Genomic DNA, 72089 nt, shown 5'->3' with positions numbered 1-72089 from the left:
TCGAGGGAAGCCAAAGGTCAGAACACGGGTTGAGCAGGACGGTACCAAATCAGAAAGCCAAGAGACAAAACCAGAAACCAGATCAGATTATACACACCATAGACACGGGAACAGGCGAGAGGCACTTAGCAAAGACAGGGTCGGACACACTCAAGTATGAAGTATAAACGACAGGGAAGGTTGCTCGCCTGTGCCCATAAATACCCTCCCTGAGGTCAAAGAGAGGCTCTAACCATTAACCCTTCACTTGTCAGACCAAAATTCCAGATACCATGACAGCAATAGCCTACTTTTATGCCTATGAGGCTGTTTAGATTGGAGAAGGAGCCCCACGGCTTCTCCAAACATCATTTCAGGCCCTAATTCCTCATTTGAAGGGTATTTTTACTTGTTTATATCAAGAGGGTCCCTTTAAGTGATTCGATAGACCCTCCTTTCATCCTCCCACCGAAATCACCAAGAAGACTACTTCCAGCCACAAAACATCTCTGCAGTTTGCCCCCTTGCTAGATATTAGCAATAAGTTGTGTGATGGGGTATTTGTGGGTGAGACTTGTTTTTCCAGCACAACCCAGAGATGATTTAACAGATTAAGATCTTTGAAATTTTGAGGCCACCTTAAATGCTTTGGCTCTGATTCATTGAAGGAACTTCACCAGAATTCTGAAATAAATTGCTTTGAAACATCCCCAAAGCTTTCCACAATATTTTGTAACTTGTGGCATTTTCATAACCATTTCTCCTTTTCACAACAATTTCTCCAGCAAAAATGAGGTGAGCTGGGATTGGACGGGGTGTGTTGGTGGCATAGTGTCACAGCTTGTCTAATTCATTGTAAAGGCCACCGGTGCCTGCGCAGTTTGCTTTGCCCAACTATGGGCGAAGGATATAATCGCTACTGCGCATGCGCCGGTATTTTCCAGCGCGGTCTATGTCCCGGAAGTCTTCACATGCATGTGAAGACTTCCGGGCCATAGACTGCCGGAGGCTTTACAATGCGCAAGTGCGGAAACCAACGTTATCTGTGCTATTCACAGATGAAGATTACGTGCAGCAAGCCGAGGAGGGTGGGGGAAAGAAGGCGACTAAGCCATGCCTATCGGACCGGACCACGGCGATTTGCATACATCCCCAACAAGATCAAAAAGGTATTTATGCCTCAAAGGTGCGGGGTCGGGGGGTCAAAAGCCCTAATAGAATCCTTATTGGACGCGCAATTGGGTGATATCACGAAATATGGGTGACAGATTCCCTTTAAGAATGGAATGTTTTGCAGCTTCCTAATATATCACATCATTCCACAAGGGCCAAGCAATGTTCTTCACATCACTGGTCAATGGGTTTTAGGTTATGGCTAATTGCTGTACGTTAGGAAGATGTGGGGTCAGATGGCTGCACTAACAGACTTTCCACTTATAGTGACTAAAGGCCACATTTTGCTAAAGAAACTCATTTTCTGTGGAGAATTGCAAAAAAAACCCCAGTGTGCAACAAATTTACAGTACTTATACAAATGCATTTCAGCCCATAGGTTCAGGTATGTTAAGAAACAACAAATTAAGCTTTACTTACCATTCCTGGTTTCAGCACTGTTTCTGCTGCTGCCCTGATCTCTGTTGATTTGCTGCAGCCAATCACTGTGTTCAGCACCAAGATAGATGGCACGAATCACTGATCGCAGTCATTGGCTTCAGCGCTGTCCGCATGACATCAACACTGTAGCCAATCAAGAGAGATGGAGCAGTAGAGGAGAGGCAGCGCTGTAGCCGAAGAGGCTAAGTAAAGTTCAATCGCCTTTACAAACCTGCACCATAAAGGATTTCCATGTTCATTGTTCCTATGGGGTTTCCTTTTGTCTATGTTTGGTACTGTCAGTTTTCAAGCCAAATCCTTCCCATTACATCAAACATGCTTAGAGTAGTGTCAGAGCCTTTGCGTGCATAATTTTTGCCACGGACTTGAAGATGGATCCTGAGAAGTTGACTTCCATCCTTAGCTGGCTACGGCCTATTGGTGTTAAGGCAATCCAGCGGTTCTTGGGATTTGCCAACTATTACTGCCAGTTTATTCCTCATTTCTCGTCCCAGACTGTTTCCATCACTATGATCTGCAAGAGTGCCAATTTGAAGGCTTGGCCTCCGGAGGCTGAGGAGGTGTTTATCTCCCTGCAACAGGCCTTCTCTAATGCTCCTGTGCTTCAGACCCAAAGCCAGCAAACAAATCTTCCTGGAGGTAGGTGTATGTTTCTTCCGCTGGAGCGGGGGGGGGTTCTTATACAAAAATCTTTGGTTGTATTGCAACCTGTGGTTTCTTCTCCAAGATCTTCTCCTCCTCTGAAAGAACTACTTGATTGGAGACCGACAGTAGCTGGTGATCAAAATGGCTGTGGAGTAATGGCGTTATTTACTTGAGCAGTTATTTAAGCAGCAGATCATCCTGTCGTCATTTATGCAGACCATAGGATCCTGGCCTACCTACAGTCTGCTCAAAGGCTGAATCCACACCAAGATAGGTGATCGCTGTTCTTTGCCCTTTTTGACTTTGTCTTACATCTTCTCTCGGCTGATAAGAACATTAAGGTAGACACATTCTCTAGGTTCTTTCTACCCCCTGATCAAAAGGATGAGCCCAGCATATTATTGAGCCCTCTAGAATGGTGACTGTGGCTCCTGTGGACTTGTCTCTGATTTCTCCTGGAAAGACTTTAGTGACAGAATTGGATAGAAAGCGAGTTCTGCAGTCGGGGCACTCCTCTAAGTGGCTAGCCATGCTGCACAGTAGAAGACTATACAACACAACTTTTCAAATAAAAAAAAAAAAAACACAACGACAATAGACGGTTGGATCCACCAACCTTTCAGCCAGGAGATAAGGTATGGCTCTCTTGTAGATACATCCGCCTGAAGGTACCATTCTATATGTTTGGTCTCCACTTCATCAGTCCGTTAAAGTTCCTTAAACAGATCAACATGGTATCCTACAAGTTGAAGCTCCGAGCTTCATTACGCGTGCCTAAAACCTTCCATGTATCTCTCCTCAAACCAGCTGTCATAAGTCCTTTCTTCGAGAATCTTGGTACTGTTCCTGCACACGTCAGCTATGAGGATGTCTTTGCGGTAGAGAGCATCTTAGCCACTAACCTTTTTTTCCAGTAGATTGGAAGGATTCAGTCCCAAGGGGACATCGTGTTAACCCAAGAAGAATATTAATGTCCACTTGTGCTGGAGAAATTCTTTGCTAGCTTGAAAAAGAGAAGTAAAGGGGATTGTACTGTAGCTCCGGCGTACCGCCGTTCCCTTCTCCCGGCAAGATGCAGACTTACTGCTCCAGTCCCCTAGCCGCGCCTCCTCTCTCCACTCCCCAGGGTCTGTGCACATCTGGCAAATCTCCTGGCAGTGCACTTAGGGCGTGCGCACGTTCGCTCTCTGTCTCTTAAAAAGACTGCGTAGACACTCCTAAAGTGTCCTCAGCCAATAGCTGGGAGACACTAATTAAGGCAACTTCACCTGTTGGGAGATGTCTGAGCAACATTTGTGCAAAGTTAGTTAATACTTGCCTTTCTGCTACTAGTTCTTCTTGTCTGCTTTATCTGATCCTGACCCTGCTTTGTTTAACCTGTATCCCACTTGCCTTCCTGACCCTTTCTGCTAACCAGAAGCCGAATAGTCTGTACCAGTAGCAGTGATCACACTGACTTCTATCCTGAAGCTGCACAGTCTGAATCCATGCTAGTGACCGTCCTGTCCTGCCTGGGACACACAATCCCAACCAGCGTCTCTGACCTTTTAGAGTCAGCTGCTACTGTTCCAGACACTGGCCTGGAGTGGTACCTGGCAGCTACCTGTCACTCAAGCCTGACCTCACCATCATAGACTCCAGTGAATACCAGTTAGCTGCTTAATTACGCCCCTCCAGTGTAAACCCGGCTATAGAGGAGTGAGTCCACGATCCACAGGCGTTACACTTGGTAGTTCTAGCAAAGGGGTTGTTCAGGATTAGAAAACTATGGCTGCCTTCTTCCAAATACAGCTCCACCCCTGGCTAGAGGTTGTCTGTAAAGATGAGCAAACCATTCACGGTTCAACTGGCTGAATGTTTAAACGTTTGCCAAACGTAGCCGGACCCCATTATATTCAATGGGAGGCCAAACCAAATGTACACAAAATCTTAAGGGGTGGCAAAAAGCTTCCCAAACAGCTAAAATTAGGGGCAGACACCATCAAAAGTGGAATCAATTGACCCACAGTAGAAATTTTCAAATGGCACAGCAATAGTCAGCCATAGGTCATACATTAGGTACCAGGGTCTGGCCCAGCATTTACAGCTTGGAATTGAAGTTTCAATGAGGACCTGGTGGTTAAGGGAGTGGTGTAAGTCTTCTTAGCTGGGACACTTGATGCTTCATGCAACACTTCCAATTTTTTTAAATTTCAGCTACACTCAGATGGCGCAAACAGTTTCATACAGTGCTATTGGTAGAAAAATGTAAGAACAGTAACACATGTTGTTGACTGATCAATTGACCCACAGTAGAACCTTTTGTAATGGCACAGAAGCAGTCAGCCATGGCCCATGCATGAGGTATCGGGGTCTGGCCCAGCATTTACAGCTTGGAACTGAAGTTTCAATGAGGACCTGGTGGTCAAGTGAGCGGTGTAAGCTTTCTTAGCTGAGAGACCTGATACCACATGCAACATCTCCAATTTTTTTTTTAATTAATGCCACACTTATGAGCCCTGGTGCAGTATGTCATTTAGCATAGCCTGGGCCAACGAAGTACGTCCGCGGTGTGAATCACTCTTGCACCTCTTCACAGTTTTGAAATGGCTTCTAAGATGGCTAACATTGACAATGCCATCATCAGCATCCCTATTTTGGTCATCTACATGCTGGATCACATTTTGAATAGTCTGCGTGAGGAGGTGGTGGTCTCAGAGGAAGAGGTGAAAGCAGAGAAGGATGCGGAAGGGATAACAATATCTCAAATTTCCAGACTGTCGTCGCAGTGGTGGCTGCCATGGGAGGGTGGCTTAAAGTGATCGAGGGGGGCCTCATGGTACCAGACAAACTGTTAGTGAAGGTGCAAGAGCCGAGGAACAAATGGAGGAAGACAAGGTGATGGACATGCAACAGTCAGGAGATGAAGATGATAATAAACCCGACTGTTGCACATCCATCACCTTGTCCTCCTCCATTTTTTTCCTCGGCTCTTGCACCTTCATTAACAGTTTGTCTGGTACCATGAGCCCCCCTCAATCGCTTTAAGCCACCCTCCCATGGCAGCCGCCTGTGCGACGACAGTCTGGAAATTTGAGATATTGTTATCCCTTCCGCATCCTTCTCTGATTTCACCTCTTCCTCTGAGACCACCACCTCCTCACGCAGACTATTTAAAATGTGATCCAGCATGTAGATGACCAGAATAGGGATGCTAATGATGGCATTGTCAACGTTAACCATCTTAGAAGCCATTTCAAAACTGTGCAGAGATGCAAGAGTGATTTGCACCGTGGCTGTACGTTGGCCCAGGCTATGCAAAATGACATACTACACCAAGGCTTATTGCTGCTGCCACGGTCACTGAGACATGTGCGGAGTGGAATTCTACAGAGTCAGAACATTGCACATCAAACTGTTAATCAATAGGCCGAAAGATCTCTTTAGCAATGCAAGTCGATGACCTGCGGGGAGCAATGAGCAGAAGTGAGCACAGAGCAACAGTGCTTTCTGCAGTAGCATATCCAGGCTGGGATAAAGGTAGAGAAATTGCTGTGCAATGCACGTGTGAGAGGTTGCCCCGGCATAGGGGCACCACCAGGTTTGCACCATTATCGCACACGGCCTTCCCTGGCTCCATGTTCAGTGGAGACAGCCATTGCTCTAACTTGGCCTGGATAGTTGTCCACAACTCTTGAGCTGTATGATTGCCATCTCCAAGGCATATTAATTTGAACACTGCCTGATTGTGATAAGCCATGGCTGTGCAGTACGGCAGGGGTGATTCTATCTGCACTCTTTGAACACATGTTGTATTATGGGAGAGGTTGAGGGCACAGATCGAGGCCCTAGAGGAGGTGGAGGAGTCAGAAGCAGTGGAGGAAGTGTTAGAGGTTTGTCCCGCAAGCATTGGGGATTCAAAGACTTGTGGAGTAGCCCATTGACCGCCTGCCCCCCACAGCCACCAGTGACACCCATTGCTTAGTCAGTGAGATGTAATGCCCCTGCCCATGTTTGCTCGTCCAGATGTCAGTAGTGAAATACACCCTGGCAAGCATAGATTTTTTCAGGGAACAGGTGATGTTGTCGGCGACATGCTGATGTAGAGCAAACATTAAGTAATGGAAACTGGGCAACTGGTACTGGGGGACTGCAACAGCCATTAACTTTCTGAAACAGTCTGTATCCAACAGGCGCAAAGACAGCATTTCTGTGGCCAACAGATTGGAGATGATGGAGTTCAAGCTCTTCGCTTTGGTATATGAAGGAGGAAACATTCTTTTAAGTGACCACAACTGCATGACTGAGGGCTGGCTGCTGTGCTGAGAGAGGGTGAAGTTCTGAGGTCCAGACTAGGCAACCCTTGCCGCCCCTGCGAACTGCACACTTGCGACTGGTGCTGGCCACAGCCAGAGTTGGGGCTGAGGATGCAGTGCTTGTTATGGTTGCATAACTTGGAGTCTGTGAAAAAAGTCACAACGTAACCTCGTCTTCCTCTCCTCCATGACCTCTGCTGAGCTTCTCAGCTGCGTAGCTCTGGTTTCACACCAAATGGGATCTACAACCTCATCATCATCCTTTTTGTTCTCATACTCCTCACCCTGAGAGTCACCCTCCTCCTCTTCCTGCCCTGACACCACAATACAGTCCGCGTGCGCCTCTGGAATCTGAGTCTCATCAGGATCACCTCCACCATTGATGGTTAACATGTGGTGAGGAGGTTCTGGATTCTGCTCTGACCCTATGTTAGGGCTGACGGAATGCACCAAATAATAAAAGATGGTAATGAGGTGCGTTTGCAGCCCAGGGTCCACCGTGCAGAGATGGTAGACTGCTGCTCGGTAATGGCGGAGGGAAACTGGCGGTATAGCAAACACACACGGGTTAACTTCACCCGGTGAATAGGAGGCGGACCCTGTTGCTTCACAGGGCCGCGATACCGCAGAGTGAACGCTAGTGTTTTGGTCACAGGACCCTGCTCCAAGGACACAGGGTTAGAGTCCCTCTAGACCCACTTGGGTTCGGCACTGCGACGTCAAGGAGAGACCTTTACTGAATGCTGTGCCCTGTTAACAGTCACAGGGTGCAGCTGATAGATGAATACTGCACGAAGTACATACAGCGCAGCTCTGGTGGCGTCACTAACCAGCCTAAGCTTTGGTCTGGAATGTGCATTAATGGCGCACGGTACCGCTCTGACTGTAGTTGCTGAACGTGCAGTACCGTAGTGCCTAATGTAGCGTGGCGCACACTATGCTAACATGTGATAGGAACTGAGACCACTGCGGCGCTAGGCAGTGCCCCTACTCTGCGCTGACTTGAAACTCTAAACCCTACTAACGTGCGTATCAGAGGGAAGGGGTTTCATGATGAGTTAGTCAGCGTTTCACAAGCATCCATCATTACACGTACCACTACAAATTTCAGACTATACTAGCGCACGGATGTGCGGCTGTGCGATCCTTTTATAGGCGCAGCCTTCCGTGACATTCTTGATGGCCCAACCAGAGCTGCTTGAGGACCTGAGCATGTGACCACCGACCTCCAATGAGAGGCCATCCCATGGGCATGCTCAGAAGGCTGCAAAAAGGAGTTAGCCTCTGGAGCTGCTCGCTGCTGGCTAGTGTGAATTGCCAAAGCTGACCCAGAGGTGGCAGCAGCAACCAACCAACCTGACAGCACTAGCCTGAGCAGGACGCTGGGAATGATGTCTTTGCTGAGCAGGCTCCTCTGTAGCTGGGACTGAATGGGAGACCGCAGAAGGCAAGGCTCGAGATTCATCCTGTGCAGAGGCAGGAATCGACACCTAACACCCTACTTCGTCTGGCCCTGTATCCAACATTAAACCATTTTGGGCATCGGTGCAGATGCTTTCCTCCTCTGGATTCTGTGATGCTTTGGAATAGACCTCTGATGCCCATGGAATACAATGTGTGAACAGCTCTTCAGAATGGCCCATCTGTGGTTCCCAACAGTCAGTTGGGCGTTTGGAAATTTTTGATTTGGAGGATTACAAGGGTGATTGGGGTGGCACCTCTGAGGATTGTACTGTGTGTGATCTTAAGGTGGAGGAATAGGAGGAGAGGCCACTTTATGTAGCGCTTGCCATGCACTGGAGCACATGCTCTTTCTGAGCCTCATCAACAAGGTGTACCGCTGTGTGGCTGCCAAAGAAAGGGAGTTGAGTAGCCCGTCCAGTTACAGATGTTGTCAGTGGTCTTTGGATAGGACTAGACAATGTTTTGTCAGTTGAGCTTTCATTATCATTAACACCTTACCTATGTACACAGTGAACTCCGGCGGTCTGCAGCAAAATGGTGCAAGTAGCTTCCCATGCTCTGATCAACCTCTGTTGGTCTGCAGCAAAATGGTGCAGCTGGCTGCGCAAGCACAAACTGGGAGCGTCATTGGAGCACGTTAGATTGCCACAAGAAGCAAAAGCGCTGTGGGAGGACAGGAGCAACACCTGGTGCTGGAGCCGGGACAGGTTTCACGACTTCCTGTCTATACTGGAGGGTTTTCACAGTTTATGTGGAACATATCTGTCCCTTTTATTCCTGGTATGTGTGCCATTTAGTAAATAGCAAGCGCTCATAACATACTGGGTCAGGAGCGCAACAAATGCACCATGTCAGGATTGTGCACCGTCTCTTCAACGAGACATTACCTAGTGCGTGTACAACTACCGACACATGTGGAGCACCCCAAGGGCAGGTGTGGGGATTAATCGGTACCGGGCCGGTGTCTTAAAGAGATCTGTCACAGTGGCAGTGACCCGGTCCGTGGCCCTGGGTGTCCATGTAAAATAGGTGGAATGAAGCTGAATAAAGTTTATAGGTAGATAATTCGTGACACCACCTGTGGTACTCAGAAATGAAGGTGTTAAGCCGGCGCTGCGGTGCAGATCATCTGGGACAGATGGTATAAGGCAGCAAAGATAGAATAGCTCCCCACAGGAAGAGCTGTAGTCCCAGGGCAGTAGTAATTGGTGTTGAGGTAGATGATGTAGTGTTAGGCACAGAGATGTAGCAGTGCTGAGTAGGTTGGCGCAGGAAGGAAGGCAATGACACAAGTGAGTGCAGTTCCAATTCTTTTACTCACGTTTCTGGCACAGACAGGCGCCCGCTTCAGTGCCGCGGTCTCCAGGTCAGGGGCTCAGCCAACTCCCAGGCAGATGGAATTAACCCTTCCAGCACTCCCCCTCGTGTGCCTGTTCTGAATGTCTCTTTTCTAGCGCTAATCTGAAGTACTTGTAGTTCTGAATTACACTCAATTTCCTCCTTCTTGATGTTACTTATAACTCCACTCGTATGACAGGCAGCTGTAGCCTGCTTCGGGGACTCCATACAATCATGTCCCGGCTCACACTCGTTGCTGCTGTGTCTTCGAGTCTTAGGTGGGAATAAAGTGGTCACAACTTCTATTCCTCCGGTTTCTGCTGTAGGATCATTAGTATCACACACAGCCTCGGATACCGGCGCCCGGCCTTGGCGCATTGAACTTAGGAAAGGGCTCTGCTCTAGCCCGAGTCCCCAGTCTCTCTCCTCCTCACGTTCCGTTCTTATCTATCGTCCTTCTGAACAACTGATCCTTCTTTCTTCCTCTTTCCTTGCCAGCAGTTCCAGCTCACAGGAGACTGCTACAACACATCCTTTCCCTCCTTTCCCAGAAGGGAACTGTCTTTCCCCCCTTCTAGGGGCAGTCTTACTGCAGAGAGGTCTTCTCCATGCTTCCCCCAGCGGGGAACTGACCTAACTTCCTGTCAGCTTTCCCCGCTAGTGTTTCTAAGCTCCACCCACCACCCAGCACCCTTCATGAACCAAAGCAGCTGCCATAAAGGGTGCTCTGCTGTTCTAAGGTGTCTGTGCTGGATGTAGGTGCTGGAGTCTGGTCAGGTGTTACCATCTTACCTGGGGACTGGGATACTACACCTCAGGAGGAGATGCAGTACTTCTGTGGCAACTGAACCCTTAGGGGCGCCACACATGACCTTCCTTAAAAAAGAAAAAAAAGGTTTAATGAAATAATTCAATTAAGAAGCAAAAACATGGAGACAAAAAATAAAAAAAATGTAACGTTTGATTTTAATAAAACCAACTTTTCATTAAACAAATGTCTGAAAGCATAAGAAATAAATCCATGTATTCTTTAGAACCTGGGAAATAAATTGAAACTAGAATTTAAAATTTATAGTAAAATACATAAAACAACGATCAAGGAATTTTTTGTACGTTCTAGGTAAAAATTTTATAAAATCCTATAGAAAAAAATGTTATATAAATGTTATACAGAAATTGCAAAAAACTCCAAAACCTAATGCAGCAATGTGAGCAATGAAATAAACAGTTATGGCTCCTGAAAAGCAGCAGAATTCAGCTTCCAGCACTTACTGGGATCCAACATATATGTCAGCAGTGATGCGCTGCTGACGACACCTGACGGCAACCAGTCACAGGTCCCGATGGTTCTGCTGCCGCTTGCCTTCTGCTGAGAACACAGACCACGGAGCGATATCAGTGGGTGAATATAGCCTTGTTTATTATTTTTTTTTAAAAATATATCAAGTAACTAGTAAAAATTAAAATTTTGCCCAAATAACCCCTTTAAGGCCCAAAATAGTTGCATCTACAATGGGTTAATACAGCTTTGTCATGTGCATGAGGTCTATGCTGTGCACCAGAGCACAGAACGGGTCATTTAGGAAATTGGAATACATAATAAATGGAGTTAGGGGTCTACGAAGTCAGCTCTTATCAATCGCAAGAAACCTTTTAGCACTGTGGACTATAATGGTGCTGAACAAATAAGTCAAATACACCTTAGTACCTCCAGTAAGAGGGAATAAGAAAATGCTGCCCTCTAGTGTGCCCATGTACTACTGCAGGGGAAAAACTGATTCAGTACAATGGCTGTAATGTAAGCTAATGGGGAAATGCTGCCCTCTAGAGACACTAGGCAGCAATGTCAGTGATCAGAAGCATGCAAGACTGCTAAAAGTAATAATAAAAGAATTTGTAGTTTTTTTTTCTTTTGTTTTCTGTTGTAAACTGGAGTTTATCACTGTAAGAAAAAAGGGGAGGAGGACCTAGATCTAGATTGCACTTTGTCACTCAGGATATCTAGATTTATGAACAAATTGTTCATTTTTGGCACTTTATATACATGTTTTATTTAATTATTTTTCATTTTTCATTAAATATTGTATACATACAATGCATATATATATATATATATACTGCTCAAAAAAATAAAGGGAACACTTAAACACATAAACGCCGTTGTCTAGTAATACGATAGTTCCTGGCTGTGTTATATTCAGCGATGCAGTCTACTCTGACTCTCTTGCTGTCTATTAGATGTCTCTTCTGGCGGTGCGGTCCATTGTGACATGCACGCCATCACCGATATTACCAGCATGGATGGCCCAGCTCTAATCCCTTCCTCCTTTGGGCACATGTCCTATTACTTCTGCTCCTCAAGGTATTTACAGTTAGGTCCATATATATTTGGACAGACAACATTTTTCTAATTTTGGTTCTAGACATTACCACAATGAATTTTAAACAATCGGACCAAAACTGGACCCAGAACGTCCCTGGGTGGCAGAGCATCAAAAAGGAGGAAACACAGCGTCTGGTGATGTCCATGAGTTCAAGACTTAAGGCAGTCATTGCCAACAAAGGGTTTTCAACCAAGTACTAGAAATGAACATTTTATTTACAATTATTTAATCTGTCCAATTACTTTTGGTCCCTTTAAAAACAGGGACCAACATGTTAAGGAGCTGAAACTCCTAAACCCTTCATCCAATTTGAATGTGGATACCCTCAAATGAAAGCTGAAAGTCTGAACTTCAACTGCATCTGAATTGTTTTGTTTAAAATTCATTGTGGTAATGTCTAGAACCAAAATTAGACAAATGTTGTCTCTGTCAAAATATATGTGGACCTAACTGGATATGCATATTCAAGCCTGCATACTTATTAATTTACTGCATCTACAGTGGGGAAAAAAAGTATTTGATACCCTGCTGAGTTTGCAAGTTTTCCCACCTACAAAGAATGGAGAGGTCTGTTATTTTTATTGTAGACTTCAACTGTGTTCTTAGACAGCTCTTTGGTCTTGGCCATGGTGGAGAGGTTGGAGTGTGATAGAGTGTATGGAGAGGTGTCTTTTATACAGGTAACGAGTCCAAACAAATGCAATTAATACAGGTAATGAGTGCAGAGTTGGAAGGCTTCTTAGGCCGGGGTCACACTAGAGAGGAATACGGACGAGTGAGAGGCGTTAAAAACACGCATTACACACGGACCAATGATCCTCTATGGGCTTGCTCCCAACAGCCGTACATTTCATGGCTGCATTCTACGGTCCGTGCCAATCGCAGCATGCTGCGATTGTCAGCGTCCTATGCCAATGCAAGTCTATGGGTGCGCAAAAAATACGGATTACACATGTGACTTGCGAGAAATACGCACCCGGTGTCTTTTAGCAAAGCCGGAAATTCAGTGCGCTATACAGTAAACTCACACTGACAGGTTTAATAAAGAAAGAAAGAATAGATATATACACATAGAATACATATATATATATATATATATAGATACATGTATATAATATGCATTCTATGTGTCTATATCTATTCTTTGGTTTCTGTTAGAGACCCTGTCATAGGGCTCCATTATATGTCCATTTTGCAAGCCTGCAAGAAAATCTCGCCATACGGATTACACACGGATGCTGACATGCGCAAAATACGCGACCACACCTTGATTATGGATGACATACGGAGCATTATTTAGGGGCCATTCATCCATATTACGCCTGTAAACTACGGACCGTATTTTGTGTCGGTTAGTGTGACCCCGGCCTTAAAGAAAAACTAACAGGTCTGTGAGAGCCATGGGTTAAAGGGTGAAGGCCAGGGCTACCCCTGGGATTTGGTAGGCGGAGTGGCTAGCACTAAGCCTGTCCGTGATAGCCATTTTAGAGCTGCCGGTCGACCACTGACTGGGTCATGCTTGGTGCAGCTATGATTAAAAACGGTTTCTCCGCTTCAGATCTACAAGTTTTCTTAAGCTTAAGGGCTCATACTCACATGCGAGAAACTCGGACGAGTCTCGCACGTCAATACCCGGCACTGCCACCGGCACTCGGATCGGAGCGTTCAGCTCCATAGAAATACGTGACACTGAACGCTCCGCTCCCGAGTGCCGGTGGCAGTGCCGGGTATTGACGTGTGAGACTTGTCCGAGTTTCTCGCACGTGAGTCTGAGCCCGAAGGTCCCAGGAGTGTAAATTCTCTCATCCGAGAATTGGGTTGATTATACAAATCACACTGATCAAGTTCTGATCAGAGTGTGATCATAGTGTGCTCAGATTCTCTCCAATGAGAAGATGGAGAAAGAAATGTCTCCACCGTCTCCATTGTGCAGTCCATGGAAATGTGATGGCACTCGCAGGACATGTTTTCTATGCGCTGATTAACTTGTACGGCTCAGCGCAATCCTAATATCGGATCAAACTTGTGCATTCCTCACTTTTTTTTTCCTTGGTCTGAAAAAAAAAAATCTTACATGTGCACAACCCCATAAGCATAGTCGGGGAGGGGCAATCCGATGTTTCTTCGGATCATACTTGGACCGATGATGCGGTCATGTGCGTGAGTCCTAATGCCGAGCTCTTTAAACACCCGCCCACACCACTGATTGGCAGCTTTCTGTGTACACTGTGCATAGGCAGAAAGTTGACAATCAGTCGTGGGGACAAATGCAGTTTTTTCCCCCTGTAGTGATTTGGCTAGGAAAACAATAGCGGGTCTGCCGGTGTCTGTGTGCACATACCCTCAGGGTGAATGTTTAAAAATCTGTTGTGGATTTGTGACAATTGCTGACTGCAGGATTACATCTTTTTCTACGTAATCAGGTTTAAGTTCAGAGTGAATCCGTACACCATTTTTCTTCTAGCTTATTATCAGTTTCTTTAACAGATGGACAGTAGGTGAAAAGTGTCTGAAATGAAGGCAGAGGATTGGCTGCAGCGGCTGAACTTTGGCTCCTTCACGGTAAATGATGTTATAAATGATACGTGCACACAGCTGAGCTGTGTCTGTGCCATAAACTTTACATTTGTACACATCAGTCTGCATTAGGTAAAGTGGCTTAAAGAGAATCTGTCATCCCATTTTTCGCCTATGAGCTGCCGGCACCGCCATCAGGGGCTTATCTACAGCATTCTATAATGCTGCAGATAAGCCCCCGATGTAACCTAAAAGAGAAGAAAAATGAGTTATATTATATTCACCCAGGGACGTTCTGGGTCCGGTTTTGGTCCGATGGGTGTTGCGTTCTGGTCCGGTGCCTCCCATCTTCTAACGGTGCCGTCCTCTTCTTCCCTTCCTGTTGTGGCTCCTGCACAGGCGCACTGCTCTGCCCTGTTGAGGGCAGAGCACAATACTGCAGTGCGCAGGCGCCGGACCTCTCTCGGCGTCTGCGCACTACAGGACTCTGCTCTGCCCTCAACAGGGCAGAGCAGTGCGCCTGTGCAGGAGCCACAACAGGAAGGGAAGAAGAGGACGGCACCGTTAGAAGATGGGAGGCACCGGACCAGAACGCAACACCCATCGGACCAAAACCGGACCCAGAACGTCCCTGGGTGAATATAATATAACTCATTTTTCTTCTCTTTTAGGTTACATCGGGGGCTTATCTGCAGCATTATAGAATGCTGTAGATAAGCCCCTGATGGCGGTGCCGGCAGCTCATAGGTGGAAAATGGGATGACAGATTCTCTTTAATACCTTTCTGATACATACAGAATTCTAATCACTGGCATGAATTTGTCATCCACCTGCCGTCCGTTTTTGTAATCCATTGAATTCAATGGAGCTAGTCATACTTCCATTTTTTAAGTGATTTTTGCCTCTTTTCTGCTAAATGGATCCAGTTTTGCTGATCAGAATCATTTAGTGTATGAAGCTTCGTCTAAAATCAGATGGTTTAATTTTTTATTGAAGGATCTGTTCTTGGTGTTCTGAAAAATGAACACGGCCTTCTGAATGTGCCCTAAAAGAGTTGTGGGATTTCTCTGTAGCCATTTGCATACCCCCCAGCCTTAACAAATCTAATAATGAAGAAGAATTTTCAAATTCCTTGACAGATACAATCAATTTAAGAACTGGTATTATTCCCAGCTATTAACAACGTGTCCACTAGGTGAGGCCATAATACTTCACTTTTCAGATTTGAATGCTCTATTAAAACTGATCAGACCCTGGAATCATCACAGATTATTTTACTATTTCCTACGCTTTTGTCTTCACAAGTAGGAAACCTGTGAAGAATATATTGCAAAAGTGAACAGGTGCATATCGCAAAATTAGAATATCATCAAAAAGTTCATTTATTTCCATTCTTCAATACAAAAAGAGAATCTCATATATTATATAGAATCATTACAGAGTGATCTATTTCACGTGTTCATTTCTGTTAATGTTGATGAGTCTTAATGCACCTGTACCTCCCAACTGTTCCCTATCCAACGGGACGATTCTGGAATTGAGGAGCCTTCCAACTGAAGACAGCGATGGAGCAGGAAGCCGTCAGATCTCTGCTTCACCATTCTGCCTGGGTAGAGACTGAAGGACCTGCCCATGACCTTCTCAGGTCGCAGAGATGGGCTCAGCAAGACACAAAGGCAAGTGGGATGGTTGTGTGTGGGGAAGAACACTGTGGGCATCAGACTGTGTGAAGTGCTGTGAGAGTGTCATAGTATACATCATGTGTGGAGGGACCGTATTGTGGGGGGCTGTGGGATGTCATACTGTTAGAGTTGTGGCATTATACTGTATGTGTGTGTGTGTGTGTGTATATATATATAGCGTGTGTGTTTATATATATATATATATATAAACCAATTTAGATTGTGAGCCCCATCGGGGACAGTGATGATAATGTGTGCAAACTGTAAAGCGCTACGGAATATGTTAGTGCTATATAAAAATAAAGATTATTATTGTTAAAAGACTGACCGTCACTTCCAAACAGAAGACAGGTGTGTGTAGGTGCGAACTAAGGGTGTGTGCACACGTTGCGGATTCTGCTGCGGAATTTTCCGCGCGGATTTATCTAAATCCACAGATCAAAAGACCTGCGGTTTATCTGCAGATTTTCTGCGGTTTAGCCAGCGGGTTTCCCCTGTGGTGTGACACCTGCCATGGAACAGCTGCCCAACCGCTGCGGAATCCGCACAAAGAATTGACATGCTGCGGATTTAAAACCGCAGCAAACCCGCCAGAAAATTCCGCACCGTGTGCACTGCGGATTTCATTTTCCATTGATTATAATGGTACTGTACATCGCAGCAGAATCCGCAGTGTGTGCACACACCCTAAGGCTGCTTTCACTTATCAGTTTTTTGCCATCAGTCACAATCCGTTGACTCAACGGATCGACTGATCCGTCACATCCGTTTTTTCATCCGCTTCTTCCTTTTTTAGACAGTTCCGTTTTTAAAAACGCCTACAGACAGTTCGATAGATAGAATACATAGATATATCCATAGATATATCCATAGATATATCTATCTTTTGATATATCTATGGATAGATATAGATAAATAATAGCAAGGCCGATGTTTATTAATGAACAATATTTTTTATTTAAAAAAAAAAACGGGAAAAGAATATGGTGTGGGCTCCTGTGAAATTTTCTGCACCAGAGGGGGAAAGCCGACGGCCGGGGGCCAATATTTGTTGCCTGTGAAGGGGGTAATACCCATGGCTCCTTCCCAGGCTATGAATATCTGCATAGCCTTTACTGGCTCTTAAAATAGGGGACCCCAAAAAAATGATGTTGGGTCCTCCTATGTTTTATAGCCAGAAAGGCTACGCAGACAGCTGCTGGCTAATATTCATAGCCTAGGAAGGGGCCATGGATATTGCCTCCTCCCCAGCTACATATACCAGCCCGCAGCCACCCCAGAAATGGCGCATCTCTAGGATGTGCCAATTCTGGCACTTTGCCCCTCTCTTCCCACTGCCGTGTAATGGTTGCATATGGGCTAATTAAGGGGTTAATGTCACCTTGCTATTGTAAGGTGACATTAAGCCTGGTTAATAATGTAGAGGCATAATAAGACGCCAATCCACTATTAATCTAAGTAATAAAGGGTTAAAAAAAAGCACACACATAAGAATAAAGTATTTTAATGAAATAAAACACAACACATTTTTTCATAATTTCTATTACACGCCTATCCATTTGAAGCCCTCGATCACCTGCAAAAAAATAAAAAAACAAGCCAACAATATACTCCCTGTCCGACGTAATCCCATTAATAACGATTGTCCCACGACGATCTCCCCTATAGAGCTGTCACATCAGCAGATGTGACCTCTCTATAGGCCTCCGATGACACACTGACCGGAGATAACCCTCCAGCAGTGTGTCATTGGAGATAAGCCTTTCGCTTTACGGCACTACAGCATGAGAAAATTCTCACGCTGTAGTGCTGCAAAGTGACAGGTGAACTCCGGTGACCTGTCGGCGGCAGAGTGATACTATGCGGAGGATTATCTCTGTCATTGTATCATCAGAGCCCCTGGAGAGCTGATGTGACAGCTCTCCATGGGAGATCGTCCTGGGACAATAGTATTAATTGGATTACGTCGGACAGGGAGTATATTGTTTGTTATTTTAATTTTTTTTCAGGTGATCGATGGCTTTGGGGATTAGCAGTATATGGTAAGTATGAACTATATGTGTGTTGTGTTTTTTTTTTTTTTTTTACATTCAACACATTAACCGGATGATGGGACTACTACAGTCCCATCATTGGCTAATGTGTCAATCACTGTCACTCTAGCAGGCATAGCCCGATGGGACTTGTAGCCTCATCGGACAATGCCTGCGCACACACAGTCCCCCACACAGACCGCCGCATACCCCCACACAGACCCCCGCACAGCCCTGCATACCCCCGCACAGATTTCTGCACAGACTTCCACACAGACCCCGCACAGACCCGCCACACATGCACACACACATAGCCCTCTCACACCATACAGGCACACATTGTTGGTGCATGCGCAGTTAAAAAAACGGAATCTGGCGACGGATTCTGTCATTTGTCGGACAGCGACAGATCCGGTGCCCATAGGCTTCCATTCTAGCAAATGATGGATGGCGCCGGATCCGTAGCTGTCTGACTTTTCGACGGAGACAAAAAATGTTTGCACCTACACACACCTGTCTTCTGTTTGGGAAAAAATGTTCCTGTGTCCATTGTCTCCGGCCGAGTGACAAAGATTTTCCGATGGATCCGGCGAACGACAGATGAAACATGCGGCCATCAGTCGGAATCCTTCGCTGATGGATTGCGACTGGTGGCAAAAAACTGATATGTGAAAGGGGCCTAAGGAGAAGCTGCCGGGGACCTGTTCATAGGACTAGTGCACAGCGCCGCTCGCTCCCCAGCAGCTATTAGTATGTTTTTCTCTCAAACCCTGCAGCTTTAGGCTAGTTTCACACTAGCGTTTATGAGCGCAGCGACGGCCTGCGCACGGCCGCCGCTAAGCCCCGCCCCCTGCTGCGCCTCCGCCGGTAGCTCCGCCTACCGGCGCATGACGCTGCATGCACCCTGCATCCCCTATCTTTATCACTGGGGGCGCAGGTCGTGCGCAGTATGCGTTTGGCGGCGCATGCGCCTTTTTGACGGTGCGCCGGCGCAACCAAACTGCAGAAGGTTGCGTTTGGCGCAGGTCGGCGCCGCGCTCATAAACGCTAGTGTGAAACTAGCCTTACAGTGACATTCATACCTGGTGAGAAATTACAGCCGGGGCTGATACACGCTGCACATAGTTTGAGCAATCCCAGCAAAGAGCAAACAGATGAACGGCATACTAGGGCACACAAATCACCACATTACCAGACGGAGCTATTTATCTGAAGTATTGCGGTATATATTTCAGTCAAAAAACGGAGGTGCTTGAATGAAAAAACATGAATATTTCAATGTGAAGCGAAAAAAGGAGAAATATGCAGCACTCACCAATATAGCTGAAAAACAGGGTTGACCTGGACCCGCAGAAGTGAGTAATCGCGAAACGGCCGTTGTCCGGCACCTCCCTCCCCTAGCATTCCTCTAACGTCCTGCATGTCCACACATCTATTGATGGAATTCATGTGAAATAAAGACGCACAGTTTTTCAGCTATATTGGTGAGTGCTGCGTATTTCTCCTTTTTTCGCTTCACATAGTTTGAGCAGCCTGTATCACCTGTCAGGAGACCTTTAAAGGGGTAGTCCAAGCTTGGGAGAAAAGTCTGCAGTCAATCTATGTGATTGCAGACTGCAATATCATGACAAGGTGCAGTGCGCCTGCTGCCATGACTCCCATCAGGTGCGATCAGGCGATCATGCAAACTCATGAATGCTATATGCACGTGCCACATAGATACGTTTGGCGTCTTTCAATAAAAAAGAATTTAAAGAAGCCGAAAGAGTGTAGTTGACACATGACTGCAAGTTGTATACCTGCTGTCACATGACCACCTGATCACATTACCGACACTGGGGTTGTACATGTGGGGACTCATGGACCATTATTAAATGTTAATATAGGTAGAACTCCGCACTCAAGAGAGAAATGCAACAAGAATTACACTTTATTCACAATCCAATTAGTCCAATGTGAATAAAATTTCAGGGGCCCTCATAGTGTGGGAGCCAATATAAAGTGTGGGGACTGCTGTGCGGCCATTATACAATGTGAGAGCTAAGATGGGTGCCATTCTACAGTTTAGGGGCCATCATATAGTGTGGAGACTACTGTAGAGGCTAATATAAAAAGTGTGAGGGCCAATATATAGTATTGGGGCTACTGTGGGAGCCATTAGACAGTGTGGAGGCCATTATATAGTGCGGTGTTACTGTGGGGGTCATTATATTGTGTTTGAGGGAGCAGTGGGACCATCATACTGTGTATAGGGCAGCTTTGGGCCCTTCATACTGTGCATAGAGGAGCTGTGGAACCATCATACTGTGAATAGGGCACATGTGGGCCCGTAATACTGTATATATGGAAGCTGTGGGCCACACATACTTTATTTAGGGGAGCTGTAGGGAAAATATACTGTGTATAGTTGAGCTGTGGGTCCCTCATACTGTGTATAGGGGAGTTGTACATTTTGGGGGACTCAGGACCATATTAAATGTTAAGCAGGCACTTAAGAATCATTATTATTATAGGGGCACTCAAAGTTTTATGACTGTCAAAGGTGGCAGTATCAGTAGGAAAGTTGTGCAGGCATGGAATAGAGGGGAACAGAGCTGGAAAAGTGGCAAATCATATGTGTCTTTGTTGTAATCTCTGCAGCCGAGTCCTGGCTGGAGAAGTTGTCGTGTCAGTCTGGGCCAGATGGAAAAGACAGGAAAAGTGAACGATTCCATCGGAAAGAACGTCAGCGGTAAGTCACTATTTATAACTGTACTGTAATCTCCTGTATGTTCTGCAGTAGTGGGATCTAGCACCATATGGCGGTAATAAGTGTTTTTTTATAGAGATTTATTTTCAGTAATACCATGGTCATCAGCAGTGGTTCCCCACGAGTAGGTGTGCGCCACTATAGTTGTAATCAGGGTTACCTGGTTAGGGGCCCACTCAGATGTTTTGCCCCCCCAGAGCTAACCCCATAGCTCCGCCTCTGTACAGACTGATAAGTTGAATCGTTTCATGCTTTTTGTTGTTAACATTGTTTTATCCACAGTTCTCTTTCCTGCAGTCTTAAGGGGGTTTTGACACATAGCGATATCGCTAGCAATATCGCTAAAACGGCACCGATTTTGTGACGTTATAGCAATATTACTAGCGATATCGCTGTGTGTGATACTTACCTCCGACCGGCTCCCCCGCTGTCCATCGCTGATCGCGCGAGAATGTCTGGCTCCATTTCTCGTCGTCTGCTTCCTACTGGGGCTTCCTGCTGTGTCGACGAGCGACGCTGGACGCGGGCAGGAGAACGTGTGTGAAAGGTGAGTATCGTGCGCTGTATCGCTGCTGCATCACTGTGAGATCTGCCTGGGTGACAGCTCACTAGCAATCATTTAGCGATGCACCAGCGATCCTGACCGGGTCAGATCGCTGGTCGGATCGCAGGTGCATCGCTAAATGTAAAAGGGCCTTTACTTTATCATTACTGCAAACTCCCTGCGTGGAGTATTGACTGTACACTACTTTGCATATAGTACCCATTAACTCTTGCTCTGCCTCCTCGTCACTGCATCCCGCGTTCCTGATAGCATCTAACGTTACCACATTTGGAGTACTCATTTGATGTACAGCTGATGGCAGTGAAGGGGTTAGCTCAGCACCTGTGTCTCACCAACTGTGGAGCACGTAATTGCGCTGTCTCATCTGCCTCCCAATTATTCCTGTGACCACCATTGTTAGCAACATGCCATTCACACAACAGACTAAGCTCCTGTCAAGGAAATTCCCTTCACATGATGCTGGCAAAAATCTAGCTCTGATGTGAATATGAGACAAATCTGGGCACATGACGGGGCCCACAGGGCGTGACGGGCATAATGGGAAAACATGATCTATTCTAGCCAAGTTAAGATGGGGGGGACCCCAGGGACTCCGCCACTTGTGTCAGTAGTGGTACGACAGGAATAGCTTCATTACTCAATCATGAAATAATGCTGATTTTACAGCGGTTTTCTAGTTCTAAGAAATGGTTCTAAATTTGCTTCTATGAAAAATGTAATTTACATAAAAAATAATTTCAGTTAATATTGGAAATATCATTCTTAGTAAAAATAAACATAACTATTGTAGTAAAAGGCGATACCGTCAAAGCGGGGGAACAACTGTCTCAGTTGTGGTTTCTCTTAAAGGGAATCAATCACAATATTTTAGCTTCCTCATCTGAGAGCATCATAATATAGGAAAAGAGACCCTGATTCCAGCGATGTTTCACTTAGATTGCTGGGTGCAGCAGTTGCAACAAAATTAGAGTTCTTAGATGTAGCATGAAGCAGAGCTGAGAAAGCTGTCCCCGCCCACACCAGGCTCTCTATGTGCATTGAATACCAACAACAAAGAACACGTGGTGTACTAAGTATATTAAAACTCAATAAAAACTGAAAAACTGAGAATGCTTAGAGCATAAATTGGTCAATTCGTGTGTACCTGGCAGCCACGTTAAGGCAATTCTCATTTGCCAGGACCTAATTCCAATCCTCTATTAAACAGTCTACCTTTTTCATATTTCTAGTGCAGTAATGCAATTCAATTTTCATATTTCATGTTTGCATGCTATAGCGCTGCAGAGTACTGCCTTTTATGTTTATTGTATATGAGTTGGCGACTCCTAGGTAGGCAGCTGCACCTGATTTATGTTTGGATGTGATGGTCAGTTTTTTTATATTTGTATTAGCCTTCTGACTGAGCACTCCGCCCTATAGCCTCAGGCGTTTTTAATTGCAACAGGATCATACCCCTCCATTGAGATTTAGACTTTAGTCTAGGAGAGGATTCACATTAGGTTCCCAGAATAAGTGTAGACTCTCTAAGAGAGGATTAGCATTAGGTCTTTGCAAACGAGAATCGCCTTATTGTGGCTGCCAGGTACACATGAATTGACCAGTTTAAGCGCTAAGCATTCTCAATTTTTCATATTTCTAGTGCAGTAATGCAATTCAATTTTCATATTTCATGTTGGTATGCTATAGCGCTACAGAGTGCTGCCTTTTAGATTTATTATAATAAATAACCAATAAACGGCTCAGTCATTTTGGTTTGAGCTACACGGTGACTTTGACACAAAGTGCGGCCAAAGAAGGCTATGTGTAGCACAATGCAAGTGAAAGGGGTCGCGTTATAACCGCTAAGAAAGTTGCAAAAATCCGACATAGTTGAATTTTTTTGTGATCTGCTGTTATCTTAGAAGTCACATGCGAAACCCCATTTACTCACATTGCTCTGCGATTGCGATGTAAAAACAGCACGGGCCAGCAATGGCAAAGACCGTATAGCCCTAGCCTTAATCTGGATGACTAAAAAGTAGGCGACCATTAAGAAAACATAAATTCTTGGGCGGCAAGGTGTACTCTTTCCAGTTGACATCTCTAATTAAGAAATCTTTTTCAGTGACAAGTGTGGCGCCCCCAGGAGTATGGTCGCCACAGTGGCATTGCCTTCCTCCTAGGGAATGTGATGTCATGCTTGGAAGCAATAAAGGATCTCTCTAGCAGTTAACCACAACACAGTTTCCTTTCCAGGTCAGCAGAGGGAGCTCTGAACCAAAACTGGGGGAGGAGCTACTCTCTGGGGGCCAGGAGGAAAAATTAGAGGAGTTGGTGTGAGGAGGGCAATGTGTGTGGACGTGGAGGAGTAGAGCTGGGAGATTGAGCAGAGAGTTCAGGCTCATTCCCAGCTATAGCGCATGATCTGGAGCCCGGTCTCCAAGGCTGTACGGACACTGATGGTCCTGCAACAGAAACCGGAGGAATAGGAAGCTGTAAATGCTCTATTCCCACATAAGACTCGGAGGCACAACAGTGACATGTGAGCCAGAAGAAGAAGGCTACAGCTGTTGTGAGTTCATTTTTCCCTTCACTATTGAGGTCTGATGAACTCCCTCCTCTGGTGAAGGAAGGTAGTGAGGCTGATTATCAGACACCTGGGCAGCTAGATAATGACTGGGTGGCTGGAATTGAGGACTGGATATAAGGCTGCCGACGCCCTTCTTCCTGGCTGGTGATTTTCCTGCTGGATTCTTGGAGACCAGTCTGATTCCTGCATCTCAAAGCGAAGTTTTTCTGCTCTGCTTTGTACTCTTCAGTTTTGTTTTTGTTTTTCCTTGTTTTTTGGGAGTTTTGCCATTCCCGGCCAGGGGTGAGCTGTATTCCATTTTTGTCTCTGATCTGTTGATCTTTTGCTCTGTCTTCAGAATATACCTGAGTGCTGATATAGTCTTTTGAAGCCTAGCGACTTCAGGGCCTGTTTTTCCTATCAGTTGGTTGGCTCATTTTGATAGGGTTTTTGCGGATGGCAGACAGCAGCTTTCCTATCCTGTCCTATGTAGTTAGCTTGGGCCCCATCATTTGCTCAACCTATCTTTCTATCTGTGTTAGTGTTTTCATCTTGCTTCACCGTCATTATATGTTGGGGGCTGCCTATTGCTTTGGGGTCTGCTCTGGGGTAGTTTAGTTTTTCCCCTTTCTGTCTTTAGGCTATATAGTTCTCCGGCTGTGATCGAGGGGTCTAGGGCACCGTAGGAACCCCCCACGGCTACTGCTAGTTGTTGTGGATAGGTTCAAGGGTCTGCAATCCGATAGCTGCCAACCTCTCTGGTTTTTCTGGACTGAGCTGGTATTTTGTTTTTTCCTCCTTCGGTGAGTCATCATAACATACAGCTGTCCGCCATACGAGGGAGTTCTAAAGAGAATAAGTAAGTGGAACTTCAGTGTAACACAGTGCTGCAAGTACCTAAAAATAAGCGCTAGGAAGGAGTCTACACAACCCATCTGCATAGAGAGATTCCTAAGTTGCTTCCAGGCTAGCCAGCTCCTGTGCCATCTGTAATCTGGACCCTGGACTGCATTTTCCAGGCAAAGTAACGGTAAAGAAACTGCACCCTGTTGTGTCCTTGGCTTCTTCCGCCAACACCCTCAGCACTGCTACATCTCTGTGCCTGACACTGCACCATCTACGTCTCTCCCCTATCTCTTCATCTACACTGCCCTGGGACTACAGCCCTACCTGTGGAGGGCCACAACATCAGTGCTGCACCACACCATCTGTCCCAGAGGATCTGTCTGCAGTGTCGGCTTAACATCTTCATTGCCGAACACCACAGGTGGCGTCACAAATAGTGTTGAGCGATACCATTCGATACCCAAAAATATTGTATCGGATGGTATCGCCCGATATGAAAAAAATATCAGGTATCGCCGATTCCGATACCGGTTACTATGCAGGAGGTACCTGTGCTAGAAACCACTACCAAGGACCAGCTGATGGTGCTGGACCTCGGATACCGAGATGGAGGCACCTAGGCCAAAGGCTCAGGCGAGAACCAGCTGACAGTGCTGGAACCCGGATGGGTAGCAGAAGGAACAAGAGCCAATGGCACTACCGAGGACCAACTGACAGTGCTGGACCACGGTTACTAAGCAGAAGGTACCTGTGCTAAAAAGCACTACCAAGGACCTGCTGACGGTGCTGGACTTCGGATACCGAGATGGAGGGACCTAGGCCAAAGGCTCTGGCGAGAACCAGCTGACAGTGCTGGCACCCGGATGGGTAGCAGAAGGAACAAGAGCCAATGGCACTACCGAGGACCAACTGATCGTGCTGGACCACGGTTACTAAGCAGAAGGTACCTGTGCTAAAAAGCACTACCAAGGACCAGCTGACGGTGCTGGACCTCGGATAACGAGATGGAGGCACCTAGGCCAAAGGCTCTGGCGAGAACCAGCTGACAGTGCTGGATCCCGGATGGGTAGCAGAAGGTACAAGAGCCAATGACACTACCGTGGACAAACTGACGGTGCTGGTCCACGGTTACTAAGCAGAAGGTACCTGTGCTAAAAAGCACTACCAAGGACCAGCTGACGGTGCTGGACCTCGGATACGGAGATGGAGGCACCTAGGCCAAAGGCTCTGGCGAGAACCTGCTGACAGTGGGTAGCAGAAGGTACCCATCCAAAGCAAAGTAGCCAGGCCGCAAGCCGGCCGCAGTTACCGAAACCCACAGTCCTACAGGGGGTCCATGTCTGATTGGCACTATGGATCCAGCCTTCAGTGCCAGTTCCCGCAGCCCACATAGGAGTCACCTAAACTGCAGGCACCGTAGAGTCGGCTAACCCGGCCGCAAGACGACAGAACAACGACTTGGTGGCATAGTGACCTTGACACTACCCGGAAACAGCAGGCGTGCTGAAAACAGGCTGGGCAACAGGGAGTACCCGTGCCAAAGACACTGCCGATAACCAGCTGACGGTGCTGGAACCCAGATGGGTAGCAAAAGCTACAAGAGCCAATGGCACTACCGAGGAACAGCTGACGGTGCTGGACCACGGTTACTAGGCAGGAGGTACCTGTGCAGGAAAGCACTACCAAGGACCAGCTGACGGTGCTGTACCTTCGGATACCGAGATGGAGGCACCTAGGCCAAAGGCTCTGGAGAGAACCAGCTGACAGTGCTGGAACCCGGGTGGGTAGCAGAAGGTACCCATCCAAAGCAAAGTAGCCAGGCCGCAAGCTGGCCGCAGTTACCGAAACCCACAGTCCTACAGGGGGTCCATGTCCGATTGGCACTACGGATCCAGCCTTAAGTGCCAGTTCCCACAGCCCACATAGGAGTCACCTAAACTGCAGGCACCGTAGAGTCGGCTAACCCGGCCGCAAGACGACAGGACAACGGATTGGTGGCATAGTGACCTTGACACTACCCGGAAACAGCTGGCGTGCTGGAACCAGGCTGGGCAACAGGGAGTACCCGTGCCAAAGACACTGCCGAGCACCAACTGGCGTTGTTGGAGCCCAGGGACAATCATGGTGTAGGCCGAGGCCTACTTGGTGGTAGTTTTAGATTGTTTGTAGGCTACAACAGACTGTCAAAGTGCTCCAATTAGGCATCTGTCCACACTCTGTTTCCAGGATTTCACGTGACCACCAACACCGCCAGTTTATGCGTACAGTAGCCGTCTGCCCAATCCACACGTGTTCCTGTGTTACTGGGGTTCTGTAATGTCAGCAGATCCCCTGATGTGTGTCTGCCAATGTCTCCTGCTCTGTCCACATTCCCACCACTTGCAGTGGGAAGGTGGACAACGCAGGAGACAGTGCCGGACACACATTGGGGGATCAGCTCACGTTACAGAACACCAGGAACACAGGAACAAGTGTGGAATGCGTGGACGGCAACTGTGAGCAGGAACTGGCGGTGTTGAAGGTCAGGGGAAATACTAGAGACAGAGTGGAGACAGAGGCCAAATCAGAGAATGTTTAAATCTGAAGTAGTTACAATTTGGAGGCAGCAGCAGTTTGCCCTCCACACAGCAGGGGATCAGCTGACGTTACCGAACCCCACTTTCACATGAACGAGTGTTTTTTTCTGTGTGGACAGCACTTCCGAGCACCAACTGGCGTTGTTGGAGCCCAGGGACAATCATGGTGCAGGCCGAGGCCTACTAGGAGCCAGGTGTAAATCGGAGGTATTTTGACTTTGGAGGGAGCAGGACACTTTGCCCTCCACACAGCAGGGGATCAGCTGACGTTACCGATCCCCACTTTCACATGAACGAGTGTTTTTTTTTCTGTGTGGACAGCACTTCCAAGCAACAACTGTTGTGAGTTCATTTTCTCCTTCGTCACTGAGGTCTGGTGAACTCCCTATTCTGGGAAAGGAAGGTAATGAGCCTGATTATCAGGCACCTGAGCCTATTGAGGATGACTGGCTGAGTGGAGTCACGGACTGGATATAAGGCTGCCGACGCGCTTCTGCCCTGCGGGTGATTTCTCTGTGGACTTCTAGGACACCAGTCTGATTCCTGCTCCTCTAAAGCTAAGTTTTCTGTTTTGCCTGTTAGCATTTTTGTTTTGTTTTTTGTTTTCCTTGCTTTTCTGTATTCTTCCATTCCCTGCTGGGGTGAGCTGAATCTCCTTTTGCCTGTAGCTCTGTCTTCAGAATATTCCTGAGTACTGACATAGCTTTTTTGAAGCCTAGCGTCTTCAGGGCCTTTTTCACTGTCAGTCTGTTGGCTCTTATTTTCATAGGGTTTTTCACGGATTGCAAACAGCAGCCTTCCTGTCCTTTTCTATCTAGTTAGCTTGGGCCCCGTCTTTGCTCAGTCTATCTTTCTGTCTGTGTTAGTATTTTCATCTTGCTTCACTGTCATTATATGTTGGGGGCTGCCTATTGCTTTGGGGTCTGCTCTGGGGCAGTTTAGATTTCCCCTTTCTTTCTTTAGGCCTATTTAATTCTCCGACTGTGATCGAGGGGACTAGGGCATCGTAGGAACCCCCCACGGCTACTGCTAGTTGTGTTGCTAGGTTCAGGGGTCTGCAATCCGATAGCTGCCAACTTCTTTGGTTTTCTGGACTTAGCTAGCATTTCTGTTTTTGCCTCCTACAGTGACTCAATCATAACAGAATCACCCGCCATACCGTAGATCTTAGGGTACTCAATAGCAGGAAAGAATTGTGTTTAAAAAAAAAAAAAAAAAAAGTGTGTGTATATTCTTTCCTCTATATCTCTGAGGCCGTAGGGGGAATTTTTTTTTCTCTCTCAATGGAGATAAAGCAATTGTCTGATCATGTGGAGCAGCTCGCTGCGGAAGTGCGGGGAATTTCCACCTACCTTGCTCGTTCGCATGCTGTTGAACCAAAGATCCCTACACCTGATGTATTTTTTGGGGATCGATCTAAATTTTTGAGTTTCAAAAATAATTGTAAATTATTTTTTGCCTTGAAGCCTAACTCGTCAGGGAGCTCCGCGCAGCAGGTTAAAATTGTCATCTCTTTGCTGCGTGGCGATCCCCAGGATTGGGCGTTTTCTTTGAAACCAGATGATCCTATTCTGACTAATGTGAACGCATTCTTTCAAGCTTTGGGGTTGTTGTATGACGAACCTAGTTCTATTGATCAGGCTGAAAAGACCCTGTAGGCATTGAACCAGGGTCGAAATTCTGCAGAGTTGTACTGTCAAAAGGTCCGAAAGTGGGCGGTCCTTACTACCTGGAATGATAATGCCTTGGCTGCTCTCTTTCGGAAGGGTTTGTCAGAAGCCGTAAAAGATACTATGGTGGGATTTCCTGTTCCCTCTGGTCTGGACGATTCTATGTCATTAGCCATTCAGGTTGATCGGCGTTTACGTGAACGCAGGATTGCACGAGAGGTGTTGCCACCGGGTGAACAGACGTCTGAACCTATGCAATGTGATAGAGTTTTGTCTAAGGCGCAACGTCAGAAGTTCAGAAGGCGTAATAAGCTGTGTTTTTTCTGTGGAGATGCCTCACATATTATTTCTGTTTGTCCTAAACGAGAGAAACGCTTTGCACACATGTTTTCTGTTGGTGGTGTTCAGCCTAAGTTTCTTCTGGCAATTACTCTGATCTGCTCCCTGTCCACATTTTCCGCCAAGGCTTTTGTGGATTCGGGAGCAGCGCTAAACCTAATGGACTTGGATTTTGCTAAATGTTGTGGATTTCCGATGACACCTCTGCAGATGCCTATCTCTTTGAGGGGGATTGATGCTACTCCTCTGGCTAAAAATAAACCTCAGTTTTGGACCCAGGTGGTCATGCGGGTCGCCCCAGACCATCAAGAAAATTGCAGATTTTTGGTATTGCATGGTCTGCATGATGCCGTTGTTCTGGGGTTTCCCTGGTTGCAAATTCATAATCCAGTTTTGGATTGGAAATCTGTGTCTGTGGTGAGTTGGGGTTGTCGGTGTGCCTTTAGTGAGGCTCCGGTTTTTTCCACCTCTCCTCAGTCGCATGATGTTCCTGACTATTTGGCGGACTTTGATGATGTATTTAGTGAGAATGAGTCTGCGTCCTTGCCTCCTCATAGGAGTTATGACTGTGCAATTGAACTAATCCCGGGGTGTAAATTTCCCAAGGGTCGGCTCTTCAATTTATCTGTACCCGAGCACGAGGCTATGCGGTCCTATATTAAGGAGGCATTGGAGAAGGGTCATATTAGACCATCCTCTTCACCCTTAGGTGCCGGGTTTTTTTTTGTGGCCAAAAAGGATGGTTCTTTAAGGCCTTGTATTGATTATCGTGCCCTCAATAAAATTACTATTAAATATCAGTATCCATTCCCCCTGATTTCGGATCTATTCTCTAGAGTTAGAGGTGCTTGCTGGTTTACCAAGCTTGACCTCAGGGGGGCGTATAATCTTATCCGCATTAAGCAGGGGGATGAATGGAAGACGGCGTTTAATACTCCGGAGGGACATTTTGAGTACCTGGTGATGCCTTTTGGGCTCACTAATGCCCCTTCTGTCTTCCAGTGCCATGAACGATATTTTCCGAGACTTTGTCGATAAATTTTTGATTATCTATCTGGATGATATTTTGATCTTCTCCAAGGATTGGGATTCTCATGTGGAACATATTCGGACTGTGTTCCGGATCTTGAGGGAGAATTCCCTGTATGTCAAAGGATCGAAATGCCTTTTTGGAGTACATAGGATTTCATTTTTGGGATTTATTTTGTCTCCGTCAACTATTGAAATGGACCCAGCCAAGGTACGGGCCATTTATGATTGGGTTCAGCCCACTTCTTTGAAGGCCCTCCAGAAGTTTTTGGGTTTTGCTAATTTTTATCGGAAATTTATAGCAAAATTTTCTAGTATTGCCAAGCCATTGACTGATCTGACTAAGAAGGGTGCTGATGTGTTGAATTGGTCTCCTGAGGCTGTTGCTTCCTTTCAGGAGCTGAAGCGAAGATTTATCTCCGCCCCGGTTTTGCGGCAACCTGATGTCTCACTCCCGTTCCAGGTAGAGGTGGATGCTTCTGAGATTGGTGCAGGAGCTGTTTTGTCCCAAAAGGATCCTGTAACATCTAAAATGAATCCCTGTGCTTTCTTTTCCCGAAAGTTCTCTCCATCTGAACGTAACTATGATGTGGGGAACGAGAACTGTTGGCCATGAAATGGGCATTTGAGGAGTGGAGACATTGGTTGGAGGGAGCTAAACATCAAGTTGTGGTCCTCACTGACCACAAGAATTTGATTTACCTAGAGTCGGCTAAACGCTTGAACCCTAGACAGGCTAGGTGGGCCTTGTTTTTTACACGTTTTGATTTTGTGGTCTCTTTTCTTCCTGGAACTAAGAATGTCAAGGCAGACGCCCTCTCTAGTAGTTTCTTTGCTGATTCTCCTGTGGTGACCAAGCCTGCTACCATCTTAGGCGAAGGGGTAGTTCTTTCTGCCATCTCGCCCGATTTGAGACTTGCTCTGCAAGAGTTCCAGGAGGACAAATCTGAGCGTTGTCCCAGTGGAAAGTTGTATGTTCCTGACCAGTGGAAGAAGAGAGTGATGTCTGAAGTTCATTGCTCTGCATTGGCTGGTCATCCAGGTATTTTTGGTACTAGAGATCTGGTGAGTTGCTCTTTTTGGTGGCCCACCTTGTCTCATGATGTCAGGAATTTTGTGCAGTCCTGTGGGACTTGCTCCCAGTCTAAATCTTGTTCTCGCTCTAGTGAGTTGTTGATGTCTTTGCCGGTCCCCAGGAGGCCATGGACCCATATTTCAATGGATTTCATCTCTGATATGCTGGTCTCTCAAAGAATGACTGTTATTTGGGTGATTTGTGATAGGTTCTCTAAGATGGTTCATCTTGTACCACTCCCTAAATTGCCATCTTCCTCTGAGTTGGTGCCCCTGTTTTTGCAACAGGTGGTTCGCTTGCACGGGATTCCTGAGAACATTGTATCTGACAGAGGAGTTCAGTTTGTGTCTAGATTTTGGAGGACTTTCTGTTCCAAGCTGGGAATTCAGTTGTCCTTCTCCTCTGCTTTTCACCCTCAGACCAATGGGCAGACAGAGAGAACAAACCAGACCTTGGAGTCGTATTTGAGATGTTTTATTTCCGCTGATCAGGATGATTGGGTTTCATTTTTGCCCTTGGCCGAATTTGCTTTAAATAATAGAGCTAGTTCTGCCACTTTGATGTCACCTTTTTTTTGTAACTTTGGGTTTCATCCTCGATTTTCTTCAGGGCAGGTGGAGCCTTCTGCCTGCCCAGGTGTTGACACTGTGGTGGAGAGAATGCACCAGATCTGGGAACAAGTGGTGGATAAGTTATCTCTCTCCCAGGAAATGGCCCAGCGGTTTTCCAATCGACATAGGACCATTGGTCCCCAGTTTAAGATTGGTGATATGGTGTGGTTATCATCAAAAAATATTGCTATGAAGGTGGCTTCTCCTAAGTCTAAGCCTAGATTTATTGGACCTTACAAGATTTTGGAGATTATTAATCCGGTCTCTTTTCGTTTGGCTCTTCCTGTCACATTTAAAATCCATAATGTGTTCCATAAGTCCTTGTTGAAGAGGTTTGTTGAACCAGTTGTTCCTGGGGTGGCACCTCCAGACCCTGTATTGGTTGAAGGTAACATGGAATATGAGGTAGAGAAAATACTGGATTCCCGTCTGGCTAGACGGAGACTCCAGTATTTGGTTAAGTGGAAGGGTTATGGTCAGGAGGATAATTCCTGGGTCTCTGCCTCTGATATTCATGCCAAAAGATTGGTGCGTGCATTTCATCGGGCTCACCCTGACTGCCCTGGTGGCGTGGTTGAGGGTTCGGTGACCCCTCCTCAAGGGGGAGGTACTGTTGTGAGTTCATTTTCCCCTTCGTCACTGAGGTCTGGTGAACTCCCTATTCTGGTAAAGGAAGGTAATGAGCCTGATTATCAGGCACCTGAGCCTATTGAGGATGACTGGCTGAGTGGAGTCACGGACTGGATATAAGGCTGCCGATGCCCTTCTGCCCTGCGGGTGATTTCTCTGTGGACTTCTAGGACACCAGTCTGATTCCTGCTCCTCTAAAGCTAAGTTTTCTGTTTTGCCTGTTAGCATTTTTGTTTTGTTTTTTGTTTTCCTTGCTTTTCTGTATTCTTCCATTCCCTGCTGGGGTGAGCTGAATCTCCTTTTGCCTGTAGCTCTGTCTTCAGAATATTCCTGAGTACTGACATAGCTTTTTTGAAGCCTAGCGTCTTCAGGGCCTTTTTCACTGTCAGTCTGTTGGCTCTTATTTTCATAGGGTTTTTCACGGATTGCAAACAGCAGCCTTCCTGTCCTTTTCTATCTAGTTAGCTTGGGCCCTGTCTTTGCTCAGTCTATCTTTCTGTCTGTGTTAGTATTTTCATCTTGCTTCACCGTCATTATATGTTGGGGGCTGCCTATTGCTTTGGGGTCTGCTCTGGGGCAGTTTAGATTTCCCCTTTCTTTCTTTAGGCCTATTTAATTCTCCGGCTGTGATCGAGGGGTATAGGGCATCGTAGGAACCCCCCACGGCTACTGCTAGTTGTGTTGATAGGTTCAGGGGTCTGCAATCCGATAGCTGCCAACTTCTCTGGTTTTCTGGACTTAGCTAACATTTCTGTTTTTGCCTTCTACGGTGACTCAATCATAACAAACAACTGACGATGTTGGAGCCCAGGGATAGTCATTTTGTAGGCTGAGGCCTACTTGGAGGCAGTTTAAGATAAGACGTTGTTTGAATTTGGAGGCAGCAGGACAGTTTGCCCTACACACAGCAGGGGATCAGCAGACGTTACCGAACCCCACTTTCACATGAACAAGTGTTTTTTTCTGTGTGGACAGCACTTCCGAGCACCAACTGGCGTTGTTGGAGCCCAGGGACAATCATGGTGTAGGTCGAGGCCTACTTGGTGGCAGTTTTAGCTTGTTTGTAGGCTACAACAGACTGTCAACGTGCTCCAATTAGGCATCTGTCTCCACTCTGTTTCCAGGATTTCACGTGACCACCAACACCGCCAGTTTATGCGTACAGTAGCCGTCTGCCCAATCCACACGTGTTCCTGTGTTACTGGGGTTCTGTAATGTCAGCAGATCCCCTGATGTGTGTCTGCCAATGTCTCCTGCTCTGTCCACATTCCCACCACTTGCAGTGGGAAGGTGGACAGCGCAGGAGACAGTGCCGGACACACATTGGGGGATCTGCTCACGTAACAGAACACCAGGAACACAGGAACAAGTGTGGAATGCGTGGATGGCAACTGTGAGCAGGAACTGGCGGTGTTGGAGGTCAGGGGAAATACTAGAGACAGAGTGGAGACAGAGGCCAAATCAGAGAATGTTTAAATCTGAAGTAGTTACAATTTGGAGGCAGCAGCAGTTTGCCCTCCACACAGCAGGGGATCAGCTGACGTTACTGACCCCCACTTTCACATGAACGAGTGTTTTTTTCTGTGTGGACAGCACTTCCGAGCAACAACTGATGATGTTGGAGCCCAGGGATAGTCATTTTGTAGGCTGAGGCCTACTTGGAGGCAGTTTAAGATAAGACGTTGTTTGAATTTGGAAGCAGCAGGACAGTTTGCCCTCCACACAGCAGGGGATCAGCAGACGTTACCGCCCCCCACTTTCACATGAACGAGTGTTTTTTTCTGTGCGGACAGCACTTCTGAGCACCAACTGGTGTTGTCAGAGCCCAGGGAAAACCAGGTAGTAGGCCGAGGCCTACTTGGAGCCAGGTGTAAATCAGAGGTACTTTGAGTTTGGAGGGAGCAGGACACTTTGCCATACACACAGCAGGGGATCAGCTGACGTTACCGAACCCCACTTACACATGAACAAGTGTTTTGTCTGTGCGTACAGCACTTCTGAGCACCAACTGGCGGTGTCAGAGCCCAGGGAAAATCAGGTAGTAGGCTGAGGCCTACTTGGTGGCAGTTTTCGATTGTTTCTACACTACTACTAACTGTCAACGTACTCCAATTAGGCCTCTGGCTTCACTCTGTTTCGAGTATTTCCTCTGGCTTCCAACCACGCCAGTTGCTGCTCTGAAATGCCGTCTGCACAACCAACACTTGTTCCTGTGTTACTGGGGTTCTGTAACAGCAGCTTCTCCCTAGAGGTGAGTCAGGCAATGTCTCCTGCTCTGTCCACTTTCCCACTACAAGTAGTGGGAATGTAGACAAAGCAGGAGACATTGCCGGACTCACCTCTGGAGATGAGCAGATGTTACAGGACCCAGGTAACACAGGAACAAGTGTTGATTGTGCAGACGGCACTTGAGAGCAGAAACAGGCGGTGTTGTAGGCCGGAGGAAATACTCAAAACAGAGTGGAGACAGAGGGCAAATCAGAGAACATATTAAATCAGAGGTAGTCAGAAGTTGTAGGCAGCAGGAGAGTTTGCCGTACACACAGCAGGGGATCAGCTGACGTTACCGAACCCCACTTACACATGAGCGAGTGTTTTGTCTGTGCGGACAGCACTTCCGAGCACCAACTGGCATTGTCGGAGCCCAGGGAAAATGAGGTAGTAGGCCGAGGCCTACTTGGAGCCAGGTGTAAATCTGAGGTTGTTTGACTGTGGAGGGAGCAGGACACTTTGCCATACACACAGCAGGGGATCAGCTGACGTTACCGAACCCCACTTACACATGAGCGAGTGTTTTGTCTGTGCGTACAGCACTTCTGAGCACCAACTGGCGGTGTCGGAGCACAGGGAAAATCAGATAGTAGGCCGAGGCCTACTTGGAGCCAGGTGTAAATCTGAGGTACTTTGAGTTTGGAGGGAGCAGGACACTTTGCCATACACACAGCAGGGGATCAGCAGACGTTACCAAACCCCACTTACACAATAGCGAGTGTTTTGTCTGTGTGGACAGCACTTCTGAGCAACAACGGGCGTTGCTGTAGCCCAGGAAATAAAGTTCAGGTCATAGAAACATTAACGCAACAGGAGTCCTGGATCCTGTTGCCAGCCAATTATTTATTCTGGAAGAGGACTGGCAAATTCAGGTGAGATCCAGGCCTTGTTCATTTTCACAAAAGTAAGCCGGTCAACATTATCGGCGGATAGTCGCGTGCGACGGTCTGTTACCACACCACCTGCAGCACTAAAGACACGTTCCGATAATACACTGGCAGCAGGGCAAGCCAGCACCTCCAATGCATACTGGCTAAGCTCTGGCCATGTATCCAGCTTAGAGACCCAATACTTGAACGGGGAAGAGCTGTCTGGGAGTACACTAACAGGACAAGACAAGTAGTCTGTCACCATCTGACGGAAACGTTGCCTCCTGCTGACTGGAGCCGTCTGTGATGGTGTAGCCGTTTGTGGCGGTCCCACAAAGCTTTTCCACATTTGGGCCATACTGGCCTTGCCTTGTCCTGTGGCATTGCCTCTGCTACCTCTTTGGGCAGAGCTTCCTCCACTGCCTCTACCCACATGGCTGCTTTGAAAAGCACTACCAGCAACACTTGCGGGGGGAATGGAGAACATGATGGCCTGCACAAGTGTTTCTTGGTACTCCCGCATTTTACGCTCCCGGTTCAACTGTGGTATGAGGCTTTGTAAGTTGTCCCGGTAGCGAGGATCTAAGAGGGTGTACACCCAATAATCAGCCGTGTGGAGAATGTTGGCGATGCGGCGGTCATTTAACAAGCACTGCAGCATGAAATCAACCATGTGCTGCAGACTGCCAACTGGACCGGAAACGCTGTCCCCAGCTTGAGGCAGCATCTCAGCCTGCTCAACATCACCCCACCCTCGCTGTACACACTGACTACTAGAGCCTTGTGTACCTCCCTCCTCTGGAGAGATGTGTTCCTCCTCCTCCATTGACTCCTCGTCATCCTCCTCACTAAGTGTCCCCTGCCTGGGCCTTTGTGTGGAAGCACGTTGCGCAGACTTGCCAGAAGCAGATGGCATTTCTGACTCCTAATCCTCGACCTCTTCAAAAACCTCCTCACTTAGTGCTTGTAAGGTTTTTTGAAGCAGACAGATAAGGGGGACTATCATGCTGACTAGTGCATCATCTGCACTGGCCATCCGCGTGGAGTCATAGAAGGCATGCAAAACTTGGCAGATGTCCCTCATAGTGGCCCACTCAGTGGTGGTGAAGTGTGTCCGGCGCACAGTGCGACTTGTTTGCGCCTGATGCAGCTGGTACTCCATTACTGCTGCCTGCTGCTCACACAACCGCTCCAACATATGTAACGTTGAATTCCACCTGGTGGGAGGTCACATATGATGCGATGTTCTGGCAGGCGGAATCGGCGTTGCAGAGATGCAATGCGCGATCTTGCCATGCTGGAACGCCACAAGTGAGCACTCTCTAGGCGAACCTTGTGCAGCAGTGCATCAAGATCCGGATAGTCCCTCAGAAAGCTCTGCACGACCAAATTGAGCACGTGTGCCAGACATGGTATGTGAGTGAGGTTGCCTAGGCCCAGAGCTGCCACTAGATTTCGGTCATTGTCACTCACTACCAAACCTGGCTGGAGATTCGCTGGCACAAACCACACATCGCTCTCCTGCTTGATGGCATTCCAGAGCTTCTGTGCTGTGTGGCTCCGATTTCCTAAAGAAATTAATTTAAGGACGGCCTGTTGATGTTTGGCCACACCTGTGCTCATATCTGGCCTAACAGGCTCATGCATTGCTGATTCCGAGGAACTAGAGTAGGAGGAGGACTCAATATGTACAGACTGCATTCCTGCAATCCTTGGAGTTGGCAGAATACGTACAGAGCCACTCTCCAGATCTGTACCCGGCTCCACAACATTGACCCAATGGGCAGTGAGGGAAAGGTATCGTCCCTGTCCATGGCTACTGGTCCACGCATCGGTGGTCAGGTGGACCTTGCTACTGACGGCGTTTAGTAGCGCATTTTTAATTTTTCCCTCCACATGCTTTTGCAGGGCAGGGACGGCTTGCCTGCTGAAATAAAAGCGGCTGGGCACATTGTATTGTGGAACTGCCAATGACATCAAGTTCCGAAAGGTGTCAGTCTCCACCAGCCTGAATGACAGCATCTTAAGGGCCAGTAGTTTGGCAATGCCGGCATTCAGAGCCAGTGCTCGGGGATGGTTTGCCGAGTATGGCCGCTTTTTCTCCCATGCCTGTGCTACCGATTGCTGGTGAGTGGCCTGGGAGTGTGCTGATGACTGAGAACGTGGTTCAGTGGGTGGAATTTCATTGGGTCTCTGGACAACAGTGGCAGAGGTTCTTCCATGGCGTTCCAGTGAGGAAGCCGAACCAGCTGTGTGTGAGCTGGAGGAAGAGGCCCCAACACGAGCTGAAGAGGTGGTAGGTGCACCTGAAGGTTGGCCTACATCTTCAGTGTGTCTGTGTAACTCCACCTCGTGCTTGGTACGCACATGTTTCCACATATTTGTGGTATTGAGGTTGCTCACATTTTTCCCTCGTTTAACTTTCTGATGACACAGCTTGCATTTGACAAAGCAAATGTCATCTGCAACTGTGTCAAGAAAAGACCACGCACTGCAAGTCCTTGGAGTGCCCGTTTTGTGTTTTGGAAGACGATTGCTCCTCACGGGTGCCAAAGTGGAGGCTACAGGCAACCAAGTCTGCCCCCGCCCTCTCCCTCCTCTTTTGGCCGTTCGGGGAATCTCTTCCTCAGAGCTGCTCCCACCACCTTCCTGTGGCTGACGCCATGATGGGTCAAGGACCTCATCATCTCCACTCCCCTCTTCAAGCAGCGGCTGGTCCTGGGTTGTCTCGCCAGCACCGTACGCACCAGAAATTGGTAACTGAGTCTCATCATCATCAGATGAGTACTGACGTGTGCTGACAATAGGCACTGGCCCACCCGCCTCTTCAGATTCAGAGGGACAAAGTAGTTGCGCATCACTGCATACTCCCTCTTCTTCACGCTCTAGAATGCTGCTTGGCTGGCCACCTCTTTCCAAGCCAACAGATTCTGAGAACAGAAGTAAAGATTGAGATGGCTCCTGTCCAGGGCTCTCAGACTGCCTGGGCAATTTGGCAGGTGGTGAAGAGACAGATGGTTGCTCTTCAGTGCTCTGGCCCTGGGAGGATGCGGAAGTCATTGAAGTGGATGCGTTAGCTGCCATCCATCCGACAACGGCTTCAATTTGTTCGTCACGCAGCAGTGGGGTACGGCGAGGTCCTACAAAGCTGTGCATGAAGGACTGTTGCCTGGTAAAAGTGGGGGATGCCGGGTCACTGGTGGCCGCAGCAGACACCGAATCCCCACGTCCTCTTCCTGCTGAATCCCCCCGTCCTCTCCCTGCTGAAACTCCACGGCCACGACCACGTGCCTTGCTCCCTGCCTTCTTCATCTTTGTAGACTGATAAAGATAGGCAGAAAAGTAAAAAAGGGGTGGCTTAGTGTTCTTATTCCTGAACACCTGCTAACCAGTATGAGAAACACTAATTTGGCTAAGAGTGTGTGTACTACACTTTAATATGATCTAATGTGGCCTACACAACTCTAAAGTGGAGTGTTTGATGAACTTTATTTCCTTTTTTTTTTGGGGGGGGGGGAAATAAAAGGATGTGACCAAAGTTTGAAAGCTATAGTATCACAAACTTTTTGGAGCGATTACAATGCAGGAAGCTAACCTACAATGCAATTGATGAGGCTCCAAAAAATAGGGTGATACTAGTCTGGCTGGCCCTGAAGGGCACAAGCCAGCAAAAAGGCTCCTCTATCTAATCCTATATAGTGTTTGCAACCAACCAATGACAATGGATGCAGATGGAAACACACTAATATAGGAGCAAAAATCTGGACAAATTAGCTGCAAAAAAAAGACTATGTATGAGGCAGTGACGCACGCTGAGCGGACTAGAACCAGCGGTGGCTGTAGAACACACTGCAACGTGAGCTGCACTCACACACAGAGAGACCTATCAGACAGCCAAAAACAGTGCAGAGAAATGGGCTATAGCACTGAAAGGCTGCTGAAAGGCTCCGCTGTCCACTCGTTTAGTGTTTGCAACCAACGTATATGGATACGTATGGAAGCACACTATACAGGAGAAAAAAAAAGCAGCAATAAAAGAAAAATGTGTATGAGGCAGAGACACACGCTGGGCTGCCTACAAGCAGATGTGCCTGCAGGACACACTACACAGCGTGGGTCTGCACTTACACAGCCCTTGCAGACAGCTATTAAAACAGCGCTGCTGGGCTAAAAAAATGCTACAGTGGTGGATTATGTAGCCTGGGTAGAGCAATAGATATGTTTGGTGGAATCGCTATTTCTAACTGTCCCTCACAGTCTTCAACAGCAGCCTGTCCCTAACTGAATTCACAGCAGAGTGAACCCAAAATGGCGGCTGCTGTGGTTTTTATAATGCATCATGACATCATTTCAGCAGCCAATCACAGCCATGCCAGTAGTTAACATGCCTACATGCCTAACAGGATGTGCCCACACTTCTGAGGATCCCCACTGGCTGAATCAAATCGAGCGGGCAACTAGCATTATGGGAACTTCCGATTCCGGTATTCGATATGAAAAAAGTATCGGAACTAAGTATCGGAATTCCGATACAGCGAATATCGGCTGATACCCGATACTTGCGGTATCGGAATGCTCAACACTAGTCACGAATCAGTCATTCATAAACTTTATTCCATCACTTAACCCCTTTTACATGGGCGCCCAGGGCCACGGACCGGGTCACCGCTGCTGTGACATTCCCCTTTGAGAGACCGGTACCGAGTACCCCACAGCCCTGGGAGGGCGACCCACAAGTCTCCCCAAGGGCCTTGAAATCTGCCTGATAAGATTGTGATACACTTTGTTTAAACCTTAATTTAACTCAGAGAAATATGTTTAATTAGAGACTAACAAAAACAAAATAAAAACACACAAAACCCCTTTTTTATTCTTAATATACACTTTAACCCCTGATATCATAATTCTGTATAGAATTTCTGAAAGGGTTTTCAAGGATTTTAATATTAATGACTTATCTTTGGGGGCTTTTATGAACAGAGTATTAATATTCATTTCCCCTTTCTATATGTCAAGGACAACATGATAACCATTGGTGGAAACATTGGGCCACACTCGACAGAACTTCTTTAACAACAATACTGGCCTTATCACCCATAGCAACCAATCACAGTGCAGCTTTCATTTCATCAAGGCAGTTTCAGAAATGTAAGCTGAACTCTGATTGGTTGCTATGAACAACAAGACATCCAGATTTCCAGCTTTGGTGAATGATGGCCCGTGTGTCACTACGCCAAATAACTCCATGTTTACATGTGATTTATGACTTGTGAATTTTGATTTCAATGCAACTTTCTTGAAAACCCCTTTACATGATGTATAAAAATTCTGTCAACAATAGACAAACATCGGCAGTCAATAAAGCCCACTGGGGCATTCTGGAAAAACTTGTTCGATCCTTGTCAAGCGGAGACGGTTTGCCCACACCAACTCTTTTCTCCAAATGCCCCTTATAAATCTGAAGGCCACCTTGCTACAAAAAGGACGATCTGTTGGGTATGACCTATGGCGGTGTTTCCGAAGCTCCAGTCCTCACGGCCACGAACACGCCATGCTTTCGGGATTTCCTTGGTATTGCACAGGTGATGGAATTATCAGTAAGGTATCAGAATCTGCCATCGGTTCTCCAACCTGTACAATACTAAGGAAATCCTGAAAACAAGACATGTTGGAGGCCGTGAGGACTGGAGTTTGGGAAACACAGTCCTACGAGGACACCATGGATTTTTACCATTACATTGAAATTGGTGAAATCTGCAGCAATGTCCACATATTAAAATAATTATTTCCTATACAGAATAATCTTTGATACTATCGTCTATTAATGTTTACATGTTCTTGTAAAATCCTCAGCTTTATAAAAATCTAAATTCGTTGAGTAATTCTGCATCACGGACTTAAAATATCCGGTGAAAACTGTGTGTTTATTTATTTTTCCATGGAAACTGAAACTCAATCGTCCCAGTAAAAACATTGTTAATCTGGTGTATAAAGAGATCTGTCCCAAACAAACACAGAAGGAAACTTTTTATATTTTCACTGCAGGAGATTTCTAAATTTCCATGAATACAAACATTGGAAGTGGAGGAGATGAGATTTACTAAAGCTGGCGCAGAAAGCGGTTGTCTATTGGTATAATTAATAGGTGGCCATTGCGAGGTTGTGTAAGGAGATGGACTCACTGTCCACGTTCTCCCTTGAAGATGAAGTGAAATGTTGTGTAATGTGAAGTGTGATATGCGGGAATGATGTTGATATAGTGTGTTGCCTGACTATAGGGAGCATTAGAGTTAAAGATTGGGACTAGCCCAGAGTGGGAGAGTCTAAGGTGAAGGGACAGAGACAGTTTCCTGTCAGAACGTCAGATAAACGTGTGCGTAGAAATCGGACCCAAGGTCTGAACAGTGAGCAGTGCCACATGACCTGGGTCCCTAACGTGAGAGGAGGCCATGACAGAAGATAGCGAGATCCTAGTGGCAGGAAAGAGAGAAGTGACCAAAAGACAGACTCATCGATCGGAGACGGATCACAGGAAAAGAAGTCTAGCAGTATGACCCAGAGTTTATAACTCAGAGTGGTAACGGGCCAAGATGGGACAGAATACGTAAGATGAGGAGAGTGCCCTAGGCGGGAGTTCCATAGCGTTTGGGACAGAGAAGTACCGGCCATACTGGCAATATAGTTCCCTAGATGGTAAAGAAGATCCGGAACCGTGGTTTGAGAATGGGACTCTTGCTAACTGGACTGTATTACTGAGCTGGGTTGTGGTGAAGTTAAGAGGAACGGTGAAGATAGGGAACAAGCGAGCAAAGAGTAAGAGATTGAAATGGTGTGTGGAAAATGCTCCGCGTATTATGAAGGATACGTTCATGAAGTTGTGTACCCGCTATCTACTGTATATAATCCCCAACAAGTTATTGTTGAAAAAAAGATTACTGTATTTTTTCAGATTATAAGACGCACTTTTTTCCCCAAATATTTGGGTGGAAAATGGGGGTGCGTCTAATAATTCGAAGATACCTTACCAGCCTCGGTGGAGCAGGGTCCCAGGGTCGCTGCTGGATGAGGCAAGAGTGGCACTTTGCTTAAGGCCGCTGGCTGGGATGAGGGGGTGTTTGGAGGTGCGACACTGCTCCGCCGACATTTTGTGAAAGCCCGGAACCCCCTCACTTCCATGGTTTACATTGCCGTGAACTCCGCGAAAATGGCTGCCGGGCAGCGCATGCACAGATGGAGATCTCGGCACCAAGATCTCAGGAGATGAGATCTCAGCATCAAGATCTACATCTGCGCATGTGTCGTCCCCGGTGGCCATTTTCCCAGAGTCCACCGCCAAGTAAACCATGGAAGTATGGGGGCTCCGGGCTTTCACAAAATGTCGGCAGAGCCCCCGCACTACCGAATACCCGCAATGTCAAACATCCGAACACCCTTTTCTCCCAGTCTGGGGTCCACAGCATCGCCTCAGTCCTGCCTACGCCAGCAGCGACCCTGGGACCCCGCTTCACTGCAGCCACCACTCCCGGTAAGCAATAAGACGCATGGAATTTAATTAGCACCATTTTATTAAAAAAAAGTTTTTTTCCTATTTTTCTCCTCAAAATTTGGAGTGTGTCTTATACGAGGGGCTGCTGATAAGTCTTTGGCTTTGTGATCTTTTTTTGTTTCTATGGTAATGAATGTTACATCACATGAAAGCCTTATGTGTGTAATATATGTTTTCAAAATTTTGTGTTTTTAGCTTATGGTAACAGTGTTCTATACACGCGGGAAAACAAAATGACGGTGTCTCGTAATCCAGTGCTTCTTATAAACCGCAAAATACTTCTGATTGCTGGCCTTCCTCATTGAACTGTCAAACATCTGGTCCTGGCCAACTAAAATTACCGGTTACATGCAGCCTACAAAGACGTAGCAGTGATAATACTTTGGGGAGTGGTGATGCCATTAGTTTTCTTGTTGCTTCAGTCAGACCCCAGCACCCTAAACCCTAAAACATGACAATTATACAAATGAGATAATCATTTTTCTCACCACTGGAGCTCAGAGAACCGAACTATTCAAAAATTCATGAATTTTCATAGGCTTGACTGGAAATTGTTTGTGTAAAGGACAATTCTGACTTGAAGGGAACCTGTTATGTAAAAAATGCTAATAACCTACAATTATAAGGGTCAATCTACAGATTAATAGAGTTCTAAAGCCGTACGGCCACCGCACAAAGAGTCCCACTGCTGGGAGGTCATAGAGGTGCGGCTGGAGCGGCTTCAGTCACCGCTCAGTACATAGTGAGCAGTGGCTGTAACTGTCCTGGGACTGACTGATAGCCGGCTCTAATGCTGAGTCAACTGTTAGTTAGTGCCAGGGATGCAGTTACAGTTTATGAGCTCTATGCTCTGAGCAGTTACTGAAGTATGCAATCAAATAATCACAGGCTCGGTAAACTAAAACAAAATCCAATGAAATAAAAATTTTTAAAAGTTTAAATCACTCATCTTTTTCCAATGTAAAATAAAAAAATAAACATATTTGTCACAGCCGTAAAAAGTCCAGTTTTTGAAAAAAGTCAAATTAATTCATACGTACAATAAATTCCATAAAGAAAAAAAGAGACACCAGAGTTTTTTGGTCTCTGTACTCAGAATCATATCTGGGGGGGATAGCGAGGGCATGTGCCCCAGGCACAGCCGGCAGGGGGGCGCAGTCGGGCCGCCTAATGCGGCGGCCCGCAGTGTCTCCCCAGCGGCTGTATTCTGCCACCCTCCCTGGACTGGGGGTCAGCTGTTCTCTGTACTGGCTGTCAAGCTGACAGCCGGTACAGACGCGAGTACAATTGAAGCTCAGAGCGATGCCAGCAGCATAATCGGATCACGTGATCACGCTGCTGAGGTCACTCGCCGCTCTGCAGAGGCGCACATTGGTGGTTAGTGCTCCACTGGAGCTGAAGACACCGAAGATTAAGTGCACTGGGAAAGAGTTAGCTTGGGGATGGGGGGATTTAATGTGTGGGGGGGATTTGGAGTAGGGATGGAGGATTTAACGAGTAGGGGAGATTTGGAGTGGGGATTGTGGCATTTAATGTGTGGGGGAAGAGTTGTAGGGGGATGGGGGATTTAATGAGTGGGGGGAGATTTGGAGTGGGGTTGGGGGGATTTAATGAGTGAGGGAAGATTTAGCTTGGGCATGGGGGTATTTAATGTATGAGAGAGACTTGGAGTGGGGATGAGGAATTTAATGTATGGGGGAATATTTAGCTTGGACATGGGGGGTATTTAATGTGAGGGGGAGATTTGGAGTGGGACTGGGGGGATTTAATATGTGGGGGAAGACTTAGCTTGGGGATGGGGTATTTAATGAGTGGGGGGAGATTTGGAGTGGGGATGGGGGGATTTAATGTGTGTGGGGAGTTTTGGAGTGAGGATGGGGGGATTTATTTTATGGGGAGATTTGTAGTGGGGATGGGGGAGATTTGGAGCAGGGATGGGGGGATTTAATGTGTGTGGGGAGTTTTGGAGTGAGGATGGGGGGATTTATTTTATGGGGGAGATTTGTAGTGGGGATGGGGGAGATTTGGAGTGGGGATGGGGGGATTTAATGTGTGGGGGAAGATTTAGCTTGGGATGGGGGATTTAATGTGTGGGGGGAGATTTGGAGTGGGGATGGGGGATTTAATGAGTGGGGGGAGATTTGAAGTGGGAATGGGGGGATTTAATGTGTGTGGGAAATTTGGAGTGGAGATGGGGGATTTAATGTGTGGGAGAGATTTGGAGTGGGGATGGGGAGATTTGTAGTGTGGATGGGGGGATTTAATGTGTGGAGGGAGAATTGGAGTTGGGATTTAATGAGTAGGTGAGATTTGGAGTGGTGATGGGGGGATTTAATGTGTGTGGGGAGATTTGGAGTTTGGATTGTGGCATTTAATGTGTGGGGGAGAGTTGTAGGGGATGGGGGATTTAATGAGTGGGGAGAGATTTGGAGTGGGATTGGGGATTTAATGTGGTGGGAGGTTTGGAGTGGGTATGGGGGGATATAATGTGTGTGGGGAGATTTGGAGTGGGGATGGGGGGATTTATTGTGTGGAGGAAGATTTAGCTTGGGATGGGGGGATTTAATGTGTGGGGGAGATTTGGAGTGGGGATGGGGGGATTTAATGAGTGGGGAGATTTGTAGTGGGAATGGGGGGATTTAATGTGTGGGGGAAATTTTGAGTGGAGATGGGGAAATTTAATGTGGCGGAGATTTGGAGTGGGGATGGTTGATTTAATGAGTGGGGGGAGATTTGGAGTGGGAATTGGGGGATTTAATGTGTGGGGGGATTTGAGGACACAAAATGAGGAGCAAAGGGGGAGATGCAGAGTAGAGTATGTATGAGGAACAGTATGGGGGCATGTATGAGGAAACGGTACGGGGGAATGGGGGCATGATGAGAAAACAGTATGGGGATGGGTGCAGACACAGTATGGTGATTGGGGGGATGAGTGCAGACCGTATTCGTTGCGAGAATGCAGAAGCCTGCAATGTCAGGATCCAGCTCTGCAGGTTCCAGTAGTCATCACATGGGCACTTCACTCATATGCGATTTTCATACTTATGGTCCTGTGACAACGAGCTTGTCTTCCTACTTCTCTCAGTTTTTCTCTGAACATTGAGAGCAGCTCGTCGGTACATGAGTAAGTGTGCAAATCGCATGTGTGCTTGGGGGGGGGGCGAACCGAATTCTTGCCCCAGGTGCCAGAAAACCTAGATACACCTCTGCTTGTACTCCTCCAAAACATGCAATGAAAAGTATTCAATACATCATATGTGTCGCCATGCAAAAATAGCAACCCTCCTACAGCTTCATTGACTGAAAAGTGAAAACATAACAGGTCTCAGAAAAAGGGGGGCACAAAGCACATTTTTTTTTTACAATGCTCAGATTGTTTTTACCCTTAAAAAAATGTAAACGGAAAATCAAATATGGTAGTGCCGTACTGTCATTTTTACCGCTCAATGCCTTAAAAACATTACCCAAAAACAATGGTGGAATTCCACTTTTTTCATAATTTCACCCCACTTGGAATTTTTTCCTGTCTTTTTACAAAGTTTTATGGCAACGTCAATGGTGTCATTTAAAACCACAACTTATCCAGCAAAGAAAACCAAGTCCTCATACAGCTATGTAGATAGAAAAATAAAAAAGTTATGGACGAGTCAAGAACAACATTTAATGATAAATGTGCACTTGTGTCTGACCTCACGTTGCAGGGAGTATGCTTTCAATTTCCAACCGTGTCCAAAAAAGCAGGAAAATGTTTACAGAAATAGCCTTTTTCCATAAACGACTGATGACAATTCTGACATATAGAACATTGCTGTCTTTAATTATCTCAGGGCAAGTGTCAAGAGCTAGGGATGTTCATATCTCCGGAGAGTCAGTTCTCTTATACATTAATCAATTGGTAATTTGAGAATAAATGATAAAATTACAACAATAATTCCCACTTGAGTTGGGAAATTTAAAAATGTGAATTTCCCAGACAACAAGCACCACCACACAGTGGGGTCATTTGTAAAAAATGTCATTGGAAATATTCAAACTACGCACTATGGAAAGTATGTCAAATGCATGAAGAATGCTATACTTTTGATCAGGACTTTAGTAATGCAAAGTAGAAATGAGCAAGTTCATTTTATGTGAATCGAATCTCATGAGTTTGTAGGTCCTGATGAATTTCATCAATTTATGATAAAGAAATGCCCACTGACTTTTTACACATTGCATAAGCCATAGAAGGATTGACATGACTTTAGGCGCAACCACAGCTAATCAAGAGGAACTATGATAGCCTGCATAAAAAGTCAAGGCAGGGAATGCAGCAGCCTTTTTTTTTTAAATAGTCAAAGATCAGCATCAAAGCTCAGCAATAGAGAGAGAGAGAGAGAGCCCTAAAGCATTGGATAAATACTTCAGACAGTAATATATTGTACAACTGCAGCAGTGAAGAAGATGAATGTAGGCGGAAAGCTAAAAGAGACGCCAGAGCAGTGTCAGACTCAGTATGATTGAGTAGTAAAGTATAATTGCACATTTTTTTCTTCATTCATAATACACTAGAGAGCAGCACCAAGCCACAGGAATAAAATAACCCTGAAATCAGTGTCAGAGAGAAATGGTGCTGCTGCAGGTGCTGACTTTTTGGACTTGCAACCTACTTAGCATTTCACATCACTTTTAGGAAAAAGATTGCATCTTGTTGAAAAAAACTAGAAAAAATGTTTTCAAAATGTAGACCTTTACATGTCCAATTTGTCAACTATACATGTCATACCTATACTGAGACCTGCTGTCACATTTCTCTTACTGCAAGCATACCTACCATCCTAGCATTTTTTATTATGCTTTTTTGGCAAAGCTTGAATAATTTGGGTTAAGAAAATGACAAGTTAATTATGGTGTTGTAGAAAATATATGGTATAACCCCATATTCCCAAAAAATTGGGACTTGGGTGAAATGTAAAGAAAATAAGAATGCAATGATTTGGAAATCTCTTATTGCCATATCTTATTCACAACAGAACTAGAATACAAATCAGAAGATGAATGTTGGACATTTTAAAAAATTAAGTTATTTAGAAATTGATCGCAGCAACACATCTAAAAAATAAGTAAGGACAGGGTTAACAAAAGTAAGTGGTACTAATAAAAAGCAGCTTTGGGTCAATTTTCATGTAAGACACATGAGTATATAAAACGAGTATGTTAGAGAGGCAGAGTCTCTCAGAAGCAAAGATGGTCAGAGGTTCAGCAATCCTTGAACAACTTAGTCTAAAAAGTGTGGAACAACTTCAGAAAAATGTTCCTCAAGATAAAATTGCAAAGACTTTGAATTTCTTCATCTACAGTAAAAAAAAAATATCATCAAAAGATTCAGAGATTCTGGAGAAATCCATGGGTACAAGGGACAAGGCTGATTGTCATATATTGGATGCTCATGACCTACAGGCCATCAGGAAAAACTGCATTAAATCTAGGCATGATTTGGTTGTGCACATCACTGCAGAAGCTCAGGAATACTTCCAGAAATCATTGTCTGTGAACTCCATTTTACATGCAAGCTACAAATACAAGTTAAAGCTCCAACATGCAAAAAAAGTCGTATATCAACGCAATTCAGAAACGCTGCCGTCTTCTCTGTGTCACTGCTCATTTAAAATGGACTGAGGCAAAATGGAAAACAGTTCAGTAGTCAAATGAATCCAAATGTGAAATTCTTACTGTAAACTATGGTCGCTGTTGTTGGCATATGCAACAGAAATGGACTTATTGTTTATATAAAGGAGGACTTTACGCTAGCCTGACAGCAGATGGCGATAGTGTGAAGTTAAATGTTTGCTGTATTGTGGGGAGGGAAGCTCTCTTGCTGTTGTTAGTTTTACTTTCGCTTTTGACTGTGTTATGCCAGCAGCATGGCTGTGTGCTTCTGAATTCTTATCTCATGTTTACCCATAAGAAGCAAATGTTGTTTATTCAAGATAACTTGCTCAGTGAAGTTCTCCTGTGTACCCGTGGATTCTCAAAAGATACACTCTCCTTCAGGTTATGAGCCCAGACTCCCAGACACCCAGAACAGGAGATCGTCCCAGACACCCAGGACAGAGACACCAAGAAGATAACTCCAAGCAATAAATCCAGACAACGGAGAAGCAGATAATCTCTGTTAACAGAAGGAGATAAAACTCAGTGAATGGAGATTGAAAAAAGAAAAGAAAAAAATCCAGATACAGAGGGACAAAGGAATTTATGCTCCAGGAACTGGATGACCACACACTGGAGATAATTACAGAGAATCACCACACACAGGATATACAGGAACTCTCAAGGAGAAAGAAGACAGAAGAATATCTTCATAAAGCAAGTAAGATTATATAAAAATGATGTGTAGCACTGAGCTGAAACTCACAGTAGCTAAGCTGAACAGTGAAAATTATCAGTTATGGAAATTCAAAGTAGAGATGTTATCTAAAGATGATTTATGGGAAGTAATCATTACAGATAGACCTGATGAAGATAATCAGACATGGGATAGAAAGAATAGAGAAGCTAGAGCCACCATTAGCTTATTAGTGGATGATGCTCAATTAATACACATAAGAAATGAAGAAACAGCGAAAGGAATGTGGGAGACATTGAAAGCGCTATATGAAAGATCTAGTTTAAATCACAAGTTATTTCTATTAAGAAAGCTTTACAGTATGAGATTGAGTGCAAATGACGACATGCAGAAGAACATATTCTCAGTGATAGAAGTAATATCACAACTAAAGTCTAATGGTGAAGACATTAAAGAAAGTCATGTAGCAGCAATATTATTGTGCAGTTTACCAGATTTGTATACAGCCTTGATAAATGCGCTAGAGACAAGACCAGAAAACGACATCACATTAAATTTTGTGAAAACCAGACTAATAGATGAATATCAGAGAAGAAAAGAACAGACAAATGATTCTTCTACTGAAAATGACAGTGGAAACGCTCATAAAGCTACAGAATTTTTAAAACCCTATAATAAAGAGACAAGAGAATGTTTCAGATGTAAGAAAAAAGGTCATTTAAAGAAATATTGTACCATATGGAAAGCAGAACAACAAAAATTACAACATAAAGAGCATACACAGAAAGTGAAAAACACAATTTCTGATTCATGTGAGAATAATTGGAATGGCACATTTAAAGTAACAGACAAGAAATCATCACTTGGTTGGTTTATTGATTCAGGAGCAACAAGTCATATGACAAGTGACAAGAATTTCTTCACTGATCTTGATTTAAATAAGAAAGAAGCCATTTATCTTGCAGATGGAAGCAAAATAACTGCAGAAGGTAAAGGACAAGGTATGCTAAACTGTTCAAACAAGTTCGGACAAGATCTCTCCATAATCTTTGAAAATTCTTGGAGAACAGGAGAAGTCCCAGAAGACTGGAGAAGAGCAAATGTTGTTCCTATCTTCAAAAAGGGGAAGAAGGTGGACCCAGGCAACTATAGGCTGGTGAGTCTGACTTCTATACCAGGAAAGATCTTTGAACAAATTATTAAACAACATGTATGTCAGTACCTGGATAAGAATGAAGTGATTAAACAGAGTCAGCATGGGTTTGTAACTAATAAGTCATGTCAGACTAACTTAATTTCCTTCTATGACGGAATCACTGATTGGGTGGATCAAGGAAATGCTGTAGATATAGTATATCTTGACTTCAGCAAAGCATTTGACAAAGTATCTCATACAATCCTAATTGAAAAAATGACTAAGTATGGAATGGACAAGGCAACTGTTAGGTGGATTCATAACTGGCTTAGTGATCGGACCCAAAGAGTGGTCGTAAATGGCTGCACATCCAGTTGGAAGAATGTCTCAAGTGAGGTACCACAGGGCTCTGTCCTGGGCCCTGTATTGTTCAACATCTTTATCAACGATTTAGATGAAGGAATTGAGGGTAAACTGATTAAATTTGCTGATGACACAAAGCTAGGAGGGATAGCTAATACTAGAGAAGAGAGAGAGAGGATTCAAAAAGATATAAATAAACTGGAGAAGTGGGCAGCAACTAACAGAATGGTTTTTGACAGGGAAAAATGCAAAGTACTACATCTGGCCAATAAAAATGAAAAAAGCATATACAGAATGGGAGGAATAGGGCTAAGCAACAGCACATGTGAAAAAGGCTTGGGTATACTAATAGATCACAGACTGAATATGAGTCAACAGTGTGATGCAGCAGCAAAAAAGGAAAATGCAATTCTAGGATGTATTAACAGAAGCATACAGTCTAGATCACGTGAAGTCATTATTTCCCTCTATTCCTCTTTGGTTAGACCTCATCTGGAATATTGTGTCCAGTTTTGGGCACCACATTTTAAAAAAGACAACAAACTGGAGCAAGTTCAGAAAAGAGTGACCAGAATGGTGACCGGTCTGCAAACCCTGTCTTATGAGGAAAGGTTGCAGGATTTGTTTAGTTTGCAAAAGAGAAGACTGAGAGGAGACTTAATAGCTGTCTACAAATATCTAAAGGGCTGTCACATTGTAGAAGGATCAACTTTATTCTCATTTGCACAAGGGAAGACTAGAAGCAATGGGATGAAACTGAATGGGAGGAGAAACAGATTAGATATTAGAAAAAACTTTTTGACAGTTAGAGTGATCAATGAGTGGAACAAGCTGCCACGAGAAGTGGTGAGTTCTCCTTCAATGGAAGTCTTCAAACAGAGGCTGGACAGACATCTGACTGGGATGATTTAGCGAATCCTGCTTTGAGCAGGGGGTTGGACCAGATGGCCCAGGAGGTCCCTTACAACTCTACGATTCTGTGATTCTATGTAACAAGGTCGAGTAACAAATTTCAAAGGAAGCCAATTGTCATCAGAAGTGATAATGGAGGTGAATTTACAGGTCACAAAATAGAAAACAACTTAAGACAGAATGGAATAGAACACCAGAAAACGGTCTGTACACGCCTGAACAAAATGGAGTAGCAGAAAGGAAAAACAGAACTCTGTCAGAAATGATGAGATGTATGCTGACAGATTCCAAACTACCAGATAAATATTGGGGTGAGGCAGCAATGACCGCTACATATCTACAGAACAGACTTTTTTCCAGAAAACTAAAGAAAACTCCATATGAACTGTGGCAAGGTATGAAACCAAGTGTCAATCACTTAAAAGTTTTTGGATGTAAAGTTTTTGTATTCATTCGAACAGAAAAACGTTCCAAACTTCAAAACAGATCCATGGAGGGAATATTTGTTAGATATAGTGAACATTGCAAGGGATACAGAATCCTACATCCCAAGACAGACAGAATCACGGTGAGTAACAGTGTGACATTCATTGAGGATCTAAATGAAGACACTATGATTTCAATTGACACAAAAAATGAGAAAAACAGCAGTGACATAGCTGAAGAGGTATCTGATGAGGAAGTAGTTAAATTGATGAAGAGCAGAATACTGAAAAGGAAGAAATACAACTACAAACAGACACAGAACCAAGACAATCAATGAGAGAGAACAAAGGAAAACCACGAAAACGTCTCTCATACAAGACAAGCACAAGTAAAATTTATGAACCCACCTCTTGGGAAGACATATCTAAACTCCCTAAAGAAGAAGCTAGTAAATGGATAGAAGCAACAGAAACAGAAATGAAATCCATGCATGACTCAAATACATGGACACTGACAGATTTACCAGAAGGAAGAAAAGCCATAGGATATAAATGGATTTTTAAAGTAAAATACCAAACAGATGGCACACTTGAAAGATACCGAGCAAGACTCGTAGCTAAAGGGTATTCTCAAAAATATGGAGAAGACTATGATGAGACATTTGCTCCAGTTGTCAAACATACTACAATAAGAACTTTACTTACAGTTGCAGCAATGAAACAGATGGAGCTGATACATCTGGATGTAAAGATAGCATTTTTGAATGGAGATTTAACAGAAGACATTTACATGGAACAACCTCCAGGATTCAAAGATGAAAGAAACCCAAACAAGTTTGCAAACTACAGAAAAGCATATATGGTTTAAAGCAAGCAGCTAAAGCGTGGAATGACAAAATCACGGAAGTGCTTACAAATGAAAAATTTCAAAGAAGCAAAGCTGATGCATGCTTGCACACAAAAAGGGTGATGAATAGATGGATTTATGTACTCATATACAGTACAGACCAAAAGTTTGGACACACCGTCTCATTCAAAGAGTTTTCTTTATTTTCATGACTATGAAAATTGTAGATTCACTCTGAAGGCATTAAAACTATGAATTAACACATGTGGAATTATATAATTAACAAAAAAGTGTGAAACAACTGAAAATATGTCTTATATTCTAGGTTCTTCAAAGTAGCCACCTTATGCTTTGATTACTGCTTTGCACACTCTTGGCATTCTCTTGATGAGCTTCAAGAGGTAGTCACAGGAAATGGTCTTCCAACAGTCTTGAAGGAGTTCCCAAAGACGCTTAGCACTTGTTGGCCCTTTTGACTTCACTCTGCAGTCCATCTCACCCCAAACTGTTATGATTAGGTCACCAAGGAGGAAAGCAAGACCAAGCTAAGCCACAGAAAACCAGAGAGGTTGGTAACTAAGCAGATTACAGACCCCTGATCCTAGCCACACAACTAGCAGTAGCCGTGGAGCGTACCTACGATGATCCTAGACGCCTTGACACAGCCGGAGAACTAAATAAGCCTAAAGCAAGAAAGGGGAAATCTAAACTGCCCAGAGCAGACCCCAAAGGAATAGATAGCCCCCAAACATATATTGTCGGTGAGACAAGATGAAAACACAAACGCAGGTAGGAAAATAGACTGAGCAAACGATGGGGCCCACACTAACTAGGCAGGACAGGAAAGGAAAGACTCTGTCTGCAATCACGCAAAAAACCCTGCAAAAAAGGCCCAACACGTCTGATAGAAAAATACTGGAGTCACTAGACTTCGCCCACTATATCAGCACTCTGGTATATTCTGAAAGCAGAGCAAAAAGAGGCCAATCTAATAAGGGACAAAAACAAACTGGCACAAGCAGTAACATAAGGATGGAAATTCAGCACAGCCCCAGCCGGAGCTGGCTGACCACACAAAACTGAAATAGACAAAACCAGATCAAATGTGAACAATAGCAAAAGACCACTTAGCTGAGCATGCAGGGACTGAGCTGGAAACTAAGACCTCAGGAGGCAGGAAAAAATCACCAGCAAGGATAGAGGGAGTAAGCTGTCTTAAATCCAGTCAGAAACTCCAGATCTCCAGTCATCCTCCTCATTATCAGGTGGCAGGCCTCTGTTAATTAGATCAGCTCCATTACCTCCAGTAACCACCAGAGAGAGCCCGGAAAGAGAACTCGCGAGTCGCGACCCCTCTGTCAATACAACCAGCTCCACTGCCTTCACTAGTAACCAGAGGTAGGCCAGAAAGCGAATTCACAACACCAAACCATCTCGATTGGGTTCAGGTCTGGTGACTGTGGAGGCCAGGTCATCTGGCATAGCACCCCATCACTATCCTTCTTGGTCAAATAGCCTTTACACAGCCTGGAGGTGTGTTTGGGGTCATTGTCCTGTTGAAAAATAAATGATGGTCCAACTAAACGCAAACCGGATGGAATAGCATGCCGCTGCAAGATGCTCTGGTAGCCATGCTGGTTCAGCATGCCTTAAATTTTGAATAAATCCCCAACAGTATCACCAGCAAAGCACCCCCACACCATCACACCTCCTCCTCCATGCTTCACGGTGGGAACCAGGCATGTAGAGTCCATCCGTTCACCTTTTCTGCGTCGCACAAAGACACGGTGGTTGGAACCAAAGATCTCAAATTTGGACTCATCAGACCAAAGCACAGATTTCCACTGGTCCAATGTCCATCCCTTGTGTTCTTTAACCCAAACAAGTCTGTTCTGCTTGTTACCTGTCCTTAGCAGTGGTTTCCTAGCAGCTATTTTACCATGAAGGCCTGCTGCACAAAGTCTCCTGTTAACAGTTGCTGTAGAGATGTGTCTGCTGCTAGAACTCTGTGTGGCATTGACCTGGTCTCTAATCTGAGCTGCTGTTAACCTGCAATTTCTCAGGCTGGTGACTCGGATGAACTTATCCTCCGCCGCAGAGGTGACTCTTGGTCTTCCTTTCCTGTGGCGGTTCTCATGTGAGCCAGTTTCTTTGTAGCGCATGATGGTTTTTGCTACTGCACTTGGGGACGCTTTCAAAGTTTTCCCAATTTTTCTGACTGACTGACCTTCATTTCTTAAAGTAATGATGGCCACTCATTTTTCTTTGCTTAGCTGCTTTTTTGTTGCCATAATACAAATTCTAACAGTCTATTCAGTAGGACTATCAGCTGTGCATCCACCAGACTTCTGCACAACACAACTGATGGTCCCAACCCCATTTATAAGGCAAGAAATCCCACTTATTAAACCTGACAGGGCACACCTGTGAAGTGAAAACCATTTCCGGTGACTACCTCTTAAAGCTCATCAAGAGAATGCCAAGAGTGTGCAAAGCAGTAATTAAAGCAAAAGGTGGCTACTTTGAAGAACTGAGAATATAAGACATATTTTCAGTTGTTTCACACTTTTTTGTTAATAATTCCACATGTGTTAATTCATAGTTTTGGTGCCTTAAGAGTGAATGTACAATTTTCATAGTCATGAAAATAAAGAAAACTCTTTGAATGAGAAGGTGTGTCCAAACTTTTGGCCTGTACTGTATGTAGCCGACATTTTGATTTGTTCTGAACAAGAAAGGGATAAAGAAAACATTCTAAAAACCCTGAAGCGACATTTTGAAATCAAAGACTTGGGAAATGTGAAGTATCATTTCTTGAAGGATTATCCTACTGAAGAAATGACAGCGTTGAATGCTGATAAACACCAGAGACTAATAAAAGGTTGGGTTTGACTTAATAATTCCTTACTGTTGAGAAAGGGTGTTGGCATATGCAACAGAAATGGACTTATTGTTTATATAAAGAAGGACTTTACACTAGCCTGACAGCAGATTGTGTGAAGTTATATGTTTGCTGTATTGTGGGGAGGGAAGCTCTGTTGTTATTGTTAGTTTAACTTTCGCTTTTGAATGTATTACACCAGCAGCACTGCTGTGTGCTTCTGAATTCTTATCTCATGTTTACCCATAAGGCTAAGTGCACACGTACCGGAACTCTCGCGGAAATTACTGCGAGAATTCCGGAATTCCATTCCGCGGGAAAATCGCATTTTAAATTCCCGCGATTTTCCCGCGGAAAAACTAGCATTTTGCAGGCGTATTTAGCTTGCAAAATGCTAGCGTTTTCCAAGCGATCTGGAGCATCGCTTGGAGAACTGATTGACAGGTTAGTCACACTCGTCAAACATAGTGTTTGACGAGTGTGACCAACTTTTTACTACTGAGGCTGCCTATGCAGCATCAGTAGTAAAAGATAGAATGTAAAAAAAAAATAAAAAATGGTGTTATTCTCACCTTCCGACGTCCTGCGCATCCGTTCCCAGTAGTCCTTTGCGAAAATGCCCGCGATGACGTCCGTTCTCGCGGGATCGCGACGTCTCGTGGTAATTCGCGATGACATCGCGCGAATGACCGCGAGACTTCGCGATCCCGCGAGAACGGACGCCATCGCGGGCATTTTCGCAAAGGACTACTGGGAACGGGAGCGTGGAGAGAGGCGGGAAGGCTGCGCGGGACATCGGAAGGTAAGAATAACAATATTTTTTATTTTAAACTCTATTTTTTACAGGGATATGGTACCCAAAGCCAGGAGGACAGTCTCCTCTCCTCCGGACCGTGGGTACCATCCGCAATTGTTCTGCTTACTTTCCGCATGTTGTGCACAGCCACATGCGGAAAATAAGCGGAACAATGCATTCCTATGGGTGCGGGATCGCCGCGATTCCGCAAATTAATGAGCATGCTGCGTTTTTTACCGCAAAGCGATTCCGCCGCGGTAAAAACCGCAGCATTAGCACAGCATTGCGGAATCCCATAGGAATGCATGGGATGCTTATTTTTCGCGTTTTCGCGGCAAAATCGCGCGGTTAAAACCGCCGCGGAAACGCGAAAAAAACGCCACGTGTAAGAAGTAAATGCTGTTTATTCAAGATAACTTGCTCAGTGAAGTTCTCCTGTGTACTATAATAATAATAATAAATTTTACTTTTATAGCGCCGACATATTCCGCAGCACTTTACATTTCAGAGGGGATTTGTACAGACAATAGACATTACAGCATAACAATAATCACATACAGTAGATTATAACAAATACCAAGAGGAATGAGGGCCCTGCTCGCAAGCTTACAGTCTATGAGGAAAGAGGTAGACACTGGTGGATTCTCAAAAGATTCTCAAAAGATACACTCTGCTACAGCTGTGAACTGTGGACTCAAGAGGAAAGGGACCATCCAGCTTGTTATCAGTTATCAGTGCACAGTTGGAAAGCCTGCATCTCTGATGATATGGGGCTCCATTAGTGCACATGGCAGGGGCCTATTACACATCTTGAAAGGCGCCATCAATGTTGAGATATAGAGGCCTTAGAACAACATATGCTCCCATCCAATGTCTATTTCAGGGAAAACAGTGTATATTTTAGTAAGACAATGCTTAACCACAAACTGCATCCATCACAAAAGCATGGCTGTCACCCCTCGCTCTTCTCCACGTTGGGTTTTGTAAATCACCCAGCGTATCTCTATGACCTTAATTTCTCCAGACATTTTAAGGCCTAGCTAGGAAACCCAACTGTGTCTTAGTATTGAGACTCTAGAGTTTAGTTTGGAGTGCTCCACCATCCGTTCACACTATATAGTCATCTGGCAATTCTCCTGGTTGCTGCATACCATTCTGTCCGTAAACTTTCTGCTAGCCATCTTCTGGATCTACCTATCACTGTTATTGGACCGATATTTTGGATTCATCCTTGCGATACACCTGTGGATCCTCTATGCTTGGGTCCAGACTTCCTGTTTGACTCTTCATTTGCCCTCCTGGTCCCGTGGTTCCAGTGTGTTCAATTCGTCCCTCCTCTACTTGGCCTTCAGCTGTCTGTACCAACGCTCTGAGTCCGTGTGTCCATCCTGACCAGCGGCTTTCTAAATCATCCACCATGTGAGCCAAACAATTAATGCAATTGTGACCACTATTAGTTATGTCTAATGCAAAATGAATGTTGTGAATTCTAATATAATCTAATAATCTGTACATAAAATGACAATCTCTATTATTACACACATCTATAATTTGTAGATCATTACCCAGGCATCTTTAAATAACTTTTAGTTTCTATTTTCTCATTATATGATGGATATAAAAGAGGTTTTTTTGTATTCCTTGTTAAAATTTCACCAATTATTAAAAGCAGATGTCCAGTAAAAACAAAAGGTCATTCACATTTTGTCTAATTGTAGATGTTGGGTTTCAATGGTGTGCCTCTGGGAGAAGGACGATTTGCGTTGTTATATTTTTCATTTGTATCTTAAATGTAATCATTTATTTTTCTTAATGGGGCTGTCCTATTATTAAGCATTTAATTTCTCTGTTATACTGCTAGCAAAACATATTTTTCTTGGAATCATTTCCAAAACAATGCTTCTGTGTTTAGATAAGGAGGTAAATGTTTTGTTGTAATGCCCACTGGTGTTCTTTTGGTTCCCTCTGTACAGGACAGCCATTAGGAACCGAAGCGTTAAAAGTGACTTCTTGTTGCCAGCACTGGACGTTCTGAGAGAGAATCACAGAAACACCAGAGGGCGCCATAAACAGTATATGAATGCACAGACAAATTAGCATTTTTTAAGAATGGTTCCAATTGAAAATGTGTCATTGTTTTATGGGTTCTAACCAAGCACTGTGATATTTAATCATGAGAAAATCCCTTGAACTTTTACAGAAAGTACACATGTTTGTCATTAATTATTTTGGCCTATTATATACATATACAATCTGTTTGATGTTGTAATTTTTGGTGTAGTGTTAAAAATACAATATATCTGCATAGAAGGTGAAGTAACTGCAAGAAACAATAGTCAACCAAACTTACAAGTGAAACTATGTCCTTCACTAGTTAAGAGCTGTCTGGTGCCCCTTCCACTTTTAAAGGAGTTGTCTGGCCTAAGGATACAAATCTGCAGTCACCCTCTGTGACTGCAGACTTTTGATTCTTCACATCGTGCTTGTGGTCATCGTACCACAAGTATGCGATTTGTATACTTATGGCCAAATTCCGACTAGACGTATCCAGCCTTGCTTAGTACACTTGCATTGATTGAGGCTGCTCACTTCTAGTTGGCACATGACCACATCACTAGTAAGAGATGTGTAATTAGATAAAATGTACATAATAATACATAGAACATGACCCAACAACCCTAAATCAGGGCGTCCCCAGAGGAAAAAAAAAACTGACACACAGCTGCTCACTAAAAATGGTTATCAAGAGACCAGGAGGCACTATAGGTGGAGTAGCTGTCCACTATAAGAGTAGAGGGAGTAATACGCCAACAAACACTCCAAAAAAAGGCCACATAAAATAAGAGGGGCCCTATAGGGAACCCTGGTAAAAGAGGGAGCAGGAGACCATCCAATATAGGGATGGACATAAAGTCTGGACCGAAAAAGAATAACCACGGGCAGAAAGATATATAAGCATGCCACAAAAAACATGAGAGAATGGTAAAAGATGGAGTCACCATAAGAAGCAGTCCAACATGCAACGTCAGGGGTCAGGTCGTCAGAGGAAGGTGGTCCCGGGAACGGGGGAGTGTGTTGAGCCCCACGCGTATTGCTGCTAAGTGCAGCTTCATCAGGGGAAGTCTTGGCGTGTGCGTTGGTGTATTACTCCCTCTACTCTTATAGTTTACAGCTACTCCACCTATAGTGCCTCCTGGTCTCTTGATAACCATTTTTTAGTGAGCAGCTGTGTGTCATTTTTTTTTTCCTCTGGGGACCCCCAGATTTAGGGTTGTTGGGTCATGTTCTATATATTATTATGTACATTTTGTTTAATTACACATCTCTTACTAGTGATGTCTGTTTATTAGGGTTTATTATCTGACCTGTTTGGGATATTTTGGGGTGTGCCTTGCTTTTTTAAATGTTTTTATTGTGTATTTTTGCTTTCTAATAAAATTGATATGTATTGATCACATACCTCATTGTCTTGGGTGTGCGCTCTATATGCTGGGGTCTTTTTTCTCCTTTTGATCATTTGTCGGCTGCCTATGCATTGTGCAGCACCCTTTGCTTATTTTCTAATTTATATATATTTTTTGCCCCTTGGTGGTGCTCCCTACCCCTTCTTCTTCCCATAGCAAATTCTGGACTGACAGGTTAAGGATTATGTTAAACTCTCCTTTCGAATATTACTCCTTGTTAGGAACAAGAATATCAATGTATAAACTATGTTTTCCATTTCCAATATTTAATCTTGAGTCAGGTCCTTATGATGCAGTATAATGACATGCTATAATAACCTTTCCTCCAGATATTTAAAAAAAAAAAAAAACTTCTGGGAAAGCTCCATGGACCGAGATGAGCAGTCGAGACAGATATTTGCCTGAAGCACTTCATTAAAATGTGTGTTCATGTTTATCCTTTCATCATGAATTGTATGGAAAGATTCCAATAACAGATCTTGAACTTTCCACTGAAGCCATTGAACAGTGAATATATACAGGGTTGTTATGGAATATTCAATTATTACAAATATGCCAGAGAAAAGCTGTAAAAAGCCAAGACAAGACTCAATATTTACACTTACAGTTTGTAAAAGACTTCCTCTCTATTAAAGGGGTTACATACTTTTAAGTGGTTACAGAATGCATGGAAAAATGCATAAGATGGAACAGGCTATTAAAGTGAAGTTAGAAGAGCAGTTTGGTCTCAGATCAAAGAAGAAATGTGGATGGAAAAATATACGTCATGCTGTCAGGATGACCCACTCACTTGCCCCCTTTGTAGAATAAAGGAAATTATGCGGCTTGCCTTCATAAAGTAAGCGACACTCAACTGATGTGGGAATGGATGGCCAATATTATCCAACCGATGTCCGGTCTCATACATCATTTTAGGTTTATGTAATTTACATTTTCTTTGTTGTCTTTTCAGAAGACGAGCAGAAAATTTCCTTCTATACTTGGCAGATTCCCCGAAGGCTTGGAGTCTTACTAAAATTTCACTTCAAAGGGGTTTTCTGTGAGTGATATATTGATTGCTTTTGTATAAAATATGCAACTAAAGGAAACCGACCAGAATCTTTAAGGCAACCAAATAAATTACACTGCTAGTTGGAGCAGTAAAACCCAAGATCAAGCAAACCTTCATGGTCGGAAATTAATTTTTCATCACAGATAAAATTAACTTTGAATCTTGGTGTAAATTACTCTCCAATTTCACCAAGGGTGGGGCGATCCCCATCTAGTACATCTATCCATCTTAAAAATTATTTCCCAACTAGCGCCACCCCCATGCGCTTGATTGACATCTGTAAGGATGTTGCAATAGTCGATGCGGAAGGTGATGAGGGCATGCACATCAGAGAAGTGCTGCCATTCTAATGAAACAAAGAGTCTTGGTAAAAAAAAAATTGCTTCAGTCTTCATGCACATGACCATATTATGGAAGTGTCCTACTTTCGAGTTGCACCAGAGTACCTGCAAAACCTGAGGAAGTCTATAGGCCCTACTATATAGGTGTATACAGGTGTGCAATGATTTAACCCTTAAGGAGCTGGACATTTTTCATTTTGGTGTTTTTGTTTTTTCCTCCCAGACCCATAATTTGTTTTCATCCACATACCATATTTGTTTGCATTTGAATGCAGCTGACAGTGATTAATAGTCAAACTGCAGCAATCGGAGCAAGCTCTGGTCTCTGCTGTTACAGCTTGATGCCGGCTGTGTAACACAGCCCCTGTGTTTGAAGCAGGCTCAGCTTCATACAGCCCTTAGTGACCTGTGACAAAAATATAGGTCAAGTGATGTTAAGGGGTTAAACAAAAGGTCATTTTCTGATTACATATTCCCTTTAAAAATAATGTTATCTCAGGAGTCCAGTAAAAGTCTATAATAGTGTTTGAGGGATTTCTTACATGTTCAGTCACCTCAATGAGATCCGGGATTTGGTTTGGCAATTCTATGTGCCCTACAGTATCAGAGATTCTTTCCTAATTGATTCATAGAATCATAGAATCGTAGAGTTGGAAGGGACCTCCTGGGCCATCTGGTCCAACCCCCTGCTCAAAGCAGGATTCGCTAAATCATCCCAGTCAGATGTCTGTCCAGCCTCTGTTTGAAGACTTCCATTGAAGGAGAACTCACCACCTCTCGTGGCAGCCTGTTCCACTCATTGATCACTCTAACTGTCAAAAAGTTTTTTCTAATATCTAATCTGTTTCTCCTCCCATTCAGTTTCATCCCATTGCTTCTAGTCTTTCCTTGTGCAAATGAGGATAAAGTTGATCCTTCTACAATGTGACAGCCCTTTAGATATTTGTAGACAGCTATTAAGTCTCCTCTCAGTCTTCTCTTTTGCAAACTAAACATTCCCAAATCCTGCAACCTTTCCTCATAAGACAGGGTTTGCAGACCGGTCACGATTCTGGTCGCTCTTTTCTGAACTTGCTCCAGTTTGTTGATGTCTTTTTTAAAATGTGGTGCCCAAAACTGGACACAATATTCCAGATGAGGTCTGACCAAAGAGGAGTAGAGGGAAATAATGACTTCACGTGATCTAGACTGTATGCTTCTGTTAATACATCCTAGAATTGCATTTGCCTTTTTTGCTGTTGCATCACACTGTTTGCTCATATTCAGTCTGTGATCTATTAGTATACCCAAGTCTTTTTCACATGTGCTGTCACTTAGCCCTATTCCTCCCATTCTGTATATGCTTTTTTCATTTTTATTGCCCAGATGTAGTAATTTGCATTTCTCCCTGTTAAAAACCATTCTGTTAGTTGCTGCCCACTTCTCCAGTTTATTTAAATCTTTTTGAGTCCTCTCTCTCTCTTCTCTAGTATTAGCTATCCCTCCTAGCATCTTTGACTTTTCTTTTACTTTTGACACATCCCCAAAATCCTTTATTATTGCTTTTGACATCTCTTGCAAGCCTCAATTCATTTTCAGCTTTAGCTAATCTGATTTGTGCCCTGCAGGTTCTGCAGACAGCATTATATTCTTCTTTAGATATGCCTCCCTATTTCCATTTTATAAACATTTTTTTCTTCCTTTTTAGCATGTGCTTAAGGTCTGTGTTCCATCCTGGTTTCCTTAAATGCTTCCTATTCTTCCCTCTTTTCGGAATTGTTAACAACTGTGCTTTGAGAATTTCATTTTTCAAGATTTCCCATCCTTCCTGGACATTTTTGTCTTTAAGGATATCCAGCCATTGGATCCCTCCAATTCTCTTTCTGAATCCCTTAAAATCTGCCTTTCTGAAATCTAACCTTGACGTCTGAGTCTTCACAGGTCTTCCGCCTCTAGTTATCCAAAATTCTAAAATAGCATGGTCGCTACCTCCTAGGGTCCCAGCCACTTTTACCTCCTCAACCATTTCCTCCCTGTTTATAAGGATTAGATCCAAGGTAGCAGTTCCCCTTGTTTTCTCCCCTACCTTTTGGAAGATAAAGTTGTCAGCAAGAGAGGATAAGAATTTCCTTGACCTGTTAGTTTTGCCTGAGAGAGATTCCCAACAAATGTCTGGATAGTTGAAATCTCCCATGACAACTATGTCATATTTTTTGGAGAACTTGGCCATTTGATGCATAAAGAGTTCGTCCATATCTTCAGCTTGCACAGGCGGCCTGTAGTAAATGCCTACAATGGTGTCCTTTCCATTGTTCTGTCCTTGTATTCTTACCCAAACAGTTTCCACAGAACTCCCAGTCTCTGAAGCTTCAATCTCTGTGCAGATATATGCGTTTCTAACATACAATGCGACACCCCCTCCTCGTTTCTCAAGTCTGTTTCTTGCAAATAAGTTGTATCCTTCTAGTCTTGTATTCCAATCATGTGTATTGTCCCACCAAGTTTCAGTGATTCCAATGACATCATATTTCTTTTCCTGTGTTAGTAGTTCCAATTCTCCTTGTTTGTTGCCCATGCTTTGTGCATTAGTATAGAAACATTTTAGTTTGTGATAGGTTTCTCTTCCTCCAATATTTTTATTAATTAGATTCTTTCGTCTTTGTTCTTCCTTTCCACTTCTAATAGCAGAGTTCTCAATAGCATTTGTCAGGTGTATGGCTTTTTCTGGCCTTTTGCTTCCCTTCCCATGTTGTTCTAGTTTAAAGCTCTCCTTACAAGTGTAGCAAGGATTGCCGCAGGGTTGGACACTGACACCTTGGGGCCCCTGTGCCAGAAATGTTTATGGGCACCCCTCACTTTATGACAACAAAGCTACAGGTCCACAACTCCCAGGACCGAAACGTCGCTGTATGGGCAACTAGCCAGATGGGCTAATAAATAGCACTTTGACTGGATTTCTTTTGGTGTGCTGCTTTCATCTTGAGGACTATTTTTGAGGTTTGGTATATGCCTGGAAGCCTTGCACCCGCATTGTCTGTTCAATTTTTGTGCTGATTTTTCCCTTTTTTCACACACACACACTATATATATATATATATATATATATATATATATATACACACTGCTAAAAAAAGGGAACACTTAAAGAACAGAATATAACTCCAAGTAAATCAAACTTCTGTGAAATAAAACTGTCCACTTAGGAAGCAACACTGAGTGACAATCAATTTCACATGTTGTGGTGAAATTGGAATAGACAACAGATGGAAATTATTGGCAATTATCAAGACACCCTCAATAAAGGAGTGGTTCTGCAGGTGGGGACCACAGACCACATCTCAGTACCAATTTCTGGCTGATGTTTTGGTCACTTTTGAATGTTGGTTGTGCTTTCACACTTATGGTAGCATGAGACGGACTCTACAACCCACACAAGTGGCTCAGGTAGTGCAGCTCATCCAGGATGGCACATCAATGTAAGCTGTGGCAGGAAGGCTTTCTGTGTCTGTCAGCGTAGTGTCCAGAGGCTGGAGGCGCTACCAGGAGACAGGCCAGTACACCAGGAGACATGGAGGTGGGCTGTAGGAGGGCAACTACCCTGCAGCAGGACCGCTACCTCAGCCTTTGTGCAAGGAGGAACAGGAGGAGCACTGCCAGAGCCCTGCAAAATCACCTCCAGCAGGCCACAAATGTGCATGAGTCTGCACAAACGGTTAGAAACCGACTCCATTAGGATGGTCTGAGTGCCTGAGTGCCCGATGTCCACAGATGGGGGTTGTGCTAACAGCCCAACACCGTGCGGCCCTCCAAAGAAATGCCACCCCACAAGTACAGACTGGGGTGGAAATTCAGCCCTGGCATTTGAAATCACAAAGGCCCATGCTGTCCCCATCCCCAAGCACCAGATGGAATTTATTACTAATATTACCCTGCATGGAGGAAAGCAAGATTTACTCCAAGGACAATATTTCTAATGATACCTCTGTCACAACTCTTAACAGTATGTTTGTCTTGAGAACACTGATTCTGCTAACAACATAGCAGACAAAGCAGCCCACAACCAGACAGGCCCTTCTGGCATTTGCCAGAATTGCCAGATGGCCTGTCCGGCCCTGCCACCCCACACTATTACTGACCCACTGCCAAACCGGTCATGCTGAAGGATGTTGCAGGCAGCAGATCGCTCTCCACGGTGTCTCCAGACTCTGTCACGTCTGTCACATGTGCTCAGTGTGAATCTGCTTTCATCTGTGAAGAGCACAGGGCGCCAGTGGCGAATTTGCCAATCCTGGTGTTCTGTGGCAAATGCCAAGCGTTCTGCACGATGTTGGACTGTGAGCACAACCCCCATCAATTCACTTGAAGGCTCTGTGCAAACATTACGATTTTGTTACTTTTTTCTGCACAGCTTTGTTGTGGAAAATATGCAATTTTTTACAATACTAGCAAAGCAAATAAGATCCCTGAAGGCTACTTTCAGACATCAATTTTCTTTATCCGGCAGGATGCGGTGAAATACCGGACTACCGGATCCGGCCGCCAACGCTGACACCGGATCCTTCTTTCTGCCGGATATATTCCTGGCAGAGAAGGTCTTCCGGGCATGCACAGTGCGAAAAACCGGTCCGGCGTTTGGAAAAAACGTTGCATGCAACGTTTTTTCCAGACGCCGGACCGGCAATTCTTGCCGTATCCGGCAAAAGCCGGACGCGCCACATTGCCATCCGGCGCAATGCGGCGACAATGAAAGTGTACGGGCAAAAAGCCGGATCCGGTCGTAACAGGCGCCGGATCCGGCTTTTACATATTTCGCCGCATAGTGCAGGATAGCAAAAAACTGAAATGTGAAAGTAGCCGAAGTCTCATGCACGCGTTGCTTATTTTTCCTTGCAGATTTCTAGCCGATTAAAATCTGCATAATGTCAATTATTGCAGCGTTTTTCACCTATACAAATGAGTGTGGAAAAACATGCAAGAAAAATGCATGTAAAAAACACGTCAAAACCACATATGATACACAGTATTTTACATGCTGCAAATCCTGAACATGTGCACATAGCCTCATTCCCTGTCCTCTGTCTCCCTCCCCCACATACACATTCATTATAAGTCCCTGATAGCATTATAATGAATTAGAGGGTGGGAGAAGACAATATAAGGGTCTTATAACGAAATGGGATGGAGGTGTGGGAGAGGATGCCCAAGTCTTTGGACTCACATCTAGCTGAAATAGTCGCTGTTGCCTGTGGGTTCATCTCCACCTCTGGGCCCCAGTGCTGCTGCACTGGCTGCATCAGCGATATGTCCACCCCCCGGAATGCTGCATATCCCATCTGTTTTATTGAAACAGTATAAGAATTATACATTCTCTGTATTTTCCCTGTAGACACTGTGATTCCCTAATATAGCTGTACTATTGGGACTACACCCTATCGCCTGTCCCTGCACCAGCACCGATCTATGCTACTTTCTCTTACTGCCTTCTCCTGGTTTTTCAGCTCTGTGCTGAGTATTATGTTGGTTTTGCATTTAATCACCTTATGTATTTCTGGACTTTGCCCTACCATCCATTTATCTCAGCTGTCTGATCATTTCTTCAGTAAACTCAATGGATAACCATATTATTTTTGCTGTAAGCAAAATTAACTCTTTACTGCTATACTGGTGCTGTTAACGCTACAACGCTGCTGCAACAGTGTGTAGTCTTTTCTGCAAACAAGTATCCAGTTGGCCCAATCAACACTTCTGTCTGTGGTTAACCATTTGTTTGCTGATGGTCAAAAGCAGAGATATAAGCATTCTCCTGATGGCACGCAACTCATTAACCATTTTTTTGCTGCCAATCCAGGACTAAGAATACATTATTCAGTTCCTGTGTATATCTACGTTCATGGCTCTGTGTTTTCTGGTGCTGCCTTCTCTGCTTTCCTGTCTGCCATCCTGCAAACCCTGCTGTTCTGGTCCTTTCTGATCCATGTGCCATCTGACTCCATTGTGTTATTGCCTTCATTACGTGTTGCTTACCCTACACTTGCATTGGATTATATATAGGACAACACCTATTGTATACGATTTCCCAGTGGTACACCACCAATAGCGGTAAGTCCCACGATTGCTATGGGTCCCACATGCTTTATGCATCTATTAGCCCTCTGTGTCTGTACTGTTACACACTTAACATTATGGCTGGTCCATACAATCAGGGCAATTGTTACCACCCACCTTTCGTGTCTACTTTTTTTTTATCATAGAATCCTAGAATGTTCGATTTGGAAGGGACCTCAAGGGTTATCGTGTCCAACCCCCTGCTCAATGCAGAATTCACTAAACCATCTCAGACAGATGTCTGTCTAGCCTCTGTTTGAAGACTTCCATTGAAGGAGAACTCACCACCTCTCGTGGCAGCCTGTTCCACTCATTGATCACCCTCACTGTCAAAAAATTTTTCTAATCTAATCTGTATTACACAGCAGACACCCACCAGTTAATGCTGCAATTGGAGCTAGCTCTTATTGCATTAGTCTAACCCCTTAGGCCTGTTTCACACTTCCATTTTTGACCATCAGTCAAAATTCGCCGTTTTGCAAAAAAAACGGATCCGCCATTTTTTTGGCGGATCCGTTTTTTCCCCATTGATTTGCATTACTGGCGGATCTTGATGGATGGCCATCCGTTGGATCCGTTTTTTTGCGGATCCATCAATTTTTTTGCGTCCACCGACATGCCTGGACAGACCATGCAACTTTTTTTTTGCTGCTGGATCCGCATTTTCTAGTGCGCATGTCCGGAGGAATGAAGTCAGGCGGAAATTTAACCCTGAAATCATTTTTGGCGGACAGAAAAAAATCTCTCTCTCCCCCCCCCCCAGGCTGCGGTTCCTTTAAAATTCTTCATTCAACGGATCCGTAAAAAAACGGTCCGGTGGCATCCGTTCACATCAGTTAGCAACGGATCCACTTTCCGCCATTTTGGCGGATTTTAACTGATACAAAAAAACTGAAGTGTGAAACAGGCCTTAGATATTATGGTGAAAAGCGGCGGGAGCTCTTCTGACACTTCCACTGGGCCCTCCGACATGATTACAAGAACCCAATAGGTTACATAATGGCGTCCGGGAGCTTATAGATGGTCCCAATTCAGACCTGGCTTGGCTTAATAGTGTTCTGTCAATCTGTGTGCAAAAGACACCACTATGTAGTGCTACACTACTAAAGTAATGGCCAAATAGCACTGTCAAATACAGTATTACCCAAATACAGTGATCGTATAACAGATTCATACATTAATGTAATCTAATCTAATATATAAAGCTCAAGTGTGTGTATGTATGTGTGTATGTCCGGGATTGGCATCCGCACCGTCCCAGCTACAGCCATAAAATTTGGCACAGTCACACGTCTGGACCCCGAGAGCGTCCTAGGCTATGTTGTGAGGCGAAATTTTAACCCCGCGCGTTCCAATTCACCAAACAATTTTGCCCCTATCTAGATTATGGGGAAAAATGTGTGTGTGTATCAAGCCCCGCCCCTCATTATGATGTCATAATGGTTGACTATGGGATGGAGGATGTGTGACGGGTATATGGGCACTGGACTATGGGATGGAGGATATGTATGATGGGTATATGGGCATGGGACTATGAGATGAAGGATGTGTGATGGGTATATGGGCACTTGACTATGGGATGGCGAATATGTATGATGGGTATATGTGCATGGGACTATGGGATGGAGAATATGTATGACGGGTATATGGGCATGGGACTATGGGATGGAGGATGTGTGACGGGTATATGGGCATGGGACTATGGGATGGAGGATATGTATGATGGGTATATGGGCACGGGCCTATGGGATCGTGGATATGTATGATGGGTATATGGGCACGGGACTATGGGATGGAGGATAATTATAATTTGCTATAACTAACCACAGTTAGTTACTATGCCCGGGCAGCGCCGTGCTCTTCAGCTAGTAGAGTAATATAAAATATGCAAATAATACTCCTATACAATTAATATAAAAGAGATCCGGTGGCTCCCCGTTTAATAAGCATGGCTGATTCACATCTTGCACGTTCCTTAGGACATCCCTGCTCCTACAACAACTGGAGACACGACCTAAGTATCTATCGTTATAACTACTCCCTCTCTCCCATCTCTTTTCTACAGGGTGTGAACTGCACCTCGTGATGGTCACGCTGTCTCCAGCACTAACCCTCGGCGTGCAGCTTTACTCACACATCTCTGCTTTGTTAGCGTCTGTTTTGGAATAATCACTTAGCAACCAGAACACTTTTGGCCGCAACTTCAAGTATATTAATTTGCCATTAAATCTTAAAATTACAATCTCTTCTCTATTGTTTTGACAAACTTTCTCGATGAAAACCACAGCTTTGCTGCATTGGCTGAAATCCTAGAGTTTTGGTCTTCTTTACTATTATATTAGTTGTTAAACCAGTTATGATCGATCACAAAAGAGTTTGTGAGTAGGACATAAATTATAAACATAAATACATAATAATAATAATTTTATTTCTATAGCACCAACATGTTCCGCAGCACTTTACATTATAGAGGGGACTTGTACAGACAATAGACATTACAGCATAACAATAATCACATAAATCAAAGCAGATACCAAGAGGAATGAGAGCCCTGCTCGCAAGCTACAATCTATGAGGAAATAGGGGAGACATGAAAGGTGGGTGGTATCCGAAGCTTTCGTTGTTCAGACCAGCCATACTGTAAGAATCGGGTGTTCATGTAATGCTGCATGAACCGGTTATCAACCTAAGTATGTAACAGTACAGACACAGAGGGCTATTAAATACATAAAGCATGTGAGAACAAGATACAAGGAAGCTGGTTATGGTAAAAATGTAGAATGGGCAACACAGGAATAGTTAGGTTAATGCGTTGTGGTGGTAAGCCAGTCTGAAGAAATGCATTTTTAGGACACGCTTAAAACTGTGGGGATTAATCGTATTAACCTGGGTAGTGCATTCCAAAGAACTAGCGCAGCATGTGAAAAGTCTTGGAGAGGGAAGTGGGAGGTTCTGATTATTGAGGATGTTAATCTCAGGTCATTAGCAGAATGGAGGGCACGGGTAGGGTGGTAAGCTGAGACGAGGGAGGAAATGTAGGGTGGTGCTGAGCTATGGAGTGCTTTGTGGGTGAGGGTAATAAGTTTGTACTGGATTTTGGAGTGAATGGGTAACCAGTGTAATGACTGGTAGAAGCTGGAGAGAAACATACATCCACAACACCTCATAACAACACAGGGTTAACTTTACCCACAATAGGAGTGCACGTCAGGTCCAAGGAGTCCCTCTTGGAATACGTTCAAACTTCACAAACAAAATAGAGACAGCGCTTCACAGGTTGATGGATTTTACATCTCCTTTATTCTGCCTTCTGTGGCGACATTTCAATCACACAAGATCTTTCTCAAGCTCGGGCTTGAGGCCTGACCAAGGAGAAGTAGAGGGGGGGGGTAAAAATATTTCACATGATCTAGACTCTATGCTTCTCTTAATACATCCTAGAACTGTGTTTGCCTTTTTAGCTGCTAAATAACACTGTTGACTCATGTGCAGTCTGTGATCTACTGTATTACTATACCTAAGTCTTTTTCACACATGATGCTGCTTAGTTCTATTCCTTCTATGTAGACGTGATTTTCATTTTTCTTGCACAGATTGTTAAATACCATTCTATTAGTCACTGCCCAATTGCTCAAGATTATCTAGATCCTTCTAAATCCTTTTTATCTTCTCTAGTGTTAGGGTACCGTTACACCTAGCGATGCACCAGCGATCCCGACCAGCGATATGATGCGGTCAGGATCGCTGGTACATCGCTAAGTGGTCGCTAGTGAGCTGCCACAAAGGCAGATCTCACTAGCGACATCACTGGGGACGGGGATCGCTACTTACCTGTCAGACGCGGCGATGCTGCGTCCTCCCACCCGGCTCCACGCGTCGCTCGTCGGCGCCACAGGAAGCGCCGCAGGAAGTGACCAACGAGGAATGGTCCAGGAGCTTCTCGCGCGATCAGCGATAACCAGCGGGGGAGCCGGTCGGAGGTAAGTATCATATGCAGCGATATCGCTAGCAATATCGCTGCAACGTCACAAAATTGGTGACATTACAGCGATATTGCTAGCGATATCGCAGTGTGTAACGGGGGCTTTAGCTATCCCTCCTAGCTTTGCATCGTCTGCAAATTTGATTAGTTTACCTTCAGGTCCCTTATCTAGATCATTTATAAAAATATTAAATAACACTGGGGC

The sequence above is a fragment of the Dendrobates tinctorius genome, unplaced genomic scaffold, assembly GCF_039654945.1.
Source record: "Dendrobates tinctorius isolate UK_male_01 unplaced genomic scaffold, ASM3965494v1 ptg000165l, whole genome shotgun sequence".
NCBI classification, from domain to species: domain Eukaryota; kingdom Metazoa; phylum Chordata; class Amphibia; order Anura; family Dendrobatidae; genus Dendrobates; species Dendrobates tinctorius.
This window is presented reverse-complemented; position numbering follows the sequence as displayed.